Raw genomic sequence first — 72,089 nt, 5'->3', positions numbered from 1 at the left:
ATTGTGTTAGGTCCTGAAACATTTTGGCTGTGTCTGTTTATTCTGGGACAGTTGCTTCCAAGCCTGAATGTAGTGTTTCTCACACTAACAACTGAAATCAGTCATTAGGACTGCTTTTAAATAACTTGGCCTTTAAATGTGTGGAAGTTCTTGTCATTTTCTCTTTTATTATTAGTGCCTTTTGTGTCTGGTCTAAGAATCTTCTCCTACCCCAAGATTGTGAAGATACTCTAATATGTTTTCTCCTAGAAAGTCTGTACTTGATTTTTTGCATATAGGTCTAGGATCTGCTTCACATTAATTATTTAGATAGAGTGTGAAGAACAATTCAAGATTCATTCTTTCCCTATATAGATGTCCAGATTCTCCAGAGCAATTTATTAAGAAGACCTTTCTTTCTCCACTGAATTTCACTGTAAATTTCACTGTAAAAAAAAAAAAAGAAAAATGTTACTGTTGAAAAAAAACCTAAGTGACTGTTACTTTTGGATTCTGTTCTTTTTCATGGATCTACTTGTCTGTCCTTACTTAATCACTGTCTTGATTACTGCGGTTTTATAACAAGTCTGGTAACTTACCTTTTTTTAAACTTTTTATTTTGTATTGGGCTGAAGCCTATGGACAGTGTTCCGATAGTTTCAGGTGAACAGTGAAGGGACTCAGCCACATATAGTAATTTATGTTTTTTTTTAAATTCTGTGTTTTAAGTCCTCTGTATTTTTTTAAAACAAATGTTTGGTTATCTTGTTAATGTCTACAAATTGCCTGTTGGGATTTTGATTGAGAATGCACTGAAGTTATAGACAATGCACTAGTCAAGAGTCTTCAGAGAAACAAAACTAATAGAACATGTGCATGTTTACCTTATCAATACTCTTACAGACTTACCTGGAGTAACGTTTGACCAAATATCTGGGCACCTGCGGTCCAGCTGACACATTAAATTTATCATCACAGTCTATTTGGGGGAAAGTGAACATTTAAACAAAACTGAACCTTTCAATTCATAAACATGATATATGTTCCCGTTTCTTTAAGTCTTCCTTAACGTCTCTCAGTAAGAACAATTTTATAGTTTTTCAGTAAGAAGTCCTGGCTATCTTTAATTTGCTTCTTGGCGTTTGATGTTTTGTTATTATAAATTGTGTATAGGATATATTTTCCAATTATTTGTGTATTCATAGTGAATACACAAATAATAAGAATGCATCGTGTTTTGCAAGAAATGTAATTCCCAGTTTGTCAGACAGCAGTGATGTTTAGGAACTACTGTTCTAGAGGTAAGTCATCACTAAAACATCCTTTTCATCTGTGTGCTACTTTATCATTGCTAAAGCGTTTCCTTCCTTTGGACCTGACAAGGGCTCTCAGAGACAGGGGAGCTATTATTATTCCTAATATCATATAAGGAAATTTGGCCTCAGGGATATTATCTGAGAGTCCTGTGACTGGCAAGTGACTATGGCAGTCCCAGGCTGTCAGAACTCAGGGCTCTCCTAAGAGAGAGGGTCTGCTCCTGATATCACAGTCTATGTTTATCAACGTGGACTTTTATTGAGAACACACAGCAAAGGCTTCTGGCTTTATGGTGAGTCTTCCGCCTCTGGCCTCTGTGGACAGCATAGAAGGCAGGGAAGAACGCAGCAGAGGGGGAAAGGTGGACCGAGGTAACTGTAAGTCGCCGGAGCGCAGAGGAGGATAGGCTCGCCATCAGCCCATTAAGCGCATTGTCTTTTGTGAAAGATCCCGGGGCCCCACCGCAGCTAGAGTGTGAGCACTGTACGCCGTGCATGCCTTGCACAATCGTGTGCCGCATCCCAGAGGGAAAACAGCAAGCACAGAAGCCTTAATTACCCAAGAATCATTTAAAGTCGAGGAACCTAATTTACTGAGTGTTTTGTTTCTTTTTCTTTTGAGAACGGCAGTAGAAGTTGATTCAAATCTAAAAGACTTGACTCAAATCTAAGAGACTCTCTTCCTTTAAGTTTTCCTTTTCCAGCCTTTTCAGTTTCCGTCCTTTCTCTCTTCTCCTCCTCTTCCCTCTGTTACTGAGTACTGAGTGCCAGGTCCTGCAAATGTAGAGATAAATGAGGGGGCTTCTCCCCTGGGGAACTTAAAGTCTTACAAACGTTTTGGACTGTTACCAACCAATAAGGAATGTAGTTTATGGTATTATAGTTGCATTTTTTAAAAGTTTTTATTTTTTAGAAATACATACTGGAATATTTACAAATGAATGTCATGCTATTTGGGATTTGTCTAAAAACTAGCTAGGGGGTACAGGAGTAGGTAGAAATATAAACAAAATAAGATTGGACATCATTAATAATTATTGACTCTGAGTCATGGGTCCATGAGAGTTCATTATTTGTCATCCATCTATAGCTACCTTGTCAGCTCTGATCTATTTCAGATAAAAGTTTCATGAAGCACGGTTATTACATGCAGTGAATTTTGATACTTTCAAATCTAGTTTGCTCTATTTTATAAGCCAAGTGATGTTTTAAATTGTTTTTGACTCATTAATGTAAAATAATATGTATTTTGAAAAACACTGGTATAGTGTGGGAGAGAAAGACCTGTAAAATAAGTGATTACCAGCCACCCCAAAGTGCTGCTAGAGTGTGAGCTGAGGGACACGAAGGAGAGAGAAGGTCTGGGCAAACAGAGTCCTGGAGAGTCTGGGAGGCCCTCACAGATGTCTTTGAGCAGTTTGAATGGAAGAAGAAGCATTTACATGTTGACGAGATGGCAGGGAGGGATATTTGAGCTCAAGGATGAGGGCCCTGGTGCAACTGGGCATCAGTGAGGTGGACTAGGTGAGCCTTAGTTAGGTCAGTGCAGCTAGAATCTCAGAGATGAGACTATAGATAGCAGCAAAAATCACAAAAGGTCTACATGACAACTAAAGAAACTGGGAATTTTTTCTGTGTTTCAGGAACGCATTTTGATGGTAAACCTAGAAATGACCCTGTAACATTTGCTTTTTCTCAAGATTGCTATCAGCTACAAGGAGGTAGACTAGCTTATTCTATGCAGCGATGGTTTACAACAGAAAACACAGACCCAGAGGAGACCTGGTCTTGGAACCCAGATCTCCCAACCCATCTCATGCATCTCATCTCCCACCCTGCCACATGCTTCTCTGAAGATCCACATAGATACACAAATTGAGCTCCTACAATTTTTACTAAAGCAAAAATTATAGTCATTTCAGGACATAGTAAGAGCTGTGAATAGAGTAAGCCCTGTCCTTTCTTCTTCCCACTGCAGGGTTCTCTCATCTGCAGAGTGAAGTTATGGTAACTGAGAAATTGATAATAATCACTTACAACATGGTATTTCTTTAGGTGCTTTACAACTATTACCTCACTTAATGTTCACAACAATTCTATGTGGTAATTATTTTTTCCATTTCACAGATGAGAAAGCTGATAAATATACATAAAAGTAAGTGATGTGCCTAAGGTCCCATATCTAGCAGTTAGCAGAACTTGAATTTAAGTGAAGTCCAATCTCTTAACCACTGTGATGCTTCTTAGTTAGGTTTGATTTCATTGAATCCAGATGTTTGAACAAAGATAGTCAGTGAAAAGATTTGGCTTTCAGCTTGATTCTCAATATTGCTGAATCTGAATCTTCCCTAATTCAGAGGAAGGAGAATGTTTTTCCAGCTAGGAGAAGAAGGATGACTTCTTGCACGGAAGTGATATTTTAACAGAGCTTTGAGAGATGGGTGAAATTTTGAGAAGTAAAAAATGCTGAGAACAGAGGGCAGAGTACCAGCCAAGATGAAATAATCCAGCTACAACTTCTCCTCACCACTATTTACAACAAAAAATTGGGTAGAATGCAAAAACCAACTACATGAAAACTTGGCAAAGGCAGATAGGATACTGTAGTCAAAACTTGAATAATGACCCTTGCCATGTGGAATTGTGTAGTTGTTTGGGAGGCTAGAACTCTGAGATAACCCCATATTTCCAGCCAGAGGAACCAGGAAAATGAGCCAATGAAAGCCAGAGACTCCAAGGAAGTTCCTGAGAAGAAAGAGCTGAAAGGGGGACCCACTCTGTGTATGGTTTGGCACAAGTCCTGGGCATTCTACAAGATGTGGGATGGATCCTATGAAGCATAGCAAAAGTTTGAGAACTTAATCTGTGGTATTAACCACTATCTGAATCCCAGATAAACCCTTGAGTTGCCTATGTGACTGGCACACCCAGTTGGCACAGGAAAGGCTTTGAAAATTGAATTGACGTTAGATACCGGTCATAAAAGATGAAGGAGAATTTTCTGTTTGAACCAAAGTGGGCTAAATGCCTGCTAAAAAAAAACACAGAAGTATCAACATTTTTTTTTTCAGAAGAATTTAACAGAGTTTAGAATCTCATGACCTAACATTCAAAAGTCCAGGATACAATCCAAATTTACTCACTATGAAAAGGACCGGGAAAAGCTGAACTCAAAGGGAAAGGTTTTCAACAGGTGCTAACCCCATGATATCTCAGATGGTAGAATTCTCAAAGATTTAAAGTAGCTGTTAAAACCATACTCCACTCTTGAAAGACATGTAAAGAGAGAGGTTTTCAGCAGAAAAATGGAAGCTATACAAAATAACCAGATGGAAATTTTAGAACTGTTGAAGAGACAACATCTGAGGGAATGAATCCACTAGATGGGCTCAGTGACAAAACAGAGATGACAGAGAAAGAAGTCAGTGATCTTGAATATAGAGCAATAGAAATTATACAACACTTAAAATATACTTGTAAATATATTTTTTATTGGAAAAAAATGGATAGAGTCTCATGATCCTGTGTGTGTGTGTGCTCAGTTGCTCAGTCATGTCCGACTCTTTGCAATCCCATGGACTGTAGCTCATCAGGTTCCTCTGTCCATGGGATTCTCCAGGCAAGAACACTGGAGTGGGTTGCCATTTCCTCCTCCAGCAGATACTCCTGACCCAGGGATTGAACCTGTGTCTCCTGCATAGGCAAGTGGATTCTTTACCACTGAGCCACCAGGGAATTATCTAGCCACAAATGTCAGTGGTGCCAATTTTGAGAAACCCTGCTCCAGACTAATCTAAGTTTTCTCCCTAGTGATATTTCCAGCATTTTCTTTGTGCTCTAATTCTGGACATATGCTTATCTTCATCTGGTTTTGTATTGTTCTCTTTTTTGTTTCCATTGTTGAATGAATGTAAATTTTGATACCAGCTTTTTCATTTATCCAGTTGTATAATTTTGGTCAGGTCACTAAACTATGCTATGCTTCAACATCTGTATCTGTAACATGAGATCAAAGTCAATACACATAGATAATGCACTGACTGACATTTGCTCAGTATTTGCCATGGACCAAGGACTGTGCTAAATGCTTTAGGTTTGTTATGTTTCACTTCTTCAAAACAGCTCTGTACGGTTAATGTAGGGGCTTCCCTGGTGGCTCAGCGTAAGGACTTTCTGCCTGCAATGCAAGAGACACAGGTTTAATTCCTGGGTGGGGAAGATCCCCTGGAGAAGGAAATGGCAACACACCACAAGTATTCTTGCCTGGGAAATCCTATGGACAGAGGAGCCTGGCAGGCTACAGTTCATGGGGTCACAAAGAGTTGGATGTAACTGAGCACACAGCACACACGGAATCACAGTGAATCCCAAATGGAGTAAATCCCAATGACAACTGCTCAGTCACATCATATTACACTGCTGGAAACAAAATTTAAAAAAATATATTGAGAGCAGCCAGAGAAAGATGATACATTATATGAAAGGGAAACCTATTCAAGTACTGCAGACTTCTCATCTAAACCCATGTAGATCAAAGACAGTGGAACAACATCTTTGAAGCAGTAGAAAAACAAAGCTGTTAACCCAGAATTTTATGTGTAGAAGAAAATCTTTCATGATTGAAGACAAAATATTCTCAGATATAGGAGATCTAGGAAACTCATTTTAAATCATATTTGGAGGGAAACTTTGAATGTGAGCAATAAAAGAAGAACAGGAGAAATAATAAATATCCAACATAGATTCTCCAGCAGTGAAAATACACTCAAAAATATGAAATAAAAAATTGAGCAAAAATAATCTGCTCCCATGACACAAGGGTAATTATAGATTACTGGCAATATTTTGAATTTATTTCCTGTAAGTCATTTTCCTTTGTGAATAATTTTTCCCTTTTCTTTTTCTCCTGCTTTTTCTCTCTTTCAACTAAGATTTTATAGTTTTATAATATTCTTTATCAATTTGCATTATGTTATGAATCCATTACTATTTTGTTGAGAGACCTAATCTAAATTTTTTTGTTTGATAATGGTTTGGTTATATTTATAAAAAGAGTGCTTTTTAGAGATCCATAGTGACATAATGGATGCAATGATACAATGTCTGAGATTTTCTTAAAATAGTCAAGATGGAGGATTGGGTTCTTATGTTAAAGAAATGAAACTTGCCTTAAATCAGTAATTGTTGATGCTGGGTAAGGAGTACACGGTGGCTCATTATATTACTTTTTTAGCCGTGTCTGACTCTTTGTGACCCCATGAATTGTAGACCGCCAGCCTCCTCTGCCCATGGGGTTTTCCAGGCAAGAATACTGGAGTGGGTAGCCATTCCCTCCTCCAGGGGATCATCCCAACCCAGGGGTTGAACCCCAGGTCTTTTGCATTGTTGGACTCTTTACTATCTGAGCCACCAGGGAAGCCCATACTACTTTCTATAGTTTTCTAAATGTGTTTTGTAAATTAGAAAGCTTTAAGAAGTCTTCATAAGTGTGATTTTAATTGTTGAATCACACCCTGTCCTGCAGACATTCCATAAAATTAGATTCTCCTATTATTGTTGTGAATTGAGGCTGTTTCAGGTTATGTGTTGGAGAAGGCAGTGGCACCCCACTCCAGTGTTCTTGCCTGGAGGATTGCAGGGACAGAGGAGCCTGGTGGGCTGCCGTCTACGGGGTCGCACAGAGTCGGACACGACTGACGTGACTTAGCAGCAGCAGCAGCGGCAGGTTATGTGTGGGCTGAGATTGACTCAGACAGCTTTTCTGATTATTTCCTTTTTGGAGATGTAATTACTGAGTTATAAGAGAAAGGGCTTTTTAATGCTTTGATACATTTTGCCAAATTGCCCTTCAGAAGAGATGTCCCATGTTATTTTTGTTCAAGAGAGACATGGGAGTGCTCTTTTCAGCTCTATATTATATATATATTTTTAACTGCTAGTAATTTTTTTTTTAACAATGACTGGACTTTATTTGGACCTTAATTCAAACAAACTCTTTAAAAAAATCAGCTTTATAAACAAACACACGTATTTGAACTTCTGGCTAGATATTTGATGGTATTAAAATTTTATCATGTTTGTGTTTATTTGTTTATATTTACTGGGTTTGGGGGTTATGTTTTGTGTTTCTGTGGTTACTTTTTTTAAAAAAATTAATTTTTATTGCAGGATAATTATTTTTAAACTGCTATTAATTTGATAGGGAGAAGGTGGCATCTTGTTATTTTAATGTATATTTCTTTGAATTTTCAATAACACTGAACCCTCAACCTGCCACTGGATTGGTCCCCATCCTCGTAGGGAGAAAGCAAGGGAGACAAGTAGAACAAAAAAGATTTACAGCCCCTCCTCATTCCTCCCTTTTGGGGATAAGAAGCAAATGCAGACACAGAGCCCTGGGTTCAAATCCTTTCTGCAGCTTCTAGCTACTGACTTTGAACTGCCTTTGGCTCTCGGAGCCTCAGATTTTTCTACTGAAGAAATAGAGCAGTCTCACTGGCCTCTGTAAGGGTGAGGTGATAGAGATTTATAGGGAAATAATCTGGTGTGCAGAGGTCAGTCTGAAGATGGTCAAGAAGTCTTTATAGGGCTTAAGTTCAGGATATAAAAGCACTACCTGGTGTGCAGAGGCAGCAGGAACCCAGAGCCAGCTCCCCTGCCTGCGGACGGCTCTGCGGGGACTGCTGCTGGTGTTTGGTGTTTGGGTCAGCACCTCTTTACCTTTCATTCTTTACAACCTCCTCACACAGCCGTCTTCCAGTCACTGCTCAGCGACAGAGGCAGCTATCCCGAGCCAGGAAATTAATCCTGGGGAGTGAATGCCAACACCTAATGTATTTATCTGATTCTGTGGGAGTGCACCTTTCAAACCTCAGCTCTGGATCATGATGAACTTCAGGTAGGTTTCTTTGGCAGTGTCTCCCCTTCTTCTTTGGAGCAGAATTCAGAGTAGGAATCTGCTCTTTTCAGGGCAGACTAAATTCACTGTCCCTCCCTGACTGCTCACCTTCCTACTGTTCCTTCTCTGCCCAGGCCCAGAATTTCTAAATTGGACATATTCTTGCTCTACACCTAGAGGTTAAGAGTGGCTGAGACACAGTTGGGGCCTGGGACTCTGAATAACATGTCTCACAGCTCAAGAGACAGCCTGACATATTTTTCTATTTACTGCTTTGGAACAGTGGCGGAGGGTTGGGGTTACTCTTTGGGTCTTTTGAATACCAAATGAGAAATGTGTGTGCAGGCATGCTAAGTTGCTTCAGTTGTGTCTGACTCTGTGCGACCTTATGTACTGTAGCCTGCCAGGCTTCTCTGTCCATGGATTCTCCAGGCAAGAATACTGGAGTGGATTGATTGCCATGCTCTCCTTCAGGGGGAATCTTCCCAACCTAAGGTTTGAACCTGTGTCTCTTATGTCTCCTGCATTAACAGGTGGGTTCTTTACCACTGGTATCACCTGAAAAGCCCCCAAATGAGAAATCTCCTGAAATCAAAGCTGGGTGCCCAGGCCCTGGTGCTATCAGCCTAGCCCAGTTTTGCTCTGGAATCACCTCACTGATTTCCCGTTTTCTTCCCTGGACACAGTCTACTTGCAAAAGAGTGGAGCTGGGAGATGGAGTGAGTTTAGCTTATTTTCTAAGTTGAAGGAAAATTCAGAGGCAAAGTCAGCAGGCTTTCTTGTGAGAATTTGGGTCTACCGACTTCACCTGTCTTGGGCAGTGAGCCAGCCAACTCCTGCAGGGCTGTTTGGGCAGAGCTTCTCTAGTTGTTTGTCTGCAGAAGACTCTCAGGTATGCCATGCTCTGAGAGAACTGAATGATTTTGTATTTGCATTTTGATGATCATTTAAAAATGATTCTTTTTTTTAAATTTTTATTCATTTATTTTTTTAAATTTTTTAAATTTTATTTTTACTTTAGTTTACTTTACCATACTGTATTGGTTTTGCCATACATTGACATGAATCCACCACAGGTATACATGCGATCCCAAACATGAACCCCCCTCCCACCTCCCTACATTCACCCCAATTCATAGCTAAACAATCCTTTAGTAGAATAAACTCTTGGTGTCTTGAGTTAACGTTTGTCAAATAGCAAGCATTTCTTTTCTTCTTTCAAATGGAAGGGTGCTTGATGAAGCTCAAACTTTATTTCCTATTGCTTTATAGAGGTGGTGAACTCATGCCATTGTCTTGGAGCCTTAAGGTTTCTTCCCTATTATTTCCCTAGTGTTTGCACCATGACCCTGTGAAGTAAGGATTATTAAGCCCCTTTGATCATAAGGAAACAGAGGGTCATAGAGGATGAGTGACTTCCAAGGATATACAGCGATTTGACCTGAGAACTGGGGGGTCCTCACATGTATACCATGATATCAGGCTTTTCCATGAGTTTGGCCCTCCTGGTAACAGCTCCTTGTCTCTAACTCCTTTGAGAGTTCCAGATTCTGGTTCTCATTGCTTTGGATCAGTGTTTGAAATGGTTAACACTGTAAGTGGCCAATATTGATTTTGTTGAGATGGACATCTAGGTCCCATATTTAACCAGGCAAATATTGAGTCATGTACTCCTGGAACATTCATCTCTTCTCAGAAATGAAGACTTCCTCCATCCTCAGTAGATAAGCCTTCTGCTCCTGGCAGGCTCAGGTTCACAAGGTGCCATTTATTAAGCACCTGCCATGTTCCAAGGCATGGTAGGATCCTTTCTTCTAACCTTATAGCAACTCTGTGAGGTAGGTGGTTTTGTATACATTTTACAGATAAGGACGCTGACCCCCAGCACGTTCATATAATTTGCATAGGGTCATACTGATAGCCGATGAAGCTAGGATCCAGATTTGTCTGACTCCAAAGCTGGGTTTGCAGGAAATTTAGCTCCACTCTTCCAAATGGGGCCTTGTGTGTGGGCCTTCCCCATCTTAGTCCTGATCCTCATCTCATGAGTGTGTGGGGGTGGGTAGGAAGTAGAGGTGCACCTAGGTTGTCTTGACCTCTGGACCCTGAATCAAACCTGAGTTGGGATTCTGGCTCTGTGTCTTACTAGCAGAGTGACTGTGGAGAAACCCACAGCCTCATTTGTAAAATAAGTTAGACAATTATAGCATTGTTTTGATCGTTAATCAAGTACTTGGCCCAGTGCCTGGCCTGTAATAGTTGCCCAAGAAGCAGTGACTACTATTTGTTTGTTGGTCACATACTCTCAGGGAGTGGAGAAGAGGGTTTTGGGGATGGGCAGGTCTGTCCCCCCGCCACCTACTCCCCCACACGGCTGAGCTGGCACAGCACCATGTCGGCTCGGAAGCTCCCTTCCCTGCTCCACTGCGCCTCTGGTGAAAGCCAGACTCTCCTATCTGATGCTGTGCCTCACTGTGGGGCTTGAGGCTCCCTTTCAGCTTCACCTCTGACGCTCAGCTTTGTCCCCCTGCCTGGGCAGACTTGAGCCTCTCTGTGCCCAGCACCCTGCCCTTGCCCACCTCCAGGCCATTTCCCTCCCATCCCACGGGTCTTTCCCATCCGCCAAGGCTTCTTTGATCCCAGGCTGGATTTGAATCCCTCCTCCTGGGCTAAGATCCTTGAACACCTTCTTTTCAAGGAGAAAACACTCACTTATTTGGTAAAGGAAGGTGACCCACAGGCCCTGACCCAGAGATAACTGGGCCACAGGCTCTGGCAACACAGAGGTAACTAGATGGTTCAGGTGCTCAGTCTCTAGTGAGAGGATCAAAGTAAACAGTGCATTAAATATTTTTTCTTTGACTTCTCATGGCATTTAGGGTGATTAGCATCTTGAGGGCAAAAAGAGTGAGTACCAGTTACCCCTGGGCCGCTGTTCTGAGCTCAGTTACCAGTGTCTTGGTTGAATTGATTGATCTAACAGATGTGATCAAAGGTAAGCTCACAGTTCTGGCACCCCCAGGCCAGCACTGGTAGGGGGTGGTTAGAGGGAGAGTGGGAAGCCCAAGAGCACCCCTCTCCTTTCTGTGGCCCTCTCTTCTACCCCTCTATCTTCCTAAGTCACATTCTATGACTGAGTCAGCATGCAGGGTTTGGCACCTTTTTGATGACTTGCTATTGGCTTCTAGGGAGTGAAGCACGCTGGGCTTAGAGCCAGATATTCCTGGGCCAATCATATGACCTCCTCCAGCCTTGGTTTCCTTTTGTATAAAATGTTCAAACAGTAGACTCGACATTCGTATGAGAGTTCTCTGGAGATCTTTGGAAATGCTCCACATCATCTTCATCGTTCTTACCAAGTTCTCATTTACTGACAGTAGTCCTAAGGTGAGGTGTTCTCTCATTTGATGGGTAAGGACATCAGGCACATGCTACCAGAGCACAGAGTTTCCCCCATTTATGCAGTCAGGCTTAAGCGATCTGTGTCCTGAGCAACTAGAGTGATCTGTGTGCTCTATTGATTACATGAATATGGAGCTGTAGGCATTTGTAAGTCTATTAAAAGAAATTCATCATTGGGTATAAACTTTCCTTGATACAGACTAGCAGTCTGGTTTCTTTGGGAGCCATAGCTCACAAAGTGAAAGTCGCTCAGTTGTGTCCGACTGTTTGTGACCCCCATGGACTATACAGTCCATGGAATTCTCCAGGCCAGAATATTGGAGTGGGTAGCCTTTCCCTTCTTCAGGGGATCTTCCCAACCCAGGGATCAAACCCAGGTCTCCCACATTGCAGGCGGATTCTTTACCAGCTGAGCCACAAGGGAAGCCCAACAACACTGGAGAGGGTAGCCTATCCCTTCTCCAGCAGATCTTCCCGACCCAGGAATTGAACTGGAGTCTCCTGCAACACAGGCAGATTCTTTACCAACTGAGCTATCAGGGAAGCCCTACAAGCAAGCAGTTTTTTCTATCATGACCTGAAAGGTTTGGAACCCCCCTGCGCCCTGAGTCATGGTCTGGGGGTGAGCTCTCTTGCAGACTAAGGGACTCAAATAGTCAAAATCCCAAATGTTGACTCTGTAAAGGCCAAAGGTCAAGTGTCAGGACAACAACCATCCAGGGTTGCTGATGGATTCAGTGAGATGGTAAGTGTCCAGCCCCTGAGTGTGCTCTGGGCTCTGAACTATGGCACAGTTACTTTCCTTTTTCACTAAGATCATTTGCTTCCGGGGTTAGTGGGCTCTGCTGTGGCTGAGAGAGTGTAAGTCAAACAAGATGAACATCTGAGCAGGAATTAGGAGCATGGTCAGACAATTCTGGATTTACATCTTGGTGCTGCCACTTCTTTAAGATTCAGCTTCCTTATCTGTGAAATGGAAATGATAGCAGTGCCAGCCTCAGAGTACAGTGAAAGGAGGGAGATCTGGGGGTGGGATTAAGCAGTGAGTGCTGATATCTGACCTCTAAGTAGAAGATCCAAACCTTCCATCTGCCAACGCAGGGACAGATATCAAGTGATCTGTGTGTACGTGAGGTGGGCAGGGAGGCAGATGTGAAAACCCCCAGAAAGTCAGCTCTTGCCTTCTAGAAGGAACTGACCATGGGCCAACAGCAGGGTGGAGTGTGAGCCTTCCTCCAGGACCACTGTTTGTCCAGGAGATGACTTTTCACACCACTGCTGCCTGTGTCATCTGGCGATCACACTCAAGGTCACAGATGGGAGGGGAGAAAGTTGAAAGGTCCACTTTGATATAAGGGTTTGTAACAGATATGAGTTATTCACATCTTCACTTTGGTCAGGGAGCCCAGAGTTAATGACATTTGACCTGAAAGTCTTGGAGATTTGGATTGAAGCTGAGGCCCTGTCACCCCACCTCCTCAGTAACTCTGGCCCATCACAGGCAGCAAGTTCCCTGGACTATGGAAAAGCCTGTGCTAAGTAAGGACTTAAAATGTCTGAGCTCCTGTGTTGACCATCAACCATGTCCACCTTCCCTGGTAACTGGCATTACCCCTGCCCCATCCTGAAAGGCCTGGACCTTATCCTGTTCCACCCAAGGACCCACCCCTGTGAATGTCACATTCTTCAAGGCCTCAGTCAATGTTTGTTTGTTCAGGCCAGTTAAATCAGAATCTTCCGAGGAGAATATTAAGCATCTAGCTGTATTTCTGCTGAAGTATAGTTGATTTACAATATTGTGTTAGTTTCAGGTATGCAGTAGAGCAATTTGGTTAGACATGTATATCTATATATGTATATACATTTTTTCCATTATAGGTTATTATAAGATATGAATATAGTTTCCTATGTTATATAGTAAGTTCTTATGGCTTATCTGTTTTATAAACAGTAATGTACATTGGTTAATCACATCCTCCATAATTTATCTCTCTCCACACCTTCCCCTTTGGTAACCATTAGTTTGTTTTCTATGTCTGTGAGTCTGTTTGGTAAATAAGTTCATTTGTACTATTTTTAGGCTCCACATATAAGTGGTATTATATATTTGTCTTTCTCTGACTTTCTTCACTTAACATGATAATCTCTAGGTCCATGCAATGCATATTGCTACAAATGGTAATATTTTATTCTTTTTTTTATGGCTGAGTAATATTCCTTTGTGTGTGTGTGTGTGTGTGTGTGTGTGTATACATATACACACCACATCTTTATCCATTCATCTGTTGATGGATACTTAGGTTATTTCCATGTCTTGGCTATTGTAAATAGTGTCACTCTGAACATTAGAGTGCATGTATCTTTTTGAATTAGAGTTTTCTTTGGATATATGCCCAAGAATGGGATTGTTGGTTCATATGAAAACTATTTTTATTGTAGTTTTTGCCATTTTCAATAGTGGCTACATCAAGTTACATTCCTACCAACAGTGTTAGCTTCTTTCCACAACCTCTTCAACATTTATTATATGTAGGCTTCATGACGATGGCCATTCTGACTGGTATGAGGTGACATCTCAGTTTTAACTTGCATTTCTCTAATAATTAGCTATGTTGAGCAGGTTTTCAGGTGCCTTTTGGCCATATATATGTCTTCTTTGGAGAAATGCTTATCTTCTGCCCATTTTTTTTTTTATTGGATCATTTATTACTGAGTTGTAAAAGTTATTTGTATATTTTTGAAATTAAACCCTTGTTGGTTGCATTGTTTGCAAATATTCTCTCCTATAAGTTGTCTTTTTTCTTTTCTTTTATAGTTTCCTTTGCTGTGCAAAAGCTTGTCAGTTTGATTAGGCCCCATTTGTTTATTTTTGCTTTTATTTATGTCAGAGACTATTTTGCCTATGTTCTCTTCTAAAAGTTTTATGGTATCATGTCTTATATTTAGGTCTTTAAGCCATTTTAAGTATGGCATAGAGGTGTGTTCTAACTTCATTGATTTACATGAGGCCATCCAACTTTCCCAGTATTACTTGCTGAAGAGATTGTCTTTTCCCCATTATATATTTTTGTCTTCTTTGTTGAAGATTACTTGACCGTAGGTGTGTGAGTTTTTTTCTGAGCTCTCTATTCTGTTCCATTGATCCATATGTCTGTTTTTGTGCCAGTACCATACTATTTTGATTACTGTAGCTTTGTAGTATTGTCTGAAGTCTGGAAGGGTTATGCCTCCACTTCAGTTCTTTTTCCTCAGTATTGCTTTGGAAATTCTGGATCTTTGGTGTTCCCATATAAATTTTATTTGTTCTGGTTCTGCGAAAAAATGTCATGGGTAAGGCATCTGTATTTTTAAAATGCTTCCTAAGTGCTGTTAATGCTCAGGCAAGAGCAGCAGTCTTCTAAGGAGTTCCCTTCAGCCACATCGAACTTCATGGCTATGGGATTTAGAAGTGGGGAGCACTTCTGAGGACACACTTGATCAAGCTCTTTCTCTTCTATATTCTCTTCGCATGGTGCCCCATTTGGCCTTGAGATCAATTTGCTAAGATGAGAGGGGTAAACAGTCATCACCTTGGTGATGTTAAAGAGAGGCTGATCACTTCAGTGATTCTGGTATTCAGGAAATGTTAAAGAACTCTAGTCCTGAATTCCTCCTGTCCAACAGGTAAAACTACATGGGGGAGGGGAGGAATTGGAAATGGCCCCTGACACAGTCCCCAGCGGTGGTGTTTCTGGAGGAAATTATGTTTAAGATAACTAGCAGACATCATTGTTCTCACTAAAGATACACTTAAGCTGGGGTTTGAAGAGCGAGATGTAGGTCATCACACCTTGTTACCAAGATTTAAGACAATGTTCTTAAACTTTGTGATGTCGGTCATCATGCCTTGTCTCCAAGATTTAAGACAAAATTCTTAAGCTTTGTTTTTTCGGCAGCACTCTTTCCCTCCTGTGTTGTTGCCATTTAGTCCTCCTTTGCTGTTTAGTGTGTGAGAATTCTGGGCAGCTAATTACCCTGCCCATCTATCACAGCACTGCTGATCTGTCCCCAGGGAGCATCTTTCTGATATAACTGCTGCTGTGCAGTCAACTGCTGAGAGCTGAGGTGATGAGGAGGGAGGCTTGTGTCTGTTTGATCTGTAAGTAAGTGAGGTCACTCAGTTGTGTCCGACTCTTTGTGACCCCATGGACTGTACCCTGCCAGGCTCCTCCGTCCATGGGATTTTCCAGGCAAGAATACTGGAGTGGGTTGCCATTTCCTTCTCCAGGGGATCTTTCCCACCCAGGGATTGAACCCTGGTCTCCCGCATTGCAGGCAGACTCTTTACCATCTGAGCCACCAGGGAAGAACAAAGTGAAAGTTGCTCAGCTGTGTCCGACTCTTTGTGACCCCATGGACTATACAGTCCATGAAATTCTCCAGGCCAGAGTGCTGGGGTGGGTAGCCTTTCCCTTCTCCAGCAGATCTTCCTAACCCAGGAATCGAACTGCGGTCTCCTGTATTACAGGCGGATTCTTTACCAACTGAGCTATCAGCGAAGCCCTGTTTGATCTGGCAGTCACTAAAATTCTGGTTTTACATTGCTATTTTCCTTATTTTTAAGCACTTAGGAGCCAGATTCTTCCAGATAAACTTAGAGTGCCTAAATTTTGCCCAGATAGGTGCAGATGGGGGTAGTTTTTTAAAAAGTACTCTTCCATAGATAGTCAACTGGCAGAACCTGTTTTTTTAGGAGGCCAACTGAGATCAGAAAGTTATGATTTTATTGGGGTCAGTTTCAGGTCATGGACAAAGCAGAATTCCTTGCCCAGGGTTTCCTGAGACCCATCAGACACTTCAGGGTTTCAAAAAGTCAAATGGGAGAAGCACATTTGTCCCAAAAAAACCTGCTGAGACCAAGGAAATCATCAAGTTTCTTTGTTTCAGACTCAGCTTGTGTCAGCTGATTGTGATAACAATGACAGTCTTATGCTGGTCAGAACCTCATTTTGAAAAAATTATTTATTTTTAATTGAAGGATAATTGGTTTACAATATTGCTTTGGCTTTTGCCATACATCAATATGAATTAGCCATAGGTATACACGTATTCCTCTCCCTCTTGAATCTCCCTCCCACCTTTTCGCACCCCTCTAGGTTGTTACAGAGCCTCTGATTGGCAGCAACATCCTTGTCCATTTGACGAAAGTTTCATGAAAGTGAGTCGCTCAGTTGTGTCTGACTCTTTACAACCCCATGAACTATACTGTCCATGGAATTCTCCAGGACGGAATACTGGAGTGGGTAGCCTTTCCCTTCTTCAGGGGATCTTTCCAACCCAGGGATCGAACCCAAGTCTCCTGTATTACAGGCAGATTCTTTACCAACTGAGCCATAAGGGAAGCCCTGTCCACTTGATAACAAACAAGAACACAAATTCTTAGTGAAATTTGGCTGTCAACAGATTTCAAAATTTGGGGGTCATGGCAGGGGTAAACAAATAAAAAGGCACTAGATGTAAAAGAATTTAGAAACGGTGGCTTTGGCTAAATTAAGGAGAACTGTTATTTTACTGTGCTAATGAATGCTGGGATGAAGAGAGAATTGTGTGGACAGTGAAAAATCTATAGGTAAGAATTCTAATGAATTCTCAGAATTCTACTTACACCAGTAGAAATAAATGTAGAAAGTCTGGTGGGCTACAGTCCACGGGGTCGCAAAGAGTCGGACAAACTACTACACAACTAAGCAGGCGCGCACGCACACACACTCCACTTAGTGGCTCATTTAGTTACAGCAAACAAATAGAACCAAGAGATTCAATTCTTACTCACCCTGCCCAGAAGTGACACGTGTTATTTTTGGTCACAGTTTATTGCTGATAACTAGTTAAACAGTCTCAGTTCCACCTAGATGCAGGATGTGTGTGTATGTGGCCACATACACATTTCCTGAAAAATATCAATATAATCCCTGGTTGGGCCACCACTTTAAGCAGCAACTCTATATGGCAGAAAAAGCACGTCTTTGGTAGGGAGGCAGCTATCACTGACATGAAGAAACAAGAAAATGAGTCATTGCAGAGTTGAGTGGTAACTCAAGTGACTCAGATTAAGAGTTTGAGGAGACTTCCCTGGCAGTTCAGTGGTTAAGACTTCATGCTTCCAATGCAGAGGCTGTGGCTTCCATCCCTGGTCTGGGAAGTTAGATCCCAGGTGCTGTGTGGCACAAAAAAAAAAAAGAAAAAAAGAAAAGAAAAAAAAAAGGAGTTCCTGATCTGAAAGAAATGGAAGCCCATTACAGGGAGGTTTCTGGAGTCCAGGACATAGAGACTACTTCTTGAAGGTATTGTGGTTAGCTGAAGGCAATATGATATCAAGGATTCTAGTCTGGGTACAGAAAGTTTGGGTCCTGAAGTACAGACCAGGATGAAGTTTACACACTGAGAAATTAAAGAGATGGAGATCAGCATAGAGGATAAAGAAGTGTCAACAGAAGTTTCCAAAATGGTTACTGGCAACTCTAGCTGACCTGATAAAGCAGAGGCACACCAGTAAACAAACAGACTGAGTAGAGCGACAGATATTGGATAGCAGAACCAGGCTTACAAGTTGGAACAGTCTGGCTCACACCCCATTTACAATATCTTAAGCTTGACCATTTACAATATCTTAAGCAAATGGCTTAAACTCTTTGAGCCTCAGTTTCCTCACTCGTAAAAGAGAATTGTTAATACCCGCCCCACTAGGTGGTTGCAAGAATTAAATTTGGTAACGCAAAATGCGAGCGCCTGGGAAGAACTCTAGTTAACAGGATCCTGGGTTTTCCTCCCCTAGCTTGTTGCAGTAGCCTCTTAAAAGGTCTTTCTTTTTTTTTTTAACTTTTCCCAACCTGCCACCCACACAGTTGATTCTCAGTGTAGCAGCCAGAATGATCCCTTTTAAACCTAAGTCAGCCAAGTCTTACGTAGAGTGAGTTCGAGTTCTCAGCTAGAGTTCTTATACCCGTGGAAACCCCTCCGTGACCTGTAGCCATCACTTCCCTGCCCCTTCTGCACTGTTCTCCTCCTCACCCTCTCTCCCCAGGCCTCCATGCTGGTCTTCAAGCAGGTCAAGCGTGTCTCTGCCTAATGATTTGTTGGTCCTCCCTCTGGAACCCTTTTCTCTCAAAAATCTGCCTGAGCCCTCCTTCACTCCCTCCAATATTTGCTCAAATGCTTTTCAGTGAGGCTATCTCTGAATATTTAATTTACAAGGGATCCTCTGCCCCCTAGCCCCTACTGTCCCTCTCCATCTTCCCTGCTTTAATTTTCTATCTACTTACAAAGCACACTGTAGGTTCTTATTTTGTCATACTCTCTACTTACCCTCTCACTGGGAGGCATATTTTGGGGTGTGAGATTTCTGGCTGGTTTCTGCACTGTCATATCTCCACTTTGGCTCACAGTAGGAAATGAATACTTGCTGAATGAATAAACCTATTATGAGTATTGGAGTATGCTGTTCTTTAAGCTCTGGACCACTGCAACGTGGAGACCTCCCTGTTCATTTCCCCACCCCAAACTCCCTTAGATGATCAGGATTTAGCCCCCCTTAGAATATCAAAACAATGGGAGGATCATTGAACTTGAAACCATTGCATCTCAAGAAGCCTTGGGATCTACCACTAGGTTTACAGGAAACCCAGAGCCAAGGGGAGTAAGTTGATGCCACAAGGAAGTCTTAACCAGATTCAGTATGTGGCATATTCCACAGGACAAATGACTTAGGTTTTTCAACAAATGTATATCATGGAAAAGAAAAAAAAAAAAAAAGTAAAGCAGTAGGAAACTGTTATAGATTAGAAGAGAGTTGACAGTGGTGTATCATCCAAACAAAATGTGCCCACCTTGATGGGATCCTCATTCAAGGAATTTAGTGTAAAAGACATTTTTGGGAGAATTGGCAAAAATATGAAAGTGAAATGGCTATTGGATGATAATGACATCGTGGTCATGTATGTACATACACAGAACCTAACATGTAGGGCGTGGGGTGGGTAATATTATACAGAATTCGGCTCCACAGAAAATGATTTTGAGGGCCTGTGTTCTCAGTTCTCCCGAGGAGGGTAATAGCTAATACTATCCTAGATGCCAAAATGTGCTGTGCTAAGTTGCTTCAGTCATGTCCAGCTCTTTGAGGCCCTATGGACTATAACCTGCCAGGCTTCTCTGTCCAAGGGATTCTCCAGGCAAAAATACTGGAGTGGGTTGCCATTTCTTTCTCCAGAGATGCCAAGGAGGTAAGTTAATTCATTACATAAATGGATGTCTTAGGCTATTAAGACTTAGTTTTCTCAAGGCACCCCAGTTAAGAAGAGCTGGTATGGGGAACTGACTCGAAGCCTGGCATTTGCTTTAAATTACTGGAGTGTGAGATGGATAAAACAAGGTTTGCAAAATACTGATAATCTTTGGATCTGGGTTATGAAAACATGGAGGTTCTTTATGGTGTTTTCTGTCCATTTTTATATGTGTAAACGCTTCCGTAATAGTCACTACAAACTTAGTTTTTCAAGATGAGGAGGAGGTGAAACAGTTCTTCTTTCTCAGGAGGAAAGAGGCCTATTTTTTTTTTTTTCCTCTCTGTGTCTCTGTGCGGCGTGAATTGGGGTGTGAAGGAAGAGAGGTGGGTCTTTTGCTTGGGAGGAGCGTTGTGTCTGTTCAGCCCTCCTTGCAGGCCCTTTTGTTCCTTCCTCCTAGGCTCACCCCGGACTGATGGAGGGGAGCAGACTTGTCTTAGCTGGTAAGAGTGGGGAGATGGCTTTTGGGGCTGGGGCTTCTACCGCTGGTACTGGGAGGTGAGTATCATATAGAAGGAGAGCTGATGGGCTGTGACGCGCTTACTTTCCACCAGGCACCTGTTGAATTGGAAGGCAAAAATTTCTACAAATATGTGTCCACTAAAGACACAAGACTGAAGACAAATCACAAGCAAATGGCCTGTGATTTTTTTTTTTTCCCTTTGTCCACTCTCTTAGTCCTGAGTTCAGCGCTCCCCTCACCTGTTCTGAGAGGCTGGCACCATGGAGTAGCTGCCCTCTCTGTGGTGGGGATTCAACACCCCTCACAGATAAAGTTCTGTTCTCCATGTTTAGGAAACCTCAGGGAAATGTACTCAGCCATTTCACAGTCTTCTCCATTAGTGCCTGCCTGGCTGGGAAAAGATCTAATCTCTGTTAAGAGACCATTTTGTTTGTTTGTTTGTTTGTTTGCTGTGTGGGTCTGGAACAGGCAGGAATGAAGGCCCGTTTATCTTTAGGGCTCTGATCTGGCAAGATTCCCCCCTCCCCACCAGGCAAACACTTGTCAGTGCAGCCACTCAGTTACTTGGCGAGTCTCTCATGGTTTCCTTTCACTCCCTCCTGAGTCAACAGCTACAGGTTGGTTTCCATTGCTTATCACGTTTCTGATTTTTTCTGCCCTTTTGAGTAAAACTGGGGACTTGTCAGAAGTGTTTTGACACAACGACTAAGGTTCTGACCTCTGCTGGCTCCCGTACAGTGGAGCTCAGTGATCGGGACCTGAAACACTGTGTCTGACAGCAGCCTGGACCAGCTCTGCTGGGGACCCTGGGAGGTGAGCCAGCTGCACACACCTCGAGCACTATTGATGCTGCTGGGATTAAATGGCCTTCACTCAATTACAGGAACTTTACATTTTGTATTGATGAAGTATTTAGCACATATGAAGTCTATCAGTATGTCCACACAGTCCTGTGGAGGCAAATTTTAAAGTATACTTATCCATACTTCACAGATGAAGACGCAAGGCTTACAAATGATGGCAAAACTGGTCTAACATCCTGTAACATCTGACAGAAAAGCCAGGATTTGAATCTGGGCTTTTGAGATGCCAGAGCCTGAGCTCTTTCTCCGAAGTTGGGGCTTCTCAAACTAGTGGTGGTGAAGGACAGGATTTCTGCCCTAACCTCTCCCACATCCATAGTTTTTAAAATACAATGAAAAGGAGTTGCTAGAATAATGAAATGAAAAAGGCATTTAAAATAACAAGCCATATTTTAAAAGTTACTATTAGACTCGACAGGCATAAAATTACTCTTTCAAATTACTGTAAAAGTTGATTACACTGAATTTCTATGCTTTTCCCATCCTGGATCTTGATAAAGCTTTCTCAGACTAGCACTTTTGTTGGCATCAGGATCACCTGGGGTGCTTGCTAAATGCAGTTTTCCTAGCCGCATCTCTACTTGGATCAGAATGACTGAGGGTAGAATTCAGAAATCTACACTTTAACAACTAATTTCAATGAAGTGCTCTAAATCTGATCATCCTTGTTCTCTGCAGTGCTGCCTCCTCTCTACAGATTATAGAGGGTACAGTAACAAGTGAAGTGAACATAATGTCTATTTTAGTCTCCCAAGCTGAGCCCTACTCTTCTTTTTAGTTTGTTTTTAAGTATTAGAGACTTCCTTTCTGCAGAAGCTCACCAACAGAGCCTGTTTCTGAACTCATTTTAGTGCATGTCAGTGTCAACAAAAAAGTATAGTCACAACCTGAAAGCAGAGAGTTATTTCATTTAGTGGGAATGTTGAAGACTCCGAGCCTGGGAGACAGCATCTCAGTAGCTTTGAATGAAACTGCTCCAAGAAGGCAGGGGGAACGTCAGGCTATATAAGTTTGAAACAAAGGGAGCAGGCAGTCTGAACATCAAAGATGAGGAATCAAGTTAAGGAATTTAGCTTTCTGCCTACAGGGAGATGCAAGCCTCTGGGCTCACTGACTTCATTCCTTGCCAATCCTGTCTCCTTGCTCATCTTGCTTCTTGCACTCCCCCAGCTCCTCAGCAGTCACTATGAGGGGTGGCAGCATCCGCTGGATGGAGGTTTGGGGAGCCCTCATTCACATTTGGAGACCAGAAATCGCTGATGGTTGTGACATTTCTTGTTGATTAATATGGCAGGAAATATTTTCATTTCACATCAGCAAAGGTGTTTTGGGTGCAAACTAGACGGGGAACAGGTCACAAGGTGCCCACATCCAGGAGAGAGGGAGTATCACTAGAACAAAGTCCAGAAGCTGGGCACTTCTGTGTGTAGAGGTCGGGGAGAGGAGCGGGAACCAGTGTCAGAGACAACTGAGGAGGAGTGAACAGTAAGGGGAGAAAAAAAATGTGGGTTTTGGAAGCCAGAAAGGGGATGTGACCAACTGTGTAAAATACGGCTGATGGGCTGAATAAGACAAAGACAGCCCTGAGCATCTGATTGGTAGCATGGAGTCATGGAGGTGTTTGGGATGTGGCAAGAGCAGTCTTACAGAGATGAGGGAGGCTTCATGGAGGGGCTTCAGGTGAGAAGGGGAAGAGGGAAATTGGAAACAATGACTCCAGAGAGTTCTTTCAAGCAGTTTTACTGTAAAGGGAAGAAAAAGGTCTAGAGCTTTCATTGGAGGGACAGCAAAAAGGAGATTATTTAGACCTCACGTAGTGGCTAAATAGGCAACTTCTGTAATGTCCTGTATCTTTTTTTCAGTTAATTCCTCCAGTAAAACAGAAACACTATTGACCATAACTTTTTTTGTTTCAAGCTCTTTGAAACTCTCCTTAATCTCAAATGATGTTGTCTAAGAAGAGTCTGCAGATCACCCTCATTACTTACATAGCTTAATTTGAATATATTTGAACAAAACATCATTGCATTTTTTTTCACATTTGCTTTATTTTTGGCTGAATTACTTTAAAGTAAATTTCATTTCTACTTCAAATACATAGTTTTTTTTCTAACATAATCACATATATAATCATGATAGTCCTATTATTATATCTAGCAAAATTAACAGTGATGTCTTAATATGATACCTAATCTATATTCAGATAACCCAGTTTGTCGCCACGGTTGCTCTGTTCAAACCATAGATCTACAGGCTGCCTGTGATTGTTGTCTTTTCTTAAGCTATTTGGGTTTCGTGTGTGTGTGTGTGTGTGCCCATTGACTTGATGAAACTTGTTCAGTTGTTCTATAGAGTGTCCCACTTTCTGGATATATCTGATAAATTAGGGTGTCTTTTAACTTGTTCTTCTTTCTCTTGTATTTCCTAAAAAACTAAAATTGCATATACAGATTAAACATCTTAGATAAGAATTTTTCGTAGGTGGTGCTGTGTGCTTCACATTGTCTCACTTCAAAAAGCACAAACTATTGAGGTGTCCCATTGTTAGTGATGCTAAGACTGATCTGGGTCAGGCGGTGGTTGCTTCAATTAGGAGAGTTTTTTTTTAAAGATAGGAGAAATAATAGCATGCCTTTATGCTGATGATCTTTGACAGAAGGCTATCTATTGAAACAGAAGTAAAAAAGAGGGATTTTCAAGAACGTCCTTAAGTAGACAAGAGTGTGTAGAATCTATGGAAAAAATTGGATATTGCAAGTGTTGAATGCAGCCAATTTATTCATAGTAATGAGATCATTTGGGCATAAGTGCAGGTAAGGTGAATAGCTGTTGTACAAAGGCATGTGTGTGAAAGTTCTGTTCTGTTAGCTTCCTTTTTTTGTTCTGTGAATAAGTAGCAAGTTCATCAGGTGAGGGTAAGACGAATTTCTAGGGGGAGGAAGTCATACAGTCCTCTAGGAGAGTGGCAGATGAATTGATTGGAAACGTAGCATATCATTGCTATGAAGCATTAAGGAACTACTTGCAGTTAGTAGTCATGAACTTGAAGTGAAATTGATGAGCATCGTGTGAGTTTCTTTAACCATGTTCAGCTGCATACGTGCAGGTTGCAGGAGTACAGAGAGTTGAATTTAACCAAACTTGGGGTTTATCCAGCCATGCACGATGAGAGAGGTCAGTTGAATGACTGACCAGGGAATCTGAGGTGGATAGAAAGGAAAGGGAGGGCAAGGAGGAAGTGAGAGGCAGTGAGAAGGTGGTAGGATCAAATACAGAAGACTGTCAGAGTTGGGTACCGGTTGGACTAAGCTGCAGAGATGAGAGTGGTGATGAGAGAGGTACCTGAAATCGAGACTATGAAGGGAGTATATTTTTTGGAAATGACAGGATCAAAGATATACACTTGGAATGCGTTGCTGAGGTCACAGTCTTTGGAACTGAGGAGATCAAAAAACTGAGAGACCAGTTGTTGTTCAGTCATGTACTTGTGTCCAGCTCTTTACAACCCGATGGACTGCAGCACGGCAGGCTTCCCTCTCCTTCACTATTTCCCAGAGTTTGCTCAAACCCATGTCCATTGAGTTTATGAGACCATCCAACCATCTCATCTTTTGTTGTCCCCTTCTTCTGCCCTCAATCTTCTCAGCATCAGGGTCTTTTTCAATGAGTTGGCTCTTCGCGTCAGGTGGCCAAAGTATTGGAGCTTCAGCTTCAGCACCAGTCCTTCCAATGAATATTCAGGGTTGATTTCCTTTAGGATTGACTGGTTTAATCTCTTTGCTGTCCAAGGGACTCTCAAGAGTCTTCTCCAGCACTGCAGTTCAAAAGCATCAATTCTTTGGGGCTCAGCCCTCTTTATGGTCCAACTCTCACATCTGTACATGACTCCTGGAAAGACCCAGAGCTTTGTATGGACCTTTGTTGGCAAAGTAATGTCTCTGCTGTTTAATACACTGCATACGTTTTCATTGCTTTTTTTCCAAGGAGCAAGTATCTTTTAATTTCATGACTGTAGTCACTCTGCACGGTGATTTTGAAGCCCAAGAAAATAAAGAGACCAGAGGACTAGAATAATTATGTAAATGGATATTACTGCTATGAACAGTTACGATAGAAATAGTGTTGGAAAGAACTATAGTAAGCCAGGAGCTAGCATATTCAAGGAATGAGGGAGAGTGTCCTGGGTGGAGGAGAAGGTGGGCAGCAAGGTGGGCAGTAGGCAGCATGGCCTTCACAAGCTTGTCATGAGGATGAAATGAGTGGGTGCATGTGGTGACGTTCCCAGCACTGAGCATAGGCTCAGCAAGCACTACTGGTTTTCATTTTGAGTCTGTGTGAATCTAGAGATCAAAGCTTAAAACACTGAGTTTATTTTTGCAAGTAGGTTGATTGCTCTTCATTTTAAGACCTTTCTAACAGGCAGAGCTGCTCACACAGCCACTTTTGACCTGGGGAAGTGGTGAATTTCCTGTCACTCAGTACATTCAGCAGGCAGAATGAACATCTGTCGGTAATAGCGCTGTAAAGGGGACTCCAGCAATTGAAGGTGATGGGTAGGGAGATGGTGGGGTGATTCTAAAAACTGAAGGGCATGGGGAGAGGGGAGGAGAGGTGTCAGAGCTAGATTCTTTCTTTCATTCAAACATGACTGACTACTTCTCAGTTATGGTGCAGAGCCTGGCTAGGTGCGGGGGGCCAGAGATAGATCTTACAGGCTGGGACAGACCTGCAAACATGTGGTCTGGTGCCAGCACAGGCACAGCAGAGCTGTGATGATCTTCATGGTGTCAAGAAAGGCTTCAAAGTCCAGGGGCACTTGAGCTAGTAGAGGAGGTTCGGCGGCCGGGGGGTGGGGGGCGGTGGGGTTGTGGTCCTATGTGAACAGGGTAGGAAAGGACATTTCAAGCAGAAGGAGCTCTCTGGGCAGGACTGCAAACACATGGAAGAGCATGAGGCATTTGGAGTGCTAAAACTGAGTTACTCTGGACAAATCACTCTTCTTTCTTTTCTCAGGCTCCCCGTTTGTAAAATGGGGATAGCAGTGGTATCCTCTCAACCATGGGATGGTGAGGAAGGCGGGATGGTGAGGAGTAAATGAAGTGATGTGGATAATTTTTGTCACAGTTCCTATTGCAGTCCCTTTGGGTGTTTTATCTAACTTGATTATTTAAATAATCCCATGAGATGGGCTCTGTTATTATTATTACCATTTTACAGATTAAAAAAACTGATTCCTAGGGGGTTGAACAGCTTGTCCAAGGTCATGTAAACTGGTGAGAGGCAGTTTGAACTCTTTCCCAGCTCAGTCTAATTCCAGAGTCCTTACTCTTAACTCTTAAGCTATAGTCAGTGCTTTACATGTAGCTAGTAATACACAGTTGGTAACTATTATTGTCATGAGTGCTAAAGTGTCCCTTCCAGACAGTTGAAGATGCTATTACTGCTTCTGTAGCTGGTTGAAGATCACCACTGCTAGTGTCTCATGACCAGCAGTGACTATTTTTGGAAGGCCTTCACCACCTACAGTACATATAGATCAAAGGTTATACCACTTGTTTCAATTGGTTGATTTTTAGAAATCAAGAATCAAGAGTGATTTTTAATCTCCTTCGAGGGCAAGTTGTTCCAAGTAAATGTGATATGAGGGAGGAAGAACTGGGTTTGCTACACTCCTCTGATGTCTGTGCAGTGAGCCCAAACACAGGTCTTATGCCTGAGCATTGAGAGGGTGGCAGTGAAGTGACAAATACAGGTGAGAGTGGCATCCTAAGTGCCGTGACTGCCCAGAGTGTTGTCTGTGAGGCCGCTGAGCAGGAACCCTGTCCATCAGTGGTGCCTGAGGTAACATAGACCTCTAAAGGACGAGCAACACTTCCCTCCCTCCCTCATTCATTCATTCAACAAATAATCCTTGTTTGTTGTCTCTTTGTGATCCCATGGACCACAGCCTGCCAGGTTCCTCTATTCATGGTGTCGGGGAGTTTGAAATTTCCTCGGTTTTGTCTTGTCGCAACAAAAATTTGAAGCAACAAGTGGCCCAGTGTTACAGCCCCTTATAATTTCCTCGGACGGACAAGTGTTACAGTTCCGTGCTACAGCTCAGTTTTATTCCTAAAGCAAAGGAAAATACATCCTCAAGGTGTGAGGGCGGGTCGACCTAAAAGACACAAAGAGAAGCCCCCAGCCCAATTTTGGCTCCTCTTTTTGTACGTTTTTTCTCCTCCCCCTGGGCCTGCCCTATGTAAATTGGGCTAGCCAGGAATGCTGTTTGTTTTACCTGAGGTCCTCACTTGGTTCTGGACCTTTGTTTTATTTTTGTGGGCTTTTCCTTTGTCTTTTAACCGCTGCCATTCTGGACTCCTTTTTCCTATTCTAACTACCTAACAATGGGATTTCCCAGGCAAGAATATTGGAGTGGGTTGCCATTTCCTTCTCCAGGGTATCTTCTGGACCCAGGGATCGAAACCGAGTCTCATTGAGTATCTCCCATATGCCAGACATGCATCTGGGCACCGAGGGTAGTAGTGAAGAACCAGCACTTACAGGGTTCACAGTTTTAGTAGGAGGAGAGAAATGGTAATCCAATAATAATATGAATGCTTGCATAATCACAAACCCCCCTCCCTCGCCTCAGAGGAAGCTTGTATGACATGAAAGAAGGCTGGCTATCAGAGGCAATTTTTGGACTGCACCAGGAGGCTGCTAGGGAGCCAGTGCTTCGCTAAGTGGGTAAGGGGAGCCCTGACTGTTTTTTGACAAAGAGCAGAACGGCACCTCTCACTTCTGTCCTGTCCATCACGCCCAGGACCTGCCTGCCTGCCTCCTGGTCATGAAAAGCTCAGACACTCCCAGCCTAGATATTTGGATATGTAGAACTTTTAGTCACAGTGATGTATGTACAGGTAACATTTTGTTTCACTTTCTTTGTTATAATATTTTAAGCATTTTACTTCATGTTGCTACTTAAAATACATATACCGTTATATATATATATTCTATCTGATTGTAAGTACCATAGTTTAATTATTTTGCTATTGTTGTAAGCTTAATTATTAATTTTAGATTTTTTCACCATTATAAATCTCTTTGAAACTAAAAGCTGTTTTTTCTTTTTGCACATGCAAATTGCTTCATAAAACTCATTCTTTGTCTCATGAATCTTCTTCCAGTTCTCACCAAAGCTGTGTAAGGTAGAGAATTATCTTATATGTGAGGAAATAGAAATATACAACGTTTTCCCCTTGGAATTATTTATTCAATCTTATTTCCTGGAAGTACAATAACTTGATTCATAGTCATAAGCTCTTAATTCTTTGGTGTGATTACTTTCTAAAAAAGTTAAATTAATTTCTACTGCTCTCTTGAAATATACCAATTTCATTATAATCTGCCTGTCAATGAGTATTATCATTTTGAAAACTATTAGTTAAAGTTAATTTTATAAACTAGTATCTATGTTCCAGTTACCTCTTTTGGGTTTCTCTCAAGAGTAATCATAATTTCATATGTTTATTAATGGTATTTTCTGTTTTGTGATTTGTTTGCTCTTGTTGATTGCCTGTTCATTTTTAAAGGCTTTTACTATGAAACTTTCACACACCTTGAGTCTTATTTTTCCTTTTTATTACAATATTTTTACTGCATAGAAGTTGGAATTTTCATGCAACTATTAAGTTTTCCTTTGTTATTTTTCTACATTCCATCAGAAGAAAGAAAACTGACAAGTATAGAGTTCTATTTTTAGCTTCTAAAACATTTTTATAGTTTTTTATAACTCTAAGAGTAATGCATGTATGCTTTAGAAATTTTTTGATATACAAAAATTTATAAAAAAAAAAGAAAATGCTCATTACTCCTTATTCTACCTTCTAGGTATGTGTGTGTGTGTGTATATTGGTATAGTCTTTGCTCTTTCTCACATTTGAATTTAAAATTTTTTTTCTGAATTTCAGTTAACATTATACTGATAGAACTTTCATATATTGTTAAATATTCTTTGATAATAAATAACTTTTAAAAGGTCTGTTTAGAGTTCATTTTGGATGAACTGAATCCTGTCTTCTCAAAATTGCTATTTATGTATGCCCAAACCAGAGACTAAACAATTCTTTCTTCCCAGGTTGGTGTATGGTGCTTGCTTCATCTTTCTGTCATGTTCTTATTAGTATTGGACTATTTCTAGGATTTCTGTGATGTTTATTAACCCAGAACACTGCACCTGTAATTGACTTTTGTCTCTTTTTTTTTTCTGAGCCCTTGGGGCTTTCTGGATTGAGCCATACCAGGGCCCACATTGGAGTTTGGCAGAGGTCCCTGTCTATCTTTTTAATCTTTAACCTTGCTCCTCTTGGAAACTGGTGCTTCACTCTGTTTTACTGTCCTCTTTGTAGATGGTTTTTGATCATCCTGAGAACAATGAGCCTTGGCCTCCAGACCCAGTAAAATAGACATCCATGGAGAGCAGTGCTCGTTCCTGAGGACCTGGGGGGCTTGCAGCCCAGGAGGATTAGCTAGAAGCAGGTAAGGAGCACCTGGAGGAGTGGGATGTGCAGCAGCATAGGGGTCCATACTCTGTTTAGGAGAGGCCCAGTGGAGTGCGCTGGCAAGAAGACATAGGGGCTCAACGTCTGGCTACAGCTTTGCTGTTTTCTTCGTGTTTTTTATTTTTATTTTTTCAGTCCTTAGTGTTGATAGGTGATTTGCCTATTTCTGTAAACTATAAATATAAGATTAATAGTTATTCTATAATTCAATCTACCTTTTTAAAGCACCTACTCTGGCCAAGCCCTGAATGTGATACTCAGCATGTAGTGATATAGTGATATAGATGGGGATCCCTCCTTTGGGATTTTCTTTCTGTTGGTTCAGTGTTGGCTTATTCTCTGTAGGTGATAATGTGAGTTGTTACTTATTCCTCTAGAAGCCAGGTGGGGGTTGTTAGCATTCGTTGATAAGTCCAATCAATTCAAGAATCCTTTATTGAATACCCACTGTGTTCCAGGTGTGAGGGGGCACTGGAATTTCAGAAATGAGCCAGGAGGAATCTCCCTCTAGCAGGGGGTCAGCATGAAAAGCAAACATTACCGGGACTTCTCTGGTGGTCCAGTGGCTAAGACTTCATGCTCCCAATGCAGTGGGCAGGGGTTTGATTCCTGGTCTGGGAACTAAGATCCCACATGTTGTAGGGCATAGCCTAAAAAAGAAAATCAAAAGCAAGCATTACCAAACACTAGAGACAAATAGCAGGGAGCAAGAACAGTAGGGAAGGGGAGGTGGCCTCCAGAGGAGCCCAGAAATGGAAAGGCTGTTTGGTTGCCAGGCAAATGGACAAGGGGAGAGATTCCAGCAGTGCGAAGTTGTAGAGAGGTAAGAAGGCAATCAGAGAAATGGTTGAGAAATTAAAAACTTGGACTATTTTCCCAAAGACCTTGGGGAAAAATATTTATATTCCTTTGCTTCAGTCTGGGCTGTTTAGATGAAGCTTCTTCAGTCTGTGTCTCTCTGTAGCAGCTTGAGAGACGAGGCTGACTCTCTGTGTCCCTCTGACCAGAGGATCTAGCCAGTGGTGGACTTGGAGCCTCAACAGAGGATGGTGTTCAGAGAACTGGGAGCCTTGACGTGAGGTTTCAGATGAGTGCCCGTGGCACTCATGACAGAGCACTGACCTTAAAGGCTGAGGTGCTCTTGAAGTTATAAGACTGTGTGGTTGAAGGATTGGAGAACTCTTCTTTCCTGGGCAACTCAACCTTTGAGGGCAGGGTTTGGTAGGAAGCTGAACACAAGCCCTTCTGAGCCTCAGCCCAGTGAGATAGTGAGCCAGGTTCCACATCCCTACCTCCTGTCTTATTTCACTTATACACACAAAAGTTAAGTCCAAACTCCATCATTACCAAATCACTCACGCAACTTTGAAACTTACTTATGTTTACAAAATCATAGTTTCTTTAGTTATAAATGAAACTGATAAAATTTGCTCTGCTTATCTCACAGGGTTGTACTGGGTCTGATAAATCCAATTGCTGGGTCACCTAACTGGTAAAATAGTGCACAGTAGCAGTGTCAGCACAGATAGTGAGGCTGTTTATTTTGTGATTGTCCAGCAGTTATCTCATTAGAGACCCTGAATTCTGAGTCTTAAGTCAACACTGACTTTTCATTGTACTTTTTCACAATGCCTGTCCATTAGTGCAAAAACCATGGACTTTTAGTCAGACAAGTCTGGGTTGGAATTCTGGATTATAAGTATGCTCACCAAACTCAGGAGAAGAATAGAGAAGATAAGTACTGTCAAGGGTGTGGAGAAAAGGAACCCTCATACACTGTTGGTAGGGGTGTGAATTTGTGTATCCACTGTGGAAAACAGTGTGGAGTTAGCTTAAAAAATTAAATATAGGACTACTGTATAATCAAGGCAGTTCCACTCCTGGGTATTTATCCTGGAAACAAAAAGCTAATTCAAAAGATTTATGCATGCCAATGTTCATTGCAGAATTACCTACAATTTATTATCGCCAAGATATGGAAGCATCCTAAGGGTCCATCAACAGATGACTGAATAAAGAGTATGTGATATATACATGTATATACACAAACACAATGGAATATTACTCAGCCATTAAAAAGAATAAAGCCATACCATAAAACCTTGCATTTTGTGATATGGATGGACCCAAAGAATATTACGCTAAGTGAAATAAGACAGAGAGAGAGAGAGAGACACCCACAAATTCTGTATGTTTTCACTTACATGTGGAATCTACAAAAACAAAAAACAGAAACAGACTTAAAGATACAGAGAACAAACTAATAGTTGCCAGAGGGAAGGGTGATAGGGGGAAGTGTGAAAGAGGTAAAGGGGGTTTGAGGTATAAACTACCAGTTATACCTCAGTGTGCTGGTGTGGTCTTGGCCGGCTGGCTAGAGTATCAGTTATAATTAAGTCACAGGGATGTAATGTACCGCATAGAGACTTTCGTAAAAAATGTTATAATCTATAAAAATATCAAACCACTGTTTTACACCTGGGACTAACATTATAAGTGAACAGTACTTCAGTGATACGTGATGAAGGACCTGAAGTTCAGGTTGATGAGTCATGGCCAGTTGTTTGCTGTCCCACATTGCTTCCATGTGGCTCTTGTGCCGGTGGGGGCTGGGGGCTGCTCTAACCTTCTGTGCCTTTATATTTACCTAGTTCAAAGTCCATGAATGCCATTCTCCTTTGGTGTTCTCAGGACCAGTGAATGAGACAGGGCAGAGATGATTACTCCACAGAAACAGGTGCAGAGAGATTAAGAGACTTGCCTAAGGCCACCAAGAGTGGGGACAAGAAACCAGGTTCTGTGATACCCATTTTAGTACTCCTACCACCTTATCTCCGATATCCTTAGGAGCAGGCTTCCTGGAAGTGGACTATAGATCTGTTTCATTTTTTTTTCTTAATTTTTAAAAATTATGGTATGGTTGATTACAATGTTGTGTTAATTACTACTGTATAGATTCTTAATCGGTTAGCAAAATCCTGTGGGTAGTTGCTTTGACTCATTATGGTAAATAAACCTAGTTACTTAGGGAATAAGTTAATGTTTTCCAGAAGATTACAGACATTATTTAAATTCAAAGTTCTTCCATTTTCTGTTCAGTTTGACAATAAATTCCGGGAAAGCAAAGTAGGTCTTTACTTAGATATAAAGGGGCCTATGCAGGCTCTGTTTAATTTGTGAAGTCCATTTTCTAGAACTTTCGGCATCCTGGAGATAATGCAGTGAAAGGGTCACGGGTTAGGAAAGCGAGTGCGCTTGGATTTGGATCTCAGTGCTACTGTTCACGCAGTTCTGTGATCCTAGGCATTTCTCTTAATTTCTCAGCGCCTCAGGTGGTTAATCTATAGCAATGGAGATTATGGCACCATCATGGTTGGTGATGGTCAGGGCTTTTCTGCACAGCTCTGGAGATGCCCTTCATGTTAGGTTATTATTAACATGGTGCTCACTGATATTGTGTATCATGATGTCCCCTGGTTTATGATGAAATTAAATGAAATAACCTCCTATGTGCTTAATGCATTTTTGTTTTCATTTCCTTAACTGGTCACATATCTGCTATCTTATTAGGAGATCCCATCTTCTGCTGTGAGGAGAGTCAGTTTCCTGCCACATGCAGAACTCCATAAACCTGAGTGTTCTATTGTGAAGCTAGCCCTTGGCTTTCTTCTCGCATAGGAATCTAGCACCAGAGCCCTTAGAGAGATGCACTGTGCCCCTACCACACTGTTTATGGTGAGAGGTCTCTTCCTGGCAATTTTAAAAGGAGGCCAGGCCTTTTTATGGAGTTTGGCTTCCTGTGACATAGACATGTCAGCCTGCTCTGCTGTTCTCTTTTAGTTTTTCAAGCATGTATGCCTTCCTTGAACAAAGAGTGTGAGGCTCTAGGAACTGAATGTGTAAGTTGTGGTTCCCGACCTCAGGAAGCTCAGAGAGCAATCAGGAAGCCAGACTGAGACAACAGGAAACTAAGATTCAGGGAGTACAAGGGTGTGGTGGGCGAGTCCATAGAGTGCTCATGGCTCAGAGAGGAAGATGAGAGTGTCTGAGGATGACTTTCTACATTTCAAGCCCAAACTGAGGGTGATTTTTTTTTTTTTTTTTTTTTGAGACTTGCTGAAAATGGGAGATAGGCATGGGCTGGAATTCAGTTCTCGTCGCTCTAAAGCCATTGCTCAGCTCGTCATTACTTTTGGCTGTTCTTTACATCTCTTTCTGCCTTGTCTCACTTTTTTTTAGGCATATTTTCCTGCTCAGAACAGCATGGTTTCCTTGAACATGCCTTTCATTATGACTCGCACCAGCTTGAAGAAAAAATTCTTCAGCTGCTGTGTGCTCATCTTTCTCCTGTTTGCCATCGTCTGTGTGTGGAAGGAAAAGAAGAAAGGGAATTACTATGAGTTCCTTAAACTGCAGAACAAGGAATACCAGATGTTGCAGGGCCTGGAGAAACTGGCCATGAGCTCTAGTTCCCAACCTGGGTCCTCCAGCAGCACCCACAACCCCCAGAAGAACATCCAGGCACTCGGTGGTCCCAAGGCCAAGTTGGGGGCTGCCTTCCAGGTTTGGGACAAGGACAGCTCCTCCAAAAACCTTGCCCCCAGGCTGCAAACTATCCGGAAGAATTATCTGAACATGAACAAGTACAAAGTGACGTACAAGGGGCCGGGGCCTGGGGTCAAGTTCAGTGCAGAGGCCCTGCTTTGCCACCTGCGGGACCACGTCAACATTTCAATGATAGAGGCCACAGATTTTCCCTTCAACACCTCTGACTGGGAGGGCTACCTGCCTCAGGAGGACATTAGGACCAAGGCCGGGCCGTGGGGCAGGTGTGCTGTGGTCTCTTCAGCAGGATCTCTGAAGTCCTCCCGGCTGGGTCGAGAAATAGGTGGGTTCTGCCATGTGGAGACTGTTTTCTGAGTGGCCAGTGCTCATTTGGACCATCTGGGCACGTGGACAGGAGTGGGGACTAGCAGTCCCAGTATGGCTCGTGGACTGGTGGAGCAGCCCAGTGGGTGTTTCTCAGATGTGCTTCACAGGTCAGAGGTGGCAAGCGGGCAGTGGAGAGAATGGGGATCCAGTCTTCCAGCAGCTTTATTAATTTGAATAGCTCTATTTTGATCCATCTTAAATACTGGTGTCCTACAGAAAATTTTATTTGAAAAGAAAGTTCCTTTGCTACCAAGAAGCAAAACACTGCATAAACATTTAAAAATATTTAAAGCATAGATCTCTACTTTATCTTCAGGTGCTGAAATTCTATTATTTACTGATTAATTAGCAACTAATTATCTCTTTTGGCCTCAATGACCTAACTAATTTTTAGTTTTTCCTCTTTGAAAGGAATTAATTGGGGATTCTGGACCAACTTCAGGAGGTTCACAAATCCCTAAAATCATATGAAAACTGTGTGCTGTTTATGTGTGTTTACCGTGTGTATTTGTATAATTCAGCTTGCGTTGTTCCAAAGATAGAGTCCATAGCTTTCCATTGTATCTCAAAGGGGTCTGTGACCCCCAAAATGGTTAAAAATCACTGATGAGAATATATAAATTTGCTTTTCCCAAAATTTTTCATAGTTCATTAAGATAGACAAATTAGGGTTAACATATACGCTCTATGAAAGAGATAAACCAACAAGAAGCTGCTGTATAACATAGGGAGCTATTCTCAGTATTTTATAATAACCTATGAGGGAAAAGAATCTGAAAAAAATTATATATATATATTTTTCATGGGCTTCCCAGGAGGGAAAAGAACCTGCCTGCCAGTACAGGAGGAATAAGAGACTGGGGTTTGATCCCTGGTTTGGGAAGATCCCCTGGAGGAGGAAATGGCAACCTACTTCAGTATTCTTGCCTAGAGAATCCCTTGGACAGAGGAGCCTGGTGGGCTATGGTCCATAGGGCCACACAGAGTTGGACATGACTGAAGTGATGTAGCATGCATATATATGTGTGTGGTGTGTGTGTATATGTACATGAGTCACTGTGCAATACACCTGAAGCTGATGCACCATCTTAAATCAGCTATACTTCAGAGGCTCAAGAGGGAGGGGAGATAGATATATATATATAATTATGACTGATGTGTGCTGTTGCACGGCAGAGACCAACACAACATTGTAAAGCAATTATCCTCTAATAAAAAAAAGACACAAACTATATTTCAATAGAAATAAACTTAAAAAAGTAGAAAGTTTATCCAGATTTGTAAACATATATATAGCACAGTGCTATGGATTTGCTTAACGTTCCTTAGTTTGATTGTTCTGAGAGAATGTGTTTTCCATGATTGTGAAATGAATTAGGCTAAAGAAAGCAAAGCGCAGGAAGCCTAGCTCTTCTGTCAGGCCCTGGAAGGTACTGGAGCAGGTGAGGTCATATGTCTCCTTTTTTATTTCCTTCATATGACTGCCAGGAAAAATGGTCTGAAACCGAGCACAGGCTCTCAAAAGAAGAAAAGTAGACCCAAATTAGATTCTCTAGAGCAGAAAGAAGTGATGAGATCATATTTTATACTTCCCCAAATGGGCAGCACTTAGGAATAAAAGCTGCCAAGATAACCAACCCCACCCCAACTTTTGCTTTTGCTTTTTTTGGTTTCTTTTGGACTTCATTCTCTAGAAGCTAAATGTAACTGGTTTTTATTTCATCTATAATGGAACTAGATTTCTTTCTTCCTTCCCCAATTTTTCTCTTTAATGGTAATGTTTAGAATATTCCAGATGTTAGCTGATCCTCTTCTTCAAGTCACCATTGCCTGCCTGGCTGGAATTGTGTTGAAGTTTCAGGTAGAACCTAATACTTCCATGAATTGGAACTATAATCTTTATTTTTATGTACTTCATAAAACATTGGAGGTGTTTAAACTTTAAAATAATGTTTTTCTATAGACTGCAGTTACCATTTCAAATGTGATTTCATGGAAGGACTTTGATCCTGAGATCTAACAAAAATCATGTGCTAGACTTCAAATGTTCTGCCTTTTATTGGGTATTTCCCTTGGGCATTTAGTCTAACAAATACATTAAGAAATTAATTCATGTATTCTTTTATTCCCTCATGGATTCATCAACAGTACCAAGTAGGAACTTAGAATACAAAGAGGAAAGTGAGAGGAAAGGCCTTCTTTTAAAGGCCTCTGAGCTTGCCAGTCCCACAGCCTTCCCATCACATCTGGAATTTGTCCAGCTTATTTCCTACTGTTGAATATATCAAATAGTTTCAAATTGTTTGCTCTTAAAAGTAGTACTGCTAATGAGTTTTTTTGTGAAGATAACTTAAGTGACTATTGCTGCTGCTGCTGCTAAGTCGCTTCAGTCGTGTCCAACTCTGTGCGACCCCATAGACGGCAGCCCACCAGGCTCCCCCGTCCCTGGGATTCTCCAGGCAACAACACTGGAGTGGGTTGCCATTTCCTTCTCCAATGCATGAAAGTGAAAAGTGAAAGTGAAGTCACTCAGTTGTGTCCGACTCCTAGCAACCCCATGGACTGCAGGATTTTCCAGGCAAGAGTACTGGAGTGGGTTGCCATTGCCTTCTCCGTAAGTGACTACTACTGTCCTCCAAAGGGGAAATACCCTCAGGAGTGGGGCTAGAAGACCAAAGTGACGTATGTTTTAGGGCTCTTTTTCTGGTGTATTACAAAACTGTTTATCAGAGGAACTGTTAACAATGTGTTGTGTCTCTGGCAGTCCCACAAACCAGCCAACAAAGGGCATAGTAATTTTTAATTGTTTTTGATACATACACATGTAAAGTATCTTAGATTTGTTTGAATATTCATTTCAAGCAGTAGCACACTTAACAAATATTATAACTAATAGTAACACGTATGGTGCACTTGCTGTGTGAGTAATAAACCTTGCTCTTTTAATCCTCCTGGTAATCCCACGAGGTAGGTACAGTTATTGTCCCCGTTTACTGATGAGCCAAGTATTAACACTCAGAAAGCTTACACAGCTGGTTGATAGTAGGGACTTGAAACTGGGGTGTTTGACTCCAAGGCCCCCACACTTAGCCTAAACTCTTCTTTTGTGCCCCATGGCGATTGTAATTTTATAATAATGAATGAATCCCTTGTCAGGTTACATTAATCACTTCATATTCTTCCTGATTTTCTCTCCTAGAAGAGAAGAGAAGAACATTCTGAGACAAAAGTAAGAAGCAAAGGCTGCATGGAAAAAAAAAAAGTGCAGAGCATGTTTAAGCATCACAAATAACCCTGTTTGGCTGGGAGGTAGGGTCTCACAGGGTGAAGAGGGCTGAGAAATGAGGTCAGAAGGGTAGTCAGGGTTCAGTTCTTAGAGGAAGTTGACCGTCATAATAAGGACTTTGAATTTGGTTCTTTAAGCCATGGAGAGACCTAGAGGTTTTGAGCAAGCAAGTGTTTGGATCATGTGTGTTTCAGAGAGGTTTCATATGTCTCTGAGTCTCCTTGTCTCAGGGGATTGCAATCTAATCTCTCTGCTCTTAGGGACTATTGCCACATCCAGTGAGAAGTGCCAGGCCTGTTGAGCAGTGGTAGTGGTGGTGGGAAGAAAAGGTTTGACTTGAGAGGCGTGGTGAGGTAGAAGAGACAGAACTTGGTTCTAATTAGACATGACCTTGAGTGAGTGGTAGAAGCCAGGGTCTCTGGCCTGGGAGCAGGCTATATTATATCACCAGGGAGCATTCTTCTGGAGGAAGACAGGTTCCATTTTGGACATTCTAAGTCTGAAGTGTTTGTGGGTATCTATGCAGTTGGATATTTGCTTCCAGGAAAGTGTAAGGGTGGGAGATTAAGAGTCATTTGTTTCAAGGTGATAGCTGTAATCCAGAAAAGAAGACCGATGAGAAAACCTAAAGCAAAGTTTACACTTGAAGGGCAAGGAAATAACAGGGACAAACAAAAAAAAAAAGAAAAAATCAGAAGGACCAGTAGGAAAGGCTGAAGTGAAGCAGGTGTACCACATGATGGAAGGCAAAAGTGGGTAGAGTTTGGGTATATTTTTGGGCAGATGGAGTTCCTGGGCAAAGTGATGACTGGGAAGACATCCTTGGATATTGAGTAGCTCAGACAGCATGATTGTTTATATCAGGGTTCAGCAAACTTTCCCTATAAAGGGCCAGATAGCAAATATTTTTGGTTTTGAAGACATACAGTGTCTCTTAAAATGACTGCTATTTTAGTGCAAAATCAACCACGGGCGTGCATGCATGCTCATTTGCTCAGTCATGTCTGATTCTTTGTGACCCCATGGACTGTAGATGGTCAGGCTCCTCCATCCATGGGATTCTCCAGGCAAGAATATGGGAGTACGTTGCCATTCCCTTCTCCAGGGAACCTTCCTGACCCAGGGATCAAACCCGTGTCTCCTACATTGCAGGCAGATTATTTACTATCTGAAAATCAACCACAGACAATAATAAATGAATGTATCTGGTTATGTTCCAATAAAACTTTATTTACAAAGATGAGACAGGTCAGATTTGCACTGTGGGCCATAGTTTGCCAGCCCCAATCTGTGTCATATCTAGTTTTCCTAGTCAGAATCAGAATATGGTCTTCCATACATGGTTATATGTTTCATTAAGCTCATTGGAAAATATAAAAAAACATTTGGTCCAAGTAGTGATAAAATTTCTTTCACCATAATCTCTAGCTATTTGGAGTTATTATACCTGGTCACAGTAGATTTTGGTGTATTTATGAATTTACTGACAAACTGATTCTGTTGCATTTTCTGAGCATGTAGTATGTCACATGCATATTGTGGTGTATTTCTTCCTTTTCTAATTTGCATCTTTTTCTGTGTTCTAATTCTAAGTTAAAGAGAAGTGGATCCCCTTGTTTTCTACAGCCTTCCTCCTTCAAGACCTATTTGCTGGGAGCCCAGTAGCTGTGGCTTTCTCCTGGTGATTTCCTGAAGACCTATTTGAGACTCAAAGTTTTTTAGTCTTCAATAGCAATAGCAAAGGACAGTTTGGCAAATAAGAATCTAATCCCCCCCTTTTTTTTTTTTGAGCTTAAATTTAGTGGTCTGTTTTAAAGTTTTCTTCTTTGATTTTTTTTTTAATCGTAGAATAAAATTCAAACTTCATACCTTCATACCACAGCCTGCATGATTTGCTTTCTTCCAGCCTCTTCCGCTGCATCTTTTTCTTTCCCTCAGTCATTTGTTCCCAGTTAAGTCCTTACCCGCCTTAGGGTCTTGACACTGCTGTGTCCTCTGGCTGGAATTTACTTTCCTGGACCCTTCCCATATATATGTATATTTTTTTCAGATTCTTTTCCATTATAGGTTACTATTTTGTGCCACAGTACTGACCACAATCTGTAGTTATCTTGAATGTAGGTTGTTGTGCTTATTTATTGCCTTTCTCTTTACAGTGGATTTCAAGGTCTCTAAGGGAAAGGAAGGACCTTGATTTCTTGCTCACAACCTTGTCTCCAGTGCCAGGCAGAGAGTAGGTGCTTAGTCAGTATTTATTGAAGGAACAAAAACATTCTCCTTTCTCATGGTCAGCCAGGCGCCTATCCCAAGCCTCCTGTACTGGATGTTCTCTATCTGCCGCTCCAAACCCACCCTCCACCCTTTCCTGGGAAGTAGAAATGTAGACTGTGTCACCTGGGCGTTCTTGCCCTTTGGGCTTTCACTTGGAACTAGACAGTGGAGGCGGGTTTCCCAGGTAGTGCTAGTGGTAAAGAATCTGCCTGCAATGCAGGAGATACAAGAGATGTGGGTTCAGTCCCTGGGTTGGGAAGATGCCCTGGAGAAGAGCACGACAACACACTCCAGTATTCTTGACTGGGAAATCCCATGGACAGAGGAGCCTCATGGGCTATAATAGTCCAAGAGGCTGCAGAGACCTGGACACAACTGAATGACTGAGCATACAGATAGTGGACGCACTGGCACAAATCTGAGACTAAGGACAGTGAGGCGGAGTACCTGTCTCCTCCCCCCACCCCTTCCCCGTCCCATCTCTCCTTTTAGAGTGAGTGCAGACTGCTTCTCTTCCTTGACTAAAAGTTTCAGTCCCTGTCAGGTTCTCTGAGTCCTGCTTGCTTCCTTTCCCTTCCAGGCCTGGAGGTAGAGGAGAGGAAGAAAGAGAGGCTGTGCGATGATTCCCTCTGAGGTTCCCGCCGGGTGGCCTCCTGCTGCCTGTAGTGTAGCGGTGGGGTTCCCTGCCGGATCCAACCCCAGGGCATGTCCATTTTGATTGCTACCTCATTAAACTCCACCCACAACTCTAAATAATCCTTTTATTTGATTCTCAATGACTGCCTTTGAGCTTGCCATTCTTTTCTACCAGGACTCTCAGATTAATCATTTATTCACCTGTGAAATGGGAAAGTGGACTGAAGTTTCTAATGCATCAGCATTTCTAGCATGGCTACTGCTGGTCACTTTTGAAACCAGTGGTTAATTTCAGCAAAACTGATTGCAATCTGAGTTATCTAAAGATAAACTTGCTGCTCCATTTGTGGTTCTCTGTGCCTGTCTTGTTATCTGATAATGTCTAGACTATGAACATTTTATGTAACTTGTAAAAAATTTAGTTTTAATTGGAGGATAATTGCTTTACAATGCTGTATTGGTTTCTGCTGTAAAAGAACGTGAATCAGCTTTTTAAATACATATATCTCCTTCCTCTGTGCTTCCGTCCCGTCCCCAACCCCCATCCCACCCATCTGGATTGTTATAGAGCACTGGGCTGAATTCCCTGTGTTATACAGCTAGCTATCTATTTTACACATAGTTGTGTGTGTGTGTGTGTGTGTGTGTGTGTGTGTGTGTGTGTATATATATATATATATATATATGCCAATGTAACTTTTAAACCATTTTGAAAAAAATTTTTTCCCCTATGATTGAGGATAGGGTTGTTTTTGTGAATGAGATATCTAGATTGCTGGGGTGTAGGGATATAAAAAGAGGGAGGCTTTCATCCCTTAATTCTGTGGATATTCTCCTTTAGACCCTCTTATATTGAGCCAAAATCCACTCCTACCCTTCTTCTCCTGATGCCACCTTTGTGCATGAATCATCCAAAATCACTCCCTCATGGAAAGAAATTGAACAGAGATTTGGACTGACCTCTAAATCCTGTGCAGATTTCAGTGGTGCACTGAAGCTTGTTTGATCACGTAAGCTTGAAAGGAGCTCTCATAGGGTCAGAGGCTCCAGGTTAAAATGGATCTTAGAAGTCATCAGTTCCTTCCCGCATCAGATTGGTCATTGCAGATAGAGAATCTTCTCCTAGTCTTCCAAACACTGCTTGAACAGCTACAAGGACAGAGAATGAGAGCTGGGGAGTGAGCAGATTTTTAAAAAGATGGTCTATTTGATCTTGGCTGGATTGAAGATTTTATTCCTTACAAACAGCTTTTTTTTTTTTTTTAAAAAAAAAAAGAAAATATGGGGTTTAGTTTAGCTCTATGACTTCTCGTTCCATCTCGTCCAGCACCCAGGTTTGTGACCCCTCCAGGGGCTTGGATTCCTAAAGGGAACACTTAGGGAGCTGTCGTGTGCTATGCCCAGCCAGCTTTTCAGAGTGCCATGGGGATACTCTGCCCTTGTGGGTTAAGCCAAGCTTATGGTAAGATCTTGATTTTCTGATAAGGATAGAAGTATGACCTACAAGTAATACCAAAAGAATGTCTGGTTTGCTCCTTTGGTAACTGGAATAGTGATTCACTGGGGAATGCACTGGCCCTGCCCACATTGCCTCTGTGCATCATTGAATGGGTTTCAGGAACACCAACGTACGGACCTCTTTAGCCTTCGCAGTGGCTGGGCAGACAGCTGGTGATCTCTGTCTGTGAACCTGACCTGACTGTGCCAAACAAATATGGTCACTGTCCCCTGTGTACCATGAGGACATAAAGATTGGAAAGCATTATTCCCTTGCCCTCCTCTTCCTTCTGCCCTCTCTCCCTCCAGACCTTCCCTCTCTCCTCATAGCGCTGATGTTCACGCCGTCATCACTGCTGATGTGTTGTTTCCTTGTGGTTTCCAGATGATCACGATGCAGTCCTGAGGTTTAATGGGGCACCCACGGTCAAATTCCAACAAGACGTGGGCACGAAAACCACCATTCGTCTGGTAAACTCTCAGGTAAAACTTCTTCTGTGCAGAAATACATCCTTCCACAAACATGGGTGGTGCTGAGTAGGGTGCAGCCATCAGTACAGAGACTCTGCAAGTAGCCTGTCTGCCATCGAAACCAGCTCTGCCTTTTACTAGCTAAAGAGTCGTGCATACATTACTCCTGCCTCTCTGAAGATGGGAGAATGATAGTGTCTCCACAGGGTTGTGATGAAGGAGTGAGAAGATCCACACAAAGCACGCAGTGGCTGGCACGTATGTGTCAATGTTATCTACTCTGATATTTACGTGTGCAGAACTGAGTGGCTGTGGAGGGTACATTGGTGAGGGAATCAGACTCAGCCCTGCTCTCATGTAACTTACAGATACAGTCCAGTAGTCATACAGACAAATGTAAAGTTACAACAGATAACTACAAAGAAAAGGGTCAAAGTGCCACCAGAACCGAGAAAGGGGAGTTGTCCCTAGATAGGAAAGTCTTAAATAGCAAGGAGGTGTCTTTGCTGTGCAGGAGGAGTAAGGGGTCATGGTGAGAAGCGTGGGAAGAGGCAGTGGCCTGGGGAAGGTCCTGTGTGGAAGGGGACGGGGGGCACCAGGGCCCAGGAAGAGGTGAGAGTCTCGGGGGGTGGGGTGGGGGACATGTAAAGGGGGATGAGGCTGAAGATAAGAAGGAGCTTGGCCACGGTGCTTGTCTTCTTTGATGCATGCCCACACTTGCATTTGGTAAACATCCCTGGCGTCCAGTGATCACTGTAGTAGATGCAGTGGGTCCAGTGGTTGGCGAAACACATTTAAGAGGCTCTTGCAATCGTGTGGACTAGAAATGCTGGCAGTTGTGCCAGAGTGGACATGCAAGTGACTGTGAGAAATGATGGATTTGAGAGCTATTCCATATGTGCAGATGACAGGTTCTCTGTGGGGCTGAGTGTGAGAGGCGAAGGGAGGAGGCCGCAGATGCACCTGGGCTTCTGGCTTGTGTAACTGGCCAGATAGAGTCACTGAGACTGGAAAGAGTATTGGAGATGTTTTGGGTTGTGAAGGGCTTGGTCAGAGATGGGGATAGAGATAAATATATATATATATATATCTTCTGGATATGCTTGATCTGAGCTTCCTTTTATGTATCTGTGAAGAGAGGTCAGACACAGACACAGATGAAGTCGCTCAGTCGTGTCCGACTCTTTGCGACCCCATGGACTGTAGCCTACCAGGCTCCTTCCTCCATGGGATTCTCCAGGCAAGAATACTGGAGTGGGTTGCCATTTCCTTCTCCAGGGGATCTTCCCAACCTAGGGATCGAACTGGTTCTCCCGCATTGCGGGCAGACGCTTTTTTTAACCTCTGAGCCACCAGGGAAGCCCATGAGGTTGGAGGTCAGTGGGAAGGTTTGGGTGCAGATGAGGGTTTGTAAATCATCTCTTTCTATGTGGCAACAAACAGTGGGACCGAATGAGAGCACTGGAGAGAGTGTAAAGAGAAGAAAAGTCCATGCAGGAGCTTTGGGCAATGAGAGCAGTAAGAAAGAGGTCAGTGCCATTAGATTCTGCTTAAAGGCCAATTTAGATGAAGATTGAAAAGCACCATTCTCTCCTTAGCAAAATGGAGGCCACTGTTGGCTTCAGGAATAGCTAGGTGATGAAGGGAGAGTGATAAAGCCAGAAGCCAGCCTGGAGTATGAGGAAAAGTGAGATAGGTGGAGGATGGCAAAAATGGAGAGTTCCTTCAAGAATCCTGGTTCTGAAGGGCAGAGAGAAATAGAGCAATAGTTGTAGAGAGAGTTGAGGCTTCCAGGGCTCATTTTTATTCTTTTCAAGTCTTAGATTAGAGAGAATTGAGCATGTTTAAAAATCAGTGGAAAGACAGTCACAAAAGGACAAATACTGTATGCTTCCACATACATGTGGTCCCTGGAGTAGTCAAACTCATAGAGATAGGAAGTAGAATGGTGGTTGCCAGGGCCTGGCAGGAAAGAGGAATTGTTGTTTAATGGATATAGAGTTCCAGTTTGGGAAGATGAAAAAATTCTAGAGATGGATGGTGGTACAACCCAGGTTGTACAACAGTGTGAATGTACTTAACGCCACTGAGCTGTACACTCAAAAATGCTCAGAAGAGTATATCAGAGTCAGTTCAGTTATTCAGTCATGTCCAACTTTTTGTGACTCCATGGACTGCAGCATGCCAGGCTTCCCTGTCCATCACCAGCTTCCAGAGCTTGCTCAAACACATGCCCATCAAGTGGTGATACCATCCAATCATCTCATCCTTTGTCATCCCCTTCTCCTCCTGTCTTCAATCTTTCCTAGCATGAGGGTCTTTTCCAATGAATCAGTTCTTCACATCAGGTAGCCAACTATTGGAACCTCAGCTTTAGCATCAGTTCTTCCAATGAATATTCAGGGTTGATTTCCTTTAGGATTGACTGGTTTGATCTTGCAGTCCAAGTTTCTCTCGAGTCTTCTCCAACAATAAAGTTCAAAAGCATCAATTCTTTGGCACTCAGCGTTCTTTATGGTCCAATTCTCACGTCCATACATGACTACTAGAAAAACCATAGCTTTAACTACATGGACCTTTGTTGGCAAAGTAATATCTCTTCTTTTTAATATGCTGTCTAGGTTGGTCACAGCTTTTCTTCTTATGTTACATATATTTTATCACACACACACAAATTTAAGTCAATGAGGAAAAAAAAAAAGTTGATCCAGAAATTGAATATACTAAAAAGAGGTGACAATGAAGTCAATGGTAGGAGTGGTTGGTCCAAAACCTAGCGGAGGATTAACCCCAGCAGGAGCAGGTCAGAAAGGAAGAAGGACTGGGGAGGGGGAGTAGCTGGAGGCAGTCTGTAGTGGAAGACTGAAGGGGCTTCTGTTTTCTCTGCAAAATTAGGATACAGAGAAAAGGAGCCATTTTATAGGGAGGTGAGGGGAAGAGAGGTTTTAGTAGAGGAGGTCTGAGCCAAGAAGGTTTGAAATTGTCAATGAGGATGGAGTAAACCAGAGGAATGGAGCAGGATCTTTAGGCATGCTGACCACTTTGAGGTTGGGAGCATGGATTCAGAGAGAAATTCAGTTGGGTTTGCTCATAGGTGGTATGACCCACAGGTTAGCAGGCAGCTGCATGTGAGGAAGCATGGAGGAGGCCTGAAAATTCTCTTGGATTTGGAAGGCTACCCTGTTCTTGGGCATCTCTTCTAGGTGTTGGAAAGTCGCTCAGTCATGTCCCACTCTTTGTAACCTCATGGACTATACAGTCCATGGAATTCTCTAGGCCAGAATACTGGAGTGGTAGCCATTCCTTTCTCCAGGGAATCTTCCCAACCCAGGTATCAAACCCAGGTCTCCTGCATTGCAGGTGGATTCTTTACCAGCTGAGCCACCAGGGAAGTCCTCTAGGTGTTTAGTGATGAATTAAACCTCAATCCTCAAAGATTCTGACATTTTAATTTCTAGCAATTGCTCTCCTGGGTATACATGCAAAGAAAACCAAAACAATGCTGTGAGAAGATCCATGCACCCCAATGTTCACTGCAGCATGGTTTACAATTGCCAAGACATGGAAGCAACCTAGATGTCCACTGACAAATAAATGAATTAAGAGGATGTGGTATATACACAATTGAATATTACACAGCCATGAAAAAGAATGAAAGTTTGCCATTTGCAACGACGTGGATGGACTTGGAGGATATTATGCTAAGTGAAATAAGTCACACAGAGAAAGACAAATGCTGTATGATATCGCTTATATGTGGGATCTAAGAAATAAAACAAGTGAATATAACAACAAGAAAACAGACTCATAATATGGAGAGCTAGTGGGTACCAGTGGGGAAAAGGAAGTGGGACAGGGGATTAAGAGGTAGAAACTACTAAGTACAAAATAAAAAGCTACAAGGAGATATTGTATAGTGCAGGGAATATAGCCACCATGTCATAGTAACTTTAAACATAGTTGCTATGGTGTGATTGACACAGTATATAATATTGTTTATCAACTGCCTCAATAAAAGAAAATAAATAAAGCCAAGGTAAGTTTGCCTGAGAATTACCTTGATAGACCTTGATCCAATTTCTCCCTCAGCACATCCTGCATGAGTGACTTGAGCAAGTTGCTTTATCTTTCTGAGCCTCAGTTCCCTTATTTGTAACGGGGAAATAGTTACCGTTCAGGGTCTTTGCAGGATCCAGTGAGACTGCTTAGTGTGGAGCAGGTCACTCGGAGGCCCGCGTGCTGCAGTGAGGGCTCAAAAAAGGGTGGCTGTGGTCACTAACGCAGAGGGAGCCCTGCCCATGTCTGCTGGGCAGTCTCCGTGTCCTCTCATTTCCTAGGCTAGTGGGTTTCTTGGCTCCTAGTAGGGATGCCAGCCAGCCTGGGGTTGTTTCAGAGGTGCCTAGCAGAAGGGAAAAAGTTAAAGGATAATTTTCAGGAAAAAGTAAACTCATGACTCTCCTAGAGATCGTGTCTATTTTATTCATATGAAGAGGGGACCAGGCGCATGTTATAACCACTTCAGAGAAAAAGTCAAAACAGTACCAAAATTTGAATAAAGGAAAGAAAAAAAAAAAAACCACACCTCATTTTTTTTTCTTTTTTCCCATGAGGTAGACAGGAAGAGGAGGGAATCTAACTGAAATTCTGCTGGGCAGGGTTGAATAAGCATGCCTGTAGTTTGCTACAACTAACTAAGAGCTGTAAGACAGCTCCTCTGTGGTCAGAATCTGATAAAAAGGGCATGCTGCAGACCATGCCTAGGTTTCCTCTGAGGTACAGTGTTTGTCCTGCACTTCTGGATCGCTGCGCTCCATCTGCCAGGGCTGAGAAGGGGGTGGCTGACTTCCCAGGGAGCCCTATCCACTCTTAACAAAAGCCTTTCCCGTCCTCCTCAAACGCGCTGACCCTACTTCCTGTCCTGCTGTAAGTGGCACTAAACATCCAGGCTGTTCCTTTAGCACCGGTCACTGGTAGCTGCGTAACCTCACTCCTTCTGATACTGACGTGTGACTGATGCCCTTCTGTCCTTTCTCATCTTGCTTTTCTAGGAAGCTGGCAGTCAGTCTGCTTTGCCTTTTGCCCAGGTTGGTTATCTCAGCTGTTTCGTGTCCGCTTCTGAGCAAACTGAGTTTCCACATCACACACAAGCTGCACCTGGTACCCCACGGTTCCTGGGGGCGTAGCTACGAGCTGTGGGCATGGTAAATCATGCCTCTGAGCAGCTCATTCTCTTCCCGGAGGGAGAGCTCCTCTGGATGGCAGCTGGACCCGGGTTTGTTTGCTCAGCACCCAGCCTCCTCACCTGCAGAGAGGTGCATCTGGCCTGTGACAAGGCCACGGAAAACAAAGAGGTGGTTCCTTACTGAGAAGATGGCTTTTTATAAGAGAATGGTGTCACACTGTGAAGTTTCAGTAGATCTATTCGGGCAAATATATGCCAGGTATTATGAGATTTAACAGGAAAGCTATAGATAGCTAAATGTGAGTCTTTAAATAAATTCAATTGTGACTCTAAGTGTAAAGGTTTTGTGAGACTGAGCTGAGCCCCTGCTGGGCCCAGTGGCTTCCTTAGAGACACTTGTACAGGTTGGGAAAGAGAAAACCATGCACAGTGGGACATACGCTGACTGGATGTCACCCAGGGCATTTCCAGATCGCTTATCTTGTGATATGAGGTAGTGCCACTTACAAATACCTCCATTATCTAAGGGCCATATTTGTCTTATATTTAATCTTCATGATAACCCTATGAGGTGTGGTCACCAAACACTAGTTTAGATGAGGACAAAGGTCCGTCTAGTCAAGGCTATGGTTTTTCCTGTGGTCATGTATGGATGTGAGAGTTGGACTGTGAAGAAAGCTGAGCGCCGAAGAATTGATGCTTTTGAACTATGGTGTTGAAGACTCTTGAGAGTCCCTTGGACTGCAAGGAGATCCAACCAATTCATTCTAAAGGAGATCAGTCCTGGGTGTTCTTTGGAAGGAATGATGCTGAAGCTGAAACTCCAGTACTTTGGCCACCTGATGCGAAGAGTTGACTCATTGGAAAAGACTCTGATGCTGGGAGGGATTGGGGCAGGAGGAGAAGGGGACGACAGAGGATGAGATGGCTGGATGGCATCACCGACTCAATGGACATGGGTTTGAGTGGACTCCGGGAGTTGGTGATGGACAGGGAGGCCTGGCATGCTGCGGTTCATGGGGTCACAAAGAGTCTGACATGACTGAGTGACTGAACTGACTGACTGACTGACTAATGTTTGTGGAAGGTAGAACTTGTGAGTGAAGAAACTGGATATCTAACTGAGGCAAGTTTTAGAAATTGTCTTAGGGAATGTGTTGGAGGAGTGGCTTGATTCCTCATGACTGCTTTTATTAAAATATGAGAGGAGAGAAATGAATTGAAAAAGGAATTATTTAGCAAAAAGGAAGCAGGACTTAAGATTTGGAAAATTCCCAGCCTATCTGTATATAGCAAAACATGAGAAAGCTTGTTTTGACAAAAACACTAAGGGGATGGCCCAGCAAGCATTTGATTTAAAAGGTCAATTTGGGAGTGAATCACAGACCTAATCAGCCACCCTCGTGGAAACACTGCTAGTTTGAACTAAAGAAGACAAGCTGAAGGCAGGCTGTCAGGTTTAGATTCTATGGGACCAAACTATAGAACTCTTCGCCTGCAAACAGATACCATTCTTCAAGATGAGGGATCCCAGTGGTGATTCAAAGACCATCAGGATTGCTTTCCTTGGTTCCAAAGGGGAGAGGGGATTGTCTTGACCTCAATAGGTCAGATGGCAGCTGCCCAGGGCCTTGGTAGAGTGACCCCTACCCAGAACAGCCATGCAGGTGGGACTGATGCCCCACCATGTCCATAACGCATAGCATCAAACCAAAGAGGATTATTCTCCAGCCTAAAGCTATAATGGTATTTACTTTGCTAGGCTTGGACCTTCTTGGAACCTGTCATTTCTTTATTCATTCCAATTTCTCCCTTTTGGAATGAGACTCTATCCTATGCCTGTTCTACCACTGTTTTTCGGAAGCACATAATTTATTCCAGTTTCACAGGTTCACAGCAGGAGAAGGTTTTACTTCAGGTTGAATCATTTGGTTCTTTTCTGGTTTAGATAATATTTAGATAAAACTTTGGACTTCAGCCTTTAGAATAGATGCTGGAATGAGTTAAAACTTTGGAAGATGTTGAAGTGGAATTAAATGTACTTGCATGTGAGAAGGACATGATTTTAGGAGATCCAAGGGTAGAATGTTATGGACTGAATGCTGCTCCCCCAAATTCATATCTTGAAGCCCTCAAGATATAAAGAAGTTCTTTTGGAAGGTCTTGAGGGTGAGGCTTCCATGATGGGATTGGTGTCATAAACAGAGATACCAGAACTTGCTCTCTCTCTGCTATGGGAGGACACAGGAAGAAGGCAACCATCTGCAAGCCAGGAAGTGGGCCCTCACATGGGAACTGAATTTACTGGTACTCTTGATCTTGGACTTCCCAGCTTTCAGAGCTGTGAGAAATAAATGTCTGTTGTTTAAGGCATTCTGTCTGTGGTATATTTGTTGTAGTGGCCTGAACTAAGAAAATAGTTTAATGTGTATTTCCTAAGAATAAGAATATTGTCTCAGGTAAGCAGAACATAGGTATCAACTTCATACATTTACATGGATACCATACTTTAATCTGGCTGCATTGTAGTTTTGTTAATTTCTCCAGTGATGTCTTTTATGATTTTTCTTCTAGTACAGAATCCAGTTGCATCTAGTTGTCATGCCTCTTCAGTCTCAACCTGGAATAGTTCCATAGCCTTTGCCTTTTAAGACACTGACATTTTTTTAAAAAATTAAGTCCTTTAATTTTTTTTTTTTTTAGAGTTTATCTGATGCTTTCTCAAGAGTAAATTCAGTTTCTGTACTCTTTGCTGGAAAACTGCACAAATGACATTGTGTCCCTCTTAGAATATCATATCAGGAGGCATCCATATCCATCTGCCCTTCAGCTGATTTTTATTTTGAGCACCTAAATGTGGTGTTGTCTGATGAGACCACTGTGTAATTACATTTTCCCTTGAAATCTATGAGTGAACACTTTAGTACTATGCCAGTACTCTGCTCTGCATCAGAATTTCCTGCTACATTTAACATGTAGCGATCACTTGCCTGAACCAGTCTTTACTATGATGGTTGCAAAATGATGGTCTTTTAATTCCAGCTCCCCCTCCTCCATGTCATCTAGTTAGCACTCAGAATTCCCTTCTCATTCTCCATTTATTTCCTTCCTCCCTCTTTTCCTCCCTCCCTTCCTTCTTTCTTTTCTTTCTGTATTTGTTATTGGTAAAAACTCATAGATTGCTATGTTTTCAATGGTTTATAATTCATTTTATAGTTCCGAACTACCTAGGTAGTCAATTTTTCCCAGGTTTGACAAAGGAACTCCCAGTGGGAGTTCCTTTAAACTGGCTCTTGTTCTGTGACATGCATGTCCTCATCATTTCTTTAAAATACTCCTATACTTTCTGGCATAACAAGATGTTCTAGTTCATTAGTACCTATCTGTTGGGTTTTTAATATTTCACATTTATTAATTTTATCCTGAACATACACACAAAGTGTTCTAGATCAGTGATGGATTTCTTATTTAAATGTGTGTGCTCAGTTGCATCTGACTTCTCTGAGACCCTATGGACTGTAGCCTGCCTGGCTTCTCTGTCTATGGGGTTTTCCAGGCGAGAATACTGGAGCAGGTTGCCATTTCCAGCTCTAGGGGATCTTCCCAACCTAGGAATTGAACCCACGTCTCTTACATCTCCTGCATTGGCAGGCAGATTCTTTACCACTTGGGCCACCTGGGAAGCCCTTTATTTAAATCCCTTACCTTAAATAATAAATGCATTAATCTCTCTCTGCCTTAGTTTTTACTCCTAGGGCAATGCAGTAAGAGCCAGGCCGATTATCCTACATGAGTAGCCAGTACCCCATAAGAAAGGAACAAAAAAGAAGTGATTTTTTCCCCCTTGTTTATAAAAGGCAGGATGTAGCTGTCCTCTTTTCCTCCTAAAGAGAGTCCCCTTCTTACTCCAGCCCTTTGGAATATAAATAAACATATTTACAGCTTTCTCTGGGTTCCTAGGCCTCTTTCTTCCTACTCCATAGTATCTCTTAGAATATCTCTGTATTAATCTTGAGTTATAGTCTGAGTCATAACCATTTAGCTTCTCGAGGAGATAAGCAAAGTTTCATTATGTTTGGAGTCAGAGAAGAGCAGTTAACTAGACAAATTAGCTATAGATTTTATCATGATTTATAAAGTCTCAGGAGTCTAGGGCTTTTTGCAAGAGTGCTGAGACATCATGGTAAGTTTTACTTCCCCATACTATTCTACCCTAGTTCTGGGATATGCCATTTCTTCCGAAGGAGCTCTGATTCCTTAAAGTGAAAACTGACATTAGAAACTAAGATCTAGGTACTAGGTATGTTCATGCCTAATGAAGTAATCTTTGCTTCTTGGCCCTTTCAGTAGGTAGAGGAAATATATGCTGGTACACACACAATACACATACATGTGTATTTGTTCATTTATATATATGCATGTGAAAGTCGCTCAGTCATGTCTGACTCTGTGACCCTATGGATTATACACTCCATGGAATTCTCCAGGCCAGAGTACTGGAGGGGGTAGCTGTTATCTTCTCCAGCAGATCTTCTGAACCCGGGGATCGAACCCAAGTCTCCCCCATTGCAGGAGGATTCTTTGCTGTCTGAGCCACCAGGGAAGCCCATATATATGCATGCTGCTGTTGCTGGTGCTAAGTCACTTCAGTCGTGTCCGACTCTGTGACCGCATAGACGGTAGCCCACCAGGCTCCTCTGTCCCTGGGATTCTCCAGGCAAGAATACTGGAGTGAGTTGCATTTCCTTCTTCAGTGCATGCATGCATGCCAAGTCGCTTCAGTCATGTCCCACTCTGTGCGACCCTATGGACAGGCTTCTCTGTCCACAGGACTCTCCAGGCAAGAACACTGGAGTGGGTTTCCATTTCCTTCTCCATATATATGCATACCTGTAGGTATATGTACACATCCGTATAGACACATGCATATACATGCACATATGCCTGTTTTAGAAATGACAGACTCTAGTTGATACCTCAGTCTATTCAGATAAAGGTACTTGCCTTTCCATTATGTATTTGCACCCCTTCTTCCACAGTGAGAATCCTCCTTCTAACAACATCAGCACATTGATTTATTTGGTTATATCTATAATACATCTAGAGTAATTTGAAAATTGTTTCGTATATCTCTATATAAAGCAAACCTATTTTAAGTTCAGGATTTGTTTGCAGTTCTCTTTCACACTCTGCCCAAAATTAAGGGTTTATGGCCAAATAATGTGTACCTAAGTTACCTTGATTTCCCTTTCACTTTTCACTTTCATGCATTGGAGAAGGAAATGGCAACCCACTCCAGTGTTCTTGCCTGGAGAATCCCGGGGACGGGGGAGCCTGGTGGGCTTCCGTCTATGGGGTCACACAGAGTTGGACACGACTGAAGTGACTTAGCAGCAGCAGCAGCAAGTTACCTTGATTAGCTCTTCTGTTTCTCTTCACTTTGATTATGAATTCATTTGAAATTCAATTGTACTCATTTTGTTTCAGTTCTAGGTTTTTCTTTTTCTTCTTCTAAAAAAATATGCAGAATGTTAACATGCTTCTAGAATTCAAAACTATCCAAAAAGGCATACTCAGAAAAGCATTACTTCCTACTGAATTCCTTGCACCCTATTTCACTACCACCCTGTGTATATAACTGACTACTGTTTTGTGATTTCTTGTATCTGTAAAGACAGATAGATGTATATATGTTTTTTTTTAAATTCCTGTATTCCATACAAAAATGCAGTGGATTGTATATGCTCTGCTATACTCTGCTTTTTTCCAGTGCTTTCTGGAAGTCACTCCATATCAGTTCACAGAAATCTTCCTCATTCTTTGTTGCATCTGCATAGTACTCCTTTGTGGGTAAATTTCACAGCTTATTCTATCAATCTCCTTTGCTCAAACATTTAAGTACTTTCCAACATTTATTTCCCCTACTACTTTATGGCTCTTTGAATGGCTTCTCCTGTGATTACAGGTTGAATGACAGGACCCTTGGATTTGGGGTTTGTGGTAGGTTTCAATTTGTGGTGCCCTTCTGTTTAGCACTTCCCTGTCTAGATCCAGTTTGCAAAGTCAGGTCTTCCCTTAAGACTCACAGACTCCATATCATTTTTCAGATCTCCTTAAGACCCTGAAGATCCTTTTGTCTTCCTAGAGCATTAACTAGCTTTGCAACTGTGGCAGATTTGCAAATCTAACAGCTAGAATACAAACTTTATCATCCCTAATATTTTTGAAAGAAGATTGCTTAGTATAATGAGATGTTGGGCAGACCTTGCTTTGTACTGTAGCTCCATCCCTTCTGAGCTCTGTGATTGTGGGCCAGGTACATAATCTCTTAGAGCTTCCTTTTCAAGCCCTGTTTGGGGCTTGGAAATAATGTGAGGAGTAAATGAAGACATCAAACTGGACTGTTGTGTGAGTTTAACAAAACTGTAAAGTCTAGACTCTATAGTTAAGATGTATCAGTATCTACACCCACACCCACACAGAAGGTGTATTAATTTCCTAGGCCCACCATGACAAAACACCACAGATAGTGTGGCTGAAACAACAGTGATTTATTTTCTCACAGTTCTCGGGGGCAGAAGTACTAGATCAAGGTGATGTCAAGGTTGGTTTCTGACAAGGGCTCTTCCTGGCTTGAGGATGGCCACCTTCTATGCCGTTACGTGTGGATGTGAGTTGAAGGTAGAGAGAGATCTCTGCTATCTCTTCCCTGTCTTATAATGATGTCAGTTTTATTAAATTAGGGCCCCATCTTTAGGACCTTATTTAATCTTAATTATCTCCCCAAAGCCTTATCTCCAATATAATTACATAGGGGGTTAGGGCTTCAACATATGAATTTGGGAGGGACACAATTCAGTTTGTAACAGAGGGAAAGAAAGATTTGGTAGGAAAAAAGACCCACGTACTCACAGTGGGAATATCTTAAGAATGCAATTATATGATTACTTTCTTCTATATGTATATAGATAGATGGATGTGTGTGTGTGTGTGTGTGTGTGTGTGCGCACACACGCACGCGTGCATTCTTGTAGTCTCTTTTAACTTTCTGCAGTGACTATTTCTCACTTTATGACTAGAAAGCCTGCTTTAAACGGGTTTCTAAATAGCAATAACCCATCTCCCCAGTGTAGTCTTTCCCTGGCACTTTCTCCTTGGGGGTCCATTGCTCTGGAAATGACTTACTTTCCTCATCATGAGGCCCTGGGGATCCCTGAACTCAGGTCAGACTCTACCTGAGGGTGAGTACAGGAGCATTTGAGAAGAGCTTTATTTTTAAGTCCCTTGTGCTGCAGTTGGACAAAGGACTGAGATGTTGTCCAGACATGTCTAGTCACCCAGGCAGGGCCTTACAGGATGGTCATGTCTTATAAATAAGGCACCTGGGGCCCAGACAGGGCAATGACCCTCCTAAGACCACAAGCGAGTTAGACACAAAGTAGTCTCCCAATTCCCCAAGCACTTTTAAGCCTTTTTTTTTTTTTTTTTTGAGGAAATCTTTGACTCTCATATAAAGGGGTACCAAAATTAATATGGTAAGTCCAGAGCTATGTTCTTCTAAGGCTGAGGGGTGCTTGCTGGCTTCTCCTCTTTCCTTCCACCAGATCCCAGCCCTGGTCACTTTCTTTTCCTTCTCTCCAGATAAAGCAAGAATTTGCCTTCGGCTCTTCTTCATTTTCTAGGTTACTTTCTCACTTGTCTCAAGTGGCTCAAGTAAATGACCATTTCCCCACGGTGTACAGTGAGAACTGAGATCAGTCTGATCCTCAGAGTGTGCTGGTGTATTTTAATATCTTATGGTTTATGAATACAGCCCTGTGGGAACAGAAACAAGTCTGCCAAGACCTAGGCTCTGAAATCTGGTCCTGGTTCTGCCTTATACTCAGCTGGAAGTCTCAGACCTCAGTTTACCCTTCTGAAAATCATGGGTTTGGATTCAGTCTTTTGTGGATTTTCCTGTATGACACATGAAAACTTAGGAAGCAAAATTCTCGTGACACATTTTTTAAAAAATATTTATTTAGCTGTGTCGGGTCTTAGTTGTGGTATGCAAGCTTAGGTCCCCTATAGCGTGTGGAATCTTAGTTCCCTGATCAGGGATGGAACCCAGGTCCCCTGCATTACAAGGTTGATTCTTAACCACTGACCACCAGGGCACTCCATCATGACACTTTCCTACCCTCATCAAGTGCTTTCTTTGACGTTTTCTGCCACAGGTGTTCCACCCTATCTTCTTAGCAGTGAAGTAGGTAGATTAGAAGTGTAGAATCTGGAACCAGACAAAAGGGATCCCATTCAGACTCCCCGAGTTACTAGCCATATGGTTTGGGTAAACTACTAATACTTAGCATCTCTGAGTCTACTCCCTTATTTATAAAATGGGTATATTAAGAATTGCTACCTAAGATTGTTGTAAAAATGAACTAACATATAAAAGTATCTGGCTTAGAATAAACATCATTTAAGCAGCATCTGCTGTCATCATAGTTATCATCTGCATCTCTCTTGGATTTGCAAGGACAGTAACACCACAGACCCTGGGAGAGTACCAAGGTGCAGGAAGTACTGCTCCTGGCCTCTGGCTTTGTGTACTAAAAAGACAGCTTGAGAGAAACATTTTTTAAAAATCCCAGTTATCAAAAAAAAAAAAACAAAAACCCAGTTATCTCTAATCCTCATGGGTTAGAGATAAATCACCTGGTGTCAGTCCTCTACATAGAAGGCAGCATAGCTTAAGAAAGGACACTTTCAGTCTACCAGCAGTTTCTGGTGGTGGTGATGGGGGGCGATGTGGAATGGGATGGGGGCAGGGAGTGCAGCTGTGGAGTTCAGTCTTGGAAGTCATGTACAAGATAGTGGGAGGGTGTCCCTCTGCCTATCTCCTATGTCTATCTTGCAAAGCCCTGTCTGCCAGCATGCCTACGCTGCCTTTGGACCATAGCACTAAATTCCTGTGCTGTGAGTTACCATGTTTCCCACAGAAAGAGGACAGTGCTTGATGTTGGAAGATGTGGGTCCCATGTCCGGTTCCTGTGGCCTCTCGCCTGTGGGACTCCAGGCCAGTTGCCTCATCTTTGAACTTCAAAACTCTATTCTATCCCCACATACCGGCTGCTGTTCTTTCCATGTTCTCGTTTTAGGAAAGTGGCCTGAGGTCCAGGACTCACCTTGACCTCTTTTTCCTTCACTTTCAACATCCAGTTAGTCTGCAAGTCTACAGAGGTGGTTCAATTGTCGTTGAACCCTAGCAGCAACCCTATTAGGCAGATACTATTGATTATTCATATTTGCACATGAATTATTCATACAGCTGACGGTTGTAACTTTTTCATTTCCCCGTCATTTTTACTTATGCTACAGCAGCATCTTCTATCTGAGCTTCCTTTTCTGTAAAAATTCTAGTCCACAACACTGGTCTGTTTGGATCCTTCTCACGAGCCTTCATTGGTCCTGTCGTCTACTGAGGAAACCCTGAGCTTCCCCATGTGGCACTTGCCTACATTGCTCTGACCCCTTCAGGGTCTCCCCTTGTGTCTAAGCCACACTGGACAACCTTCAATTCCTAAACAAGCTCTTCACTTTACTAACTAGAATTAGGTTTGTCAGCAAGTGACAAGAATACTCTGCCCACCTCTCAATACTAGTTTAACAAGATAAAAGTATATTTCTCATGTAAAAGAAGTCTAAAGCTGGTGTAGTGTTCCAGAGAGTCAGGAACCCAGACTTCTACTACCTCGTGCATCTGCCGTTCTACCATGTGACTTCCACTTCATGGTCCAAGGTGGCTGCTCAAGCTACAGCTATTACACTCACCGTTTGCAGCAGGAAGGATGAAGGAACAAAGAAGGTCATAACCCTGCCTCTAAGAACAGTTTCTGGGAATCACACTTGCTTACACACCATTGGCCAACATTTTGTCACACAGCCACACCTAGCTGTTAGGCTAGGAAATCTTTATTTTGGCTAGTCTTTATTTTAGATAGCCATGTGCTGAGGTAAACATTGTTTCCAAGGAAGGAGAGGATGGGTATGGGGTGACACCTAGGAGTCTGCCATGTAGTCTCACATCTGGGGGGTGAGCACATTGTTCCTCCTGTCCAGCTCCTCTTCCCTCTCCCTTCTCAGCCCCTTGGCCTAGCCTTACCTGTCCCTTAGCACTGTTACCTCATGCCCATCCTCACTCTGGCACCCTGTTACTGCCTGGGCTCCTTAGCACCCAGTACAACTGCACAGTCTCTGGCCAAGATGGGCCCACCACCAATATTTCTTCTTTCAAAGATACACAGAAGAAATGGGATTATGTTCTTCAGGCTCCCAGGACCTTCGTACATCTGGGGGACAGTATAGTGATGGGGTAGCTGAATGATCTTAAAGGCTCACAGCAGACTGCCACTCTTGGTTGTAGAGACAACGCATCTTCCCACAGTGGGACACTGTTCAGGTCTCAGCCTTCATGATGGCGAGCGATCGATGTGGAGAGGGGTTACTGTTGTGATTCTTGCTTTCAGTTCCAGTCAGTTCTTGATTTGATTTCTGCCATTTGTTTCTCATTTTAAACCTGGGCAGTATCTCCCACATGCTTTTTAAGGTGACTGACAGCTGGTCTTGTGTATCAGCTTTGTCCCTTAAGAGGGACACAACTTCTTTCATTGCTAAGCCTTCAGGCCCCTCCTTGGTCTTTCTCACTCACTGTAGTGCCCCCACTGGATCCTCAGGACAGCTCCTGAAATGGGAGGGCAGTGTTACCTGTACTCACAGATGAGACATGAGGACCTAAGTGACCTCCTGACTTGCTCGCAGTCATAAGACATGTGGCAAAGCCAAGAACTGAGCTGGGTCTTTCTGTAATAAGTGTAGTAGCTTTCACCTTCTGCTGCCACACTTCTCCTATTTTAATAAGTACTTTAACATTTCTGTGCATAATTTCTTCCCAAATTTAAAGTCTCCTAGGATAAAAGGCAAAATGTGAAATTACTGAGTCAAGGTGTATAAATACACTTTTTAAGAAGGCTGTTAATGTGTTTTGCAAAACTGATCCAGCAAGGATGTCCTATGGAGCCTTATCACAGTCACATTTTGCCCAGGCTAGCCCAAGAGCTGGGGAGCCTGAGAGTGTGGGGAGGAGAGGGGCTGGCTGGTTCCTCAGCAAGGCACACGTGAGTCTCCCCCCAGCCTGGGGGGATTCTCATGTTTAAGTGTATGCCATGGCCCCTCTAGTACTTTGGCCACCTCATGCGAAGAGTTGACTCATTGGAAAAGACTCTGATGCTGGGAGGGATTAGGGGCAGGACGAAAAGGGGATGACAGAGGATGAGATGGCTGGATGGCATCACCGACTCAATGGATGTGAGTTTGAGTGAACTCTGGGAGATGGTGATGGACAGAGAGGCCTGGCGTGCTGCGATTCATGGGGTCACAAAGAGTCGGACACGGCTGAGTGAACTGAACTGAACTGAACTGAACTGATGGCCCCTCCACATGGGCCAACTAGTTTGGTGCTCAAGCGCAGATTCTGCCATCCAGTCCAATGTGGCAGAAACCAGTGCCTGTATTGGACTCTCAGATGTCCCATGTCTGTCTCCAGCATGCTCTGTAGTAACTACTACATGCCAGGCTTGATAGGTGATTGAAGGGGTTTTCAGAGATCATTTTGGTTTTATGTGATTCTGACTTTAAACCTCAGCCCCCTGACCTCCATACGAGGCATGACCACAGGGGACTCTACCCCAAGCCATGTTCACTGTACCCTTTCTCCAATAATCTCAAAAGTCTGAGTGGAACCTTTTCTGCTATGTGGCTGGTGGGTTATGACAAAATGTCCTTTAAGGTCCACACAGTTCCAGCTGTCATCTCTGTCTTCTCACAAGTGCTGCCCCCAAACTTAGACACTTCACTGGGCTCTAGGGCCTCAGGTGGCACTTGTGATGTGTCAGGTACTACAACAAGCCAACACTCAGGTGTAAATGTCCAGGTGACAGCATGTGTTTCTTCCTGCAGTTGGTCACCACAGAAGCGGGCTTCCTCAAAGACAGTTTGTACAATGAAGGAATCCTAATTGTGTGGGACCCATCTGTTTACCATTCAGATATCCCAAAGGTAAGTGGATGTCCATGGGAAATTGGGATTGAGTCATCTGTTTTCTGTACATTTCCCTGACGTACTGGGTTTTTAAAGTTGTGGTTGACCTAGCCACGCTGAGGGCTGACTGGTTCCGTTTCAGGGCACTTCACTTTTGGATTAGTTGTTCAGGAGGATTCCTGTCCTATACCAGTGCTCTCCATGCCCGCCCTGCATTGCCATGTATTTGTCTCCCAACTATGGTCTGTATCAGGAGTAATAGTGGCTGGATTTCCCACCATCTGGGGTGGATTGTGTTCATGTAATAATTATTTCTGATGAGCAGTAGTAGGCATAGACAGTTGCTACTATCTCTCCTATACACAATATAACTTGTCCCACACTTCAGTTTCCACTTTTCATTTCACTCTCATAGCAACAGAAGAAGTAGGCAGAAGCATGGTTATTCCCATTTTACAGATGAGGAAAACAGAATGTGGTGGTGGGGGTAGGGTTACTGCCTGGGACTCGATTTGCTAAGCAGAGGGCTCAGATCTGCAATGTCAGCTCTTCAGGGCAGGAGACAGAGCCTCAGTTCTGCTGGGCTCTAGCTTCTCTGGCCTCTCACTGTTTGTCACGCAAGTCAGCTGGCCTCTCCCTGGCATGGGCTGCAGTGGCCACAGGAGAAAGGCTTTAAGAAGGAGGGACAGAGAGCACTCTCCTTGGTAGACTCAATTCTCACGCTGGACACACCGGTAGCTGACAGGCTCTGGTGGTCCCTGGCACCCTCCTCTGCCTACCTCAGTTTACAGTTTTGCACTGATCTCACTTAGAACTGAAATTTGCCTGGATCAGGTCAAGGACTGTGAGTCCAAAGCTGTGGCAATCTGGGTCCCAGTTTTCACCCCTTTAAAAAAGAGAGGTGGGGTTAGATAGGGCCAAGAGCCCCTCTCAGCTCTGATATCTTTCCCAGTCTGTGATCCTGAGGTCTGAAGCTGTTCTGTGGTCACCAAGATCAAATGTCCCTGTGAGCACAGGCTATGTGCTGGGTGCCCTGCTATCAAGTGAGAGCTGTGATATGCAGGAGAAGCTTGGAGTCTATCTTGATGAAGGGATGTCTCTCAGGAGTCTGCCAGGAGTGGTCCCTCCCCACCTCCCCTAGTCCTCAGAGGATGATGAACATCGGGGTGGCAGCAGAGCAGCCCATTGCTCTCCTTGAGGAGACCTCTTCCTTCTTTTTCAGTGGTACAGAAATCCCGACTACAGTTTCTTCAATAACTTCAAGAGCTATCGTAAGCTGCATCCTGATCAGCCCTTTTACATCCTCAAGCCCCAGATGCCTTGGGAGCTGTGGGACATCATTCAAGAAATCTCCTCAGAGCTGATCCAGCCAAATCCTCCATCCTCTGGGATGCTCGGTGAGTCCATGTCTGAGAAAGACCTCTGGTGCTTGTCTCTACAATACAATAGAGTAGCTTTCTTCTGGGGTCTCATTCATTTGTTCATTTGCCAAACAGTTGCTAGTTTTTTGCTATATTATTATGCTGAGGCAAATTCCAACTAAGACACAGAGATCAATACGATAGAATCTCCTTAACTTCAGGGTGTCCAGTGGGAGCATTCGGTCAGGTGTCTGAGGCAACATTCAGTTTGTGCCAGGAAAGTGTAACCAGCTTGGTGCCATAGGAGAGAGGACCCCTTCTAGGAAGACAGCCTGAGAACTTTGTGGAGAACAGGACCAGGCCTGGGAAAGGGGAGATTTGGCAAGTGGAGATGGAGTAAAAAGGGAAGCACAGAAAAGATGAGGCAGGAGGAGTAGGGCTGGGACTCGGGTGAGGCCAGCCAGGCACCTACTTCAGATGTACAATTTAAGGAGCTGCCACAAAATTCAGAAGCAAATGATATCTTAATAATGTCTTTTAAAAAATCACAGTGAAAAATTTCATGATAGACAAAATATTAAAATTTTAGATAAAGGATCAGTAATAATGCCATTATTGTCCTGAGCCGTATTAGAATATGAAGAAAAAGGAAGAATCAGTAATATTCAGAATTTCACCTAGTGGCCTCCCTATCTGTGGCCCTGAGAGAAGTCTGAGTGGTGAAGCTGCACTTGGTTTGGGGGTCACAAATGGAGTTGTGGGTGCTGGTGTTGAGGCAGGGGGTGGCCAGAGTGCTAAGGGCCCTGAGCCCTGGCTGCAGGCTTTCTTCTTGGACTTACTCCACAGCTCGCTGCCCTCATGGCCTGTCTGCCCCTCACTGCCTCTCACTCTGAGTTCAGCTGGACCACAGGCACTTTCTGCCAGATGCCCACCTGCCTTCCCTATTAGACTACAGCTCCCTCAGGGCGGAACTGTGTTTGCCTCTTCCTTGTGGGGGCATTTCCTGATAGAGATGAAGGTGCTTTCAGTATCCCATCTGCTTTAGGCCTTTCTCTTCAACTTTTGGATAGGTGCCTTGGGGGTACTTCCTGGACCCCTTTGAGCAGGAGTAGACGGAGAGCATCCTAGGGACACTCTCCTGTTGCCCTGCTGCCTGCCTTTGCTTGTGCTGTCCCCTCCACCAGCAGTCCTTCCTCCTTGCCCATCTCTCATGGCCAGAGCCCTTGCCAGCCGCCACACCAGTGCTCCGGGGGGCTCATGAGAGCCCGCTCTCATAGAAGCCTCCCTCCCCTCATCTGGAAGCATGACTGCTGGGCCATCATCACTTAGTTGCATATGTCTTTTCTCGCCCATCATATCAGGGTAGGGGACAGCCGGAGGGGGTTAACAGGGCTTTCCCCATGTCTAATTCTTCTGGAACAGAGCTGCTGCTAGCAGTTTACAATTTTGCTGTTAGTAAGAACTGTTCATCATAAAAGTTCCCTATATTGATGGTTGACAAGAGCAGTCTTAGAGCTATGATCTTATTGCATCAGAACAGCAGCCTGTGTGGTAGGGAGAGTGGGTAGATCACCCCCTTGGGACAGGTGGAGAACCTGAGGCCCTGAGAGGGATGTGTCCTGCAGGAGATGACTGAGCCAGGTGGGGACAAGCATGGGGGATGGGAGGCATCCCCCATCTCTTGTTGGGTCTGCATCTCTGTTCTGTACCCCTCCCTGAGCGCACCACCCACCACACTCTCTCAGCTCCTCTCTTCTGACTGAGCCCATCGATATAGACCAGCGCATGCTCCTGTAACAGCTGCCCCCCTCCCACCTGAGGCATGAAGCCTTCCTTCCCCACAGTGTTTCACCAGGTACTAGTGTAAGAAACACCTCCCAAATAACCAGCTATGAGGCTCATCCAAGATACAGACATGAGAGAAAGTAATATCTGCATGGAATGGTTCTGTCTCCTCAGTCACCTTGCCCTCTCTCTTCATAGAGCTTCTTGACAGTGATCAGTTCATTGGCTGATGGTGGAGCCCTTCAATTCATTAATGTTTAGGGAGGACCTGCTGGGCACCGGGCTCTGACCTGGGTGCTGAGCATACGAAGGTTCGTGAGCCCTGCACCCTGAGGAGCGGCCTGTTGGATGGGCTTACCGGAGCAACTCACACTCACAAACAGACATTGCAGACATACCTCTCCAGCTTTCAGGGCATGAGCTGTGGGGCTCGCTGGGCAGAACTCCGGGGAGCCAGGGTGGGTTGTTGCGCAGGACTCACCTCTGCTCTCCTCTCCAGGCATTGCCATTATGATGTCACTGTGTGACCAAGTGGATATTTACGAGTTCCTCCCATCCAAGCGCAAGACTGATGTGTGCTACTACTATCAGAGGTATTTCGACAGTGCCTGCACAATGGGCGCCTACCACCCACTCCTCTTTGAGAAGAACATGGTGAAGCACCTCAACCTCGGCACAGATGAGGACATCTACCTGCTTGGAAAAGCTACACTGCCTGGCTTCCGGACAATTCGCTGCGGAGCATAAGCTCCCCAGCCAGGCCCCTTTACCCTTCCCCATCAGTCGGTCTTCTGGCCACCCCAGGCCTGGGAAGGAAGACTGTGTGCCTGAATAATCACAGCCCACACTTCAGGCAGCAAGAGCCCTGGGACTTCAGAAACTCAAGGGCAGGGCCCCCAGCCCAGCCTGCCCTGTTGTCATGGTGGGGGGGGGGGGGGTGTGAACCCAGAGCCTCCTGTCTCACTCATGTATACCTGTTTAGCATTCCTTCCAGAGAGGGTCCTCCCGCCCCCAACCTAGGTAAATGCAAGATCCACCTTTCCCACCAGGGCTGCCAAAACTGGTCTGCTTTCCCCACCAGAATGATGTTGTTATTGCGAACCAGGGAAACAGGAAGAAAGGTACAGTCTCTATCCTCACAGAGAAGGCGATGGCACCCCACTCCAGTACTCCTGCCTGGAAAATCCCATGGGCGGAGGAACCTGGTAGGCTGCAGTCCATGGGGTCGTGAAGAGTCAGACATGACTGAGCGACTTCACTTTCACTTTTCACATTCATGCATTGGAGAAGGAAATGGTAACCCACTCCAGTGTTCTTGCCTGGAGAAATCCCAGGAACGGGGGAGCCTGGTGGGCTGCCATCTATGGAGTCGCACAGAGTCGGACACGACTGAAGCGACTTAGCAGCAGTAGCAGCAGCAGCTCCATCTTCAAGTTGCATATAGATCAGTGTGAGGGACCAGATGGATTCAGTGTGCTTGATGCACAGGGGCTTGTGGGTATGGGCTTGCTGTGTGGCTGTTTTTGCACTCAGGAGGGACCACACTCTTCCCGTGTCAGTGGGTCATAGAGGGCTTCATGGAGCTGGGGGCTGTGAAGTGGATTTTAGAAGAGAAGAAACATGTCAAGCAGATTTTGTCTAAGTCATCTGAGATGTGTTTTCCTATCTGCCTTTATTACCTGTATTTAAGATCTGCCTGAGTTTACAGGCTCAAGGTACTTTTTGAGGAAACCCCCTCATGTCTGCGGCATCAACTGAAGCCCCATACAGATACCAGGCAAGCCAGATACCAAAACCCTGATTTCCCTAGGCTCGCCTGGCCTGTGCCTAGCCTAGCCTACCAGCTGGGTGTGCACAGTCTATCCAAGTCTTCCTTTTTGATGCCCACCCCCAAACCTCCTCCTGCCACCCTGTTTTTCCCTTTAATCTTCCCGCTCCCAAATTACTTTCAAGCATTTTCCATTTTAAAATTTCCTGACTTTTTTTTTTTTTTTACCTTCATGGGCCTTTTGTGAAAGGCCTCTCAGGGATTGGGAACATGGTTTCCTAGGACTTAAGAGTCGCTCTCAGAGGTCAGAACCTTGGAGATCATGACTAATTCTCAACAGGTGTATCAGAGTGCTGTGCCCCCACCCCCGCCTGCAAGGGAGCAACATCAAAGCCTCTGGAGAGGTCTGTCTCCTGTGGTCTATCCACACACACTCTGGACCATTGTGCTAAGTCCCCTCCCCTGATGGGGAGCCACACTAGACTGGACCAGGCTTCTGGACTCCTGAGCTAGCCCCAGTGTGCTCATGGGTCTTGAATGTTGAGGTCCAGACCAGTTGTTGTGGAGCTGGAGTACTCATTCATGGTCAAACCGCTGGCTTGTGCAGGCAGTAGAAAGAGCTCTGGAGTGAGAAGCCCTGGGTTTTCAAAGTGATGCTCCCCTATTACTTGCCATGCCACCATGGGCAAATTCTCCTCTCTGAGCCTTTTTCCACACTTATAAAATGGGTAGTGAGCCTGCCTCACAGGTGCTATGAGGGTTACCCGGGAGAAGGCAGGTGCTCAGTGCACGCTGGATTCCTTCCTTCCTTTACTAAGATCCTGCCCTGTGCCCACACCTGGCAGCATCCTGCTGTGAAGCAGGCCAGAGAGTGGGCTTTGTCCTCAGGGAATGTAATGTCCTATTGGGAGACAATAATACCTATCCTGCTTGGAACACCCTGGCAACCATCCGAGGGAGTGGAGGGTGCAGAACGTGTCCCTCCTCAGGCCTGATCCTCTCTGGGATGGATGGGCAGAGCACTTGGGCCACTGGCTGCTGTGACCCCAGGCTTTTCCACGTCTCTGGGCCCAAGAATTCCTGGGAGTCATTGAATCATGAGCATGGAGTGCACAGGGAGATGGCATTCCATCGCCAGGAGAGAGATGTTGGTATGGACACTGAGACTACACTGGGTAGATGCTTAGCTTTTATGTATTATTATTAAGAGATCAAGTTAATTTAATTGTGCTTTCTCAACCTGGAAACGGGTAGAATGCAAATAAGATGTGGATACTCTCTTAGTCTGATTAAATGTTTTATATTTGTGACAGGCAATTTAAAAATTATGACTGTGTCTTGTAGGAAAGCCACTGTCTCTAAGCTGTTCTGTTTTATTCAGTAGCTATCTGTTCATTCTCTATCATGAAGTCTTCAAATCTTTCCATCTCAATCAAAAAGCTATTGATGTTGGCCTGGAGTTAAGACGTCAATCTCAGAAACTTCTGAATCATGTCCTAAGCTATTTCTGAATTATCCAAAGATTATGTAAAATTTTAAAATAAATGATTGTTCAAAAATTTTATCCCTCTTTTCTTGTTAAGGGGACAACTGCTCATTGTCAATTCTTGTCTCCAAAGAAGACACAACAGGAATCCTGAACCCCCAAACTCCCCCCCATGAGCTCCTCTGCCTTAGCCTCTTGTCACTTCTACAGGAAAAGAACTACTTAAACAGCAGGATATCATCTGTGAGATAGCAACTGGTTTGTTTTTTTCCTTTTGCGCTTGCTTGGATTCAAATGACAAAGCTGTTGTTCATCCAATACCTCAAGGAAGGGCTGCAGGAGGACAGAAAGCAGAATGAAAGGAAGTTCTCACCTTGGTTTCCAAAAGTCTAAAACCCTTAAAGGAACAATGTCCCAAGGGGATAGCCAAGTTGTTTAGATACAGAAATTTCTGCCCAAACCTCAGGAGAATGGGAGTTCAAAAGAGGAGCGACACAAAAAGAGATTTCAATTAGTTTGGAAACTGAGATCTGTGCTTGCCAAATTTACAGTAGCCTTAAGTCTCTTTTAGGTCCTTTCAACTGGTGAGCTGGGTTTTGGGGTGGCACCAGGCTTCTCTGTTTGGACCTTGTGGGGAGCTTCTGCCACTTCCACAGGTTCCCTTTTCCCTTGGTTCCTACTCTGGTATCTGCTGCTTATTTTAAGGTGTGTATGTTAGGGATGCGGGAGGAAGAATGAGAACCTGGCTTCTTCTTTACCTTATCAGCCATTTAAGCAGAAGAAAAACACAAATCACAAAGAGAAAGACGGATAAAAAGAGAGAGGTACTCACCTACAACCTCCATGCCCACCCCACCAATAGCACCCTTGAAGCCCAACTCCAGGCTGTCTGTTCTTATAGACTGCTTCACACCCTGGCAGTATGCTTTACTTATACCAGTAATGGCTCCACAGCTAGAAGCAAGAGGCAGAGAAGGGGTACTCTGGGACTGCCACCTCACCTATTCCCGGCTCCTCACTCTCTGTGTGGCTTTGGTTTCTACTTCCCATGTGACACTTGGGGCAGCCTTTGAGGAATGTTCTGTGACATATGGGGAGTGCATTATGACCCCAGGAACACTTACCACTCTAACTGGGGCAGAAACACCCTAACCCAGAAAATTCATCCCTATGGGCTGGCGTATGGCATCAGTTTCAGGAGAGAAGAAAAGGCCTTACCTGCACCCATGACATCCCATCACCTGGTGCATTTATGCTGCCATCCAGTCCTTCTGAGGTCAGGATTGACTGGAAACAAGTTTATCATGGGAAGAGGAATTCTTCTATTTTAATTTTTTATTTTTTTAATTTATTTACTTTACAATATTGTATTGGTTTTGCCATACATTAACTTGAATCTGCCATGAGTGTACATGTGTTCCCCATCCTGAAACCCCCTCCCACCTCCCTCCCCATCCCATCCCTCTGGGTCATCCCAGTGCACCAGCCCCGAGCACCCTGTTTCATGCATCAAACCTGGACTGGCGATTCATGTCACATATGATATTTTACATGTTTCAATGCCATTCTCCCATATCATCCTGCCCTTGCCTTCTCCCACAGAGTCCAAAAGACTGTTCAATACATCTGTGTCCCTTTTGCTGTCTTGCATACAGGGTTATTGTTACCTTCTTTCTAAATTCCATATATATGCATTAGTATACTGTATTGGTGTTTTCCTTTCTGGCTTACTTCACTCTGTATGAATAGGCTCCAGCTTCATCCACCTCATTAGAACTGATTCAAATGTATTCTTTTTGATGGCTGAGTAATATTCCATTGTGTATATGTACCACAGCTTTCTTATCCATTCATCTGCTGATGGACATCTAGGTTGCTTCCATGTCCTGGCTATTATAAACAGTGCTGTGATGAACATTGGGGTACATGTGTCTCTTTCGATTCTGGTTTCCTCGGTGTGTATGCCCAGCAGTGGGATTGCTGGGTCACATGGCAGTTCTATTTCCAGTTTTTTTAAGGAATCTCCACACTGTTCTCCATAGTGCCTGTACTAGTTTGCATTCCCACCAACAGTGTAAGAGGGTTCCCTTTTCTCCACACCCTCTCCAGCATTTATTGCTTGTAGACTTTTGGATCGCAGCCATTCTGACTGGCGTGAAATCGTATCTCATTGTGGTTTTGATTTGCATTTCTCTGATAATGAGTGATGTTGAGTATATTTTCATGTGTCTGTTAGCCATCTGTATGTCTTCTTTGGAGAAATGTCTATTTAGTTCTTGGGCCCATTTTTTGATTGGGTCGTTCATTTTTCTGGAATTGAGCTGCAGGAGTTGCTTGTATATTTTTGAGATTAATTCTTTGTCTGTTGCTTCATTTGCTATTATTTCTCCCATTCTGAAGGCTGTCTTTTCACCTTGCTTATAGTTTCCTTTGCTGTGCAGAAGCTTTTAATTTTGATTAGGTCCCATTTGTTTATTTTTGCTTTTATTTCCAGTATTCTGGGAGGTGGGTTATAGAGGATCCTGCTGTGATTTATGTTGGAGAGTGTTTTGCCTATGTTTTCCTCTAGGAGTTTTATAGTTTCTGGTCTTACGTTTAGATCTTTAATCCATTTTGAGTTTATTTTTGTGTATGGTGTTAGAAAGTGTTCTAGTTTCATTCTTTCACAAGTGGTTGACCAGTTTTCCCAGCACTACTTGTTAAAGATATTGTCTTTTCTCCATTGTATATTCTTGCCTCCTTTGTCAAAGATAAGGTGTCCATAGGTGCATGGATTTATCTCTGGGCTTTCTATTTTGTTCCATTGATCTGTATTTCTGCCTTTGTGCCAGTACTATACTGTCTTGATGGCTGTGGTTTTGTAGTAGAGATTGAAATCAGGCAGATTGATTCCTCCAGCTCCATTCTTCTTTCTCAAGATTGCTTTGGCTATTTGAGGTTTTTTGTATTTTCATATAAATCGTGAAATTTGTTCTAGTTCTCTGAATAATACCATTGGTAACTTGATAGGGATTGCATTGAATCTATAGATTGCTTTGGGTAGCACACTCGTATTCACTATGTTGATTCTTCTGATCCATTAACATGGTATGTTTCTCCATCTATTAGTGTCCTCTTTGATTTCTTTCACCAGTGTTTTATAGTTTTCTATATATAGGTCTTTTGTTTCTTTAGGTAGGTATATTCCTAAGTATTTTATTCTTTTTGTTGCAATGGTGAATGGAGAGTTGTTTCGTTAATTTCTCTGTTTTCTCATTGTTAGTGTATAGGAATGCGAGGGATTTCTGTGTGTTAATTTTATATCCTGCAACTTTACTATATTAATTGATTAGCTCTAATAATTTTCTGGTGGAGTCTTTAGGGTTTTCTATGTAGAGGATCATGTCATCTGCAAATAGTGAGAGTTTTACTTCTTCTTTTCCAATCTGGATTCCTTTTATTTCTTTTTCTGCTCTGACTGCCGTGGTCAAAACTTCTAAAACTATGTTCAATAGTAGTGGTGAGAGTGGGCACCCTTGTCTTGTTCCTGACTTTAGGGGAAATGCTTTCAATTTTTCACCATTGAGGAGGTTTGCTGAGGGTTTGTCATATATAGCTTTTATTATGTTGAGGTATGTTCCTTCTATTCCTGCTTTCTGGAGGGTCTTTATCATAAACGGATGTTGAATTTTGTCAAAGGCTTTCTCTGAGGCATCATGTCAAAGGCATCTACTGAGATAATCATATGGCTTTTATTTTTCAATTTGTTAATGTGGTGTATTACATTGATTGATTTGTGGATATTGAAGAATCCTTGCATCCCTGGGATAAAGCCCACTTGGTCATGATGTATGATCTTTTAAATATGTTGTTGGATTCTGTTTGCTAGAATTTTGTTAGGGATTTTTGCATCCATGTTCATCAGTGATATTGGCCTGCAGTTTTCTTTTTCTGTGGCATCTTTGTCAGGTTTTGGTATTAGAGTGATGGCGGCCTCATAGAATGAGTTTGGAAGTTTACCTTCCTCTGCAATTTTCTGGAAGAGTTTGAGTAGGATAGGTATTAGTTCTTCTCTAAATTTTTGGTAGAATTCAGCTGTGAAGCCATCTGGTTCTGGGCTTTTGTTTGTTGGAAGATTTCTGACTACAGTTTCAATTTCCGTGCTTGTGATGAGTCTGTTAAGATTTTCTATTTCTTCCTGGTTCAATTTTGAAAAGTTGTATTTTTCTAAGAAATTTTCCATTCCTTCCAAGTTGTCCATTTTATTTGCATATAGTTGCTGATAATAGTCTCTTATGATCTTTTGTATTTCTGTGTTGTCTGTTGTGATCTCTCCATTTTCATTCCTAATTTTGATTTTTCTCCCTTTGTTTCTTGATGAGTCTGGCTAATGGTTTGTCAATTTTATTTATCTTCTCAAAGAACCAGCTTTTGGTTTTGTTAATTTTTGCTATGGTCTCTTTTGTTTCTTTTGCATTTATTTCTGCCCTAATTTTTAAGATTTCTTTCTTTCTAACTAAACCTGGGGTTCATAATTTCTTCCTTTTCAAGTTGCTTTAGGTGTAGAGTTAGGTTATTTGACTTTTTTCTTGTTTCTTGCCATAAGCCTGTATTGCTATGAACCTTCCCCTTAGTACAGCTTTTACAGTGTCCCACAGGTTTTGGGTTGTTGTGTTTTCATTCTCATTTGTTTCTATACATATTTTGATTTCTTTTTTTGTTTTCTTCTGTGATTTGTTGGGTATTCAGCAGCGTGTTGTTCAGCCTCCATATGTTGGGATTTTTAATAGTTTTCCTCCTATAATTGAGATCTAATCTTACTGCATTGTGGTCAGAAACGATGCTTGGAATGATTTCAATTTTTTTTGAATTTACCAAGGCTAGATTTATGGCCCAGGATGTGATCTATCCTGGAGAAGGTTCCATTTGCACTTGAGAAAAAGGTGAAATTCATTTTGGGGGGTGAAATGTCCTATAGATATCAATTAGATCTAACTGGTCTATTGTACCATTTAAAGTTTGTGTTTCCTTGTTAATTTTCTGCTTAGTTTTTCTATCCATAGGTGTGAGTGGGGTATTAAAGTCTCCCACTATTATTGTATTATTGTTAATTTCCCCTTTCATACTTGTTAGCATTTGTCTTACATATTGTGGTGCTCCATGTTGGGTGCATATATATTTATGATTGTTATATCTTCTTCTTAGATTGATCCTTTGATCATTACATAGTGTCTCTCTTTGTCTCTTTTTACAGCCTTTGTTTTAAAGTCTATTTTATCTGATATGAGTATTGCTACTCCTGCTTTCTTTTGGTCTCTGTTTGCATGGAATATCTTTTTCTAGCCCTTCACTTTCAATCTGTATGTGTCCCTTGTTTTGAGGTGGGTCTCTTGTAGACAACATATATAGGGGTCTTGTTTTTGTATCCATTCAGCCAGTCTTTGTCTTTTGGTTAGGGCATTCAACTCATTTACATTTAAGGTAATTATTGATAAGTATGATCCCATTGCCATTTACTTTATTGTTTTGGGTTCGAGTTTATACACCCTTTCTGTGTTTCCTGTCTAGAGAA

General features: G+C 42.9%; 1 protein-coding gene across 1 annotated transcript; it reads left to right on the top strand.

Annotated features, from left to right (window-relative positions):
* Window positions 1-29,646: 29,646 nt before the first annotated feature.
* ST6GAL1 (ST6 beta-galactoside alpha-2,6-sialyltransferase 1) lies at window positions 29,647-64,212 on the top strand. Its single transcript, NM_001267880.1, is given in 6 exon segments — window positions 29,647-29,762; window positions 34,025-34,673; window positions 42,793-42,890; window positions 60,058-60,156; window positions 61,361-61,535; window positions 63,784-64,212. Coding segments are annotated over 5 exon segments (1,218 nt in total). The 5' UTR covers window positions 29,647-29,762; window positions 34,025-34,075; the 3' UTR covers window positions 64,032-64,212.
* Window positions 64,213-72,089: the final 7,877 nt, after the last annotated feature.

This window comes from Ovis aries, chromosome 1, assembly GCF_016772045.2.
Source record: "Ovis aries strain OAR_USU_Benz2616 breed Rambouillet chromosome 1, ARS-UI_Ramb_v3.0, whole genome shotgun sequence".
Lineage (NCBI taxonomy): Eukaryota > Metazoa > Chordata > Mammalia > Artiodactyla > Bovidae > Ovis > Ovis aries.
The sequence above is the reverse complement of the archived record's forward strand: the minus strand, read 5'-3'. Positions and strand labels throughout refer to the sequence as shown.